Source organism: Cibotium barometz, chromosome 27 (assembly GCF_041138505.1).
Source record: "Cibotium barometz isolate CiBa-2024 chromosome 27, ASM4113850v1, whole genome shotgun sequence".
Taxonomy (NCBI): Eukaryota; Viridiplantae; Streptophyta; class Polypodiopsida; order Cyatheales; family Cibotiaceae; genus Cibotium; species Cibotium barometz.
In genome coordinates, this window is record NC_141072.1 from 8951081 (window position 1) to 9023169 (window position 72089).

Sequence of the window (72089 nt, forward strand, 5' to 3'; positions counted from 1 at the left end):
TCAAGGTTTGAATTCGAGGAGTAATCAAAGGTATCTTGATATTGATTTTTTATTTTCTGAAAGTTCTCAACTATTTTGGATTGTTTGAAAGAAAAAATAAAATAAGGTATAAAAAATGACACAATGAGGCATCAAACAAAAATCAAAACAAGAAAAAAAAAGACGAGGGTAGATTTTTCTTGATTAGGAGGGAAATAATGAAAAAAAAGCTCTTCATGCCCAATAGTTACGTGGAAGGCTAAGAAGGTCCTTTTTAGGGGTGGCCTAAACCACCAGTTGAGGGTGTGAATAGTTTTCCCCAAGGAAAAAAGGGGGAAGGGGGGATTACAAGAAGGAGTTCTAATTCTAGTAATATTATTTTGTGGAGCTTTCTTTTGAGGGGATTAAATTAAGGTGAGAGGAGGGGGGGGAGGAAGGGAGGGAGGAGGGGGGCAGGTGGGGATATTAGGTAGAGAAATTTGTAGGGGGAAGTGGGGTTGACAAAATTTTATGAATTAAAAAAACAACAACGGGATGAACCTTTCACTCGAACTTTTTCTTTTTCTAGTTGGGGATGGTGGGCTAGGGAGGAGGGGTCCTCCCAAAAAAGTAGTAGGTAGGTGGCCTTCGGAGGACCCCACCCTAAATTTGGAAGGAACCCTCCTCAAAGTGTAAGGACAACCTTAGATTCTTGAAGGACCCCTCCTCCCTAGCCCACCATCCCCAACTAGAAAAAGAAAAAGTTCGAGTGAAAGGTTCATCCCGTTGTTTTTTTAATTCATAAAATTTTGTAGTTGGGGATGGTGGGCTAGGGAGGAGGGGTCCTCCCAAAAAAGTAGTAGGTAGGTGGCCTTCGGAGGACCCCACCCTAAATTTGGAAGGACCCCTCCTCAAATTTGTGGTTGAGCTATTCAAGCCTATTCTCCCATGCCCATTTCATCTTATTTAAGGCTCCTTTACCATTTTTATATAGAATTTATTTTGGCCACCATCCACACCCTAGGCTTCCCTATTGACCATTTTTATATAGAATTTATTTTGGCCACCATCGGCACCCTAGGCCGCCCTATTGACCATTTTTATATAGAATTTATTTTGGCCACCATCCACACCCTAAGCTGCCCTATCGACCATTTTTTGGCAATCATCACGTTATGTCATAAGGGAAGGAATTTCAACAAAATTTCCAAGAATATTATGCCTAATTTTTTTAGTCTTTTTTTCTAAACTTAGCCAAATAAATAGCGCTTGCTAGAAGGATGGTAAAGTGGGTTGGTAGGGAGTATGGGGGAGAACAAGTAGGTGGGAAATATATTTTGGTGGGAGGGGTGGAGTAAGTAAATGTGGTGGCATGAGTGATGGGACAATAGGGGTGGGGTAGGTAGAAGAGGTTGGGGGGAGGTATGTAGGCGAGGGAGGGGGGTGGATTAGGGTAGGAGAGGGGAGAGGCATGAAAGAGAGGGGTGGCATTTAGGAGAGGTTTGTGGGGGGGGGTCAGGGGGGGATGAGGGTGTCAAAGAGGGTCTATGTGTGTAGGGCACTAAATGTTAAAGTGATGGAGAAGATCTAAAAGGAGTCAGCAAGGTCATAGATGGTGGGCAATACAAGGTGTGGATGATGGGCTGCAAATGCAAATGCTAATAATAAAGATGGTGATGAAGAGGGAAATACGAAAGATGTAGGGAGATGGGGGGATAAAGATATAAAGAGGGAGAGAAGGGAAAATGGAAAAAAGTAGGAGGAGAGAAAGGGTGGGGAGAGGGTGAGGCTGAGGATGAAGACGAGGCTAAGGCTGGGGGGTGAAGGGTATTTGAGAGGGAGAGGGTGTGTATCAGCAGGATAATGGAGATAAGAGAAAATTTTGGATAGGGGGATAAGGTGGAGGAGGGGGTGTTGGTGTGGGGTGTGTTAGTGATGTAGGGGGCAAGTGGAGAAAAAGACTAAGGGTAAGGGGGAAAAAATAAAAAGAGGGATATTGGTTGTGCTTGAAAAGGCAAGGAGGATGTAAGGGAGAGATGAAAAATGAGGAAAAAATAGTAGCATGTCCAACAAAGGGCTAAAACTAGCCCTAACCTAGAATTCCTTGTGTCTCACTATGTCCATCTGCTTGTCTACCCAAAGACACCCAAAAAAAGTCTAAGGAGACCACATAACCTAACCCTTGTTTCCTTTGCACTTTATTCTCTTAACACTATTGTGCAAGTATATACTCGTCTCACGAGTAAATAATTTTTCTAGATAAGCTGAAAATATGAGATTAAAAAAAACGTGAGTGGCTCAAAATTTGTTTACAAAGTACCCATTAAAAAAATAAGAAAATGCATAATTGCACAATCCTAACAATAATTTAATGATTTAAATTTGCAATTAATCATGATTGTTTTAGAACATGTGTGTGTGTGTGACAAATGGCCAAAAAATACATTGCCATTATTGAGTTCAACAAATTTTCATCAATCTCCACTATGTCTATCTTGAACATCATCACTTGATTCCCTAAATAATGTAGATAGACTAGTGTTCTCTAATTGAACACTAGTTTGGTAACATTAGAGGACATAAAAATATTCTTGATAGGTTTAATATTCTCTCTCCTAGAAAGAACTTCACTCAAAAATTCTTTTGTAGAATAGATCTACAATACTAAGAAAGTGTCCTTTCATAGGTTTCCTAAAAATATATTCTCTCTCCTAGAAAGAACTACACTCAAAAGAAAATTTGTAGGATGGATCTACAACACCAATAATTCATGGAAAATATATAAAAGTGAGTAAACAATGAGGTGATCCCAAGCAGAGGTATGTATAATTTTATGATTAGCATGACAAGATTATAACTTATAATTTTGTGTCCTACACACGAGAATAAAAGTGCTTATTATAATGTACCAATATATTTTTATGAAGTTTTAATATCATATAAAAGATGGGATGAATGCACATGTAATAGAAATTTATAGTCTCTAATTTAAAATCACCAAGTTTTCTCAAAAGAGCATCAAAAAACATCAAAACTCAATGAACTCATCACAAGGTAAAAGTCTCAAGCTCTAACCTCCCAGTGAAACACTATTGTGAATCCTTTAACTCGCAATTCAAATTAAAATTGTCCCTTTCTTTCTTGAACATGGATGTAAGTATCGTTGATGAAATAATTAATTATGTCTAAAATAGTGCCTAATATTTTTAATTTTTGAAGTAGCATATGCTTTACATATCCCACTTCAAAGGAAAATGCTTCACATAATGGAGTGGAAAACATAATTAGTTCTCCCAAAACTTACAAATGATTTATAACATTTTATAGAGGCTATGTGCAAAAGTTGATTGATTTGGTGCATAATTTCTAACTGAAAAAATAATCTTCAATGAAAATAGTTATCTTCATGGTTTAAACTTGCCAAAGAACCTATAATTCTAAGGACACTTTGAGTTTAGGGTCTAAGAATAGCTAAATTACGCTCTATATCGATTGTGAAATCCAATGCCTCTAAAGAAATCAATGACCAATTGGCTAATTTAAACCTTGTGACTATATGCACACCAAACAACCTTAAAAATTAGTCATTATTTTACATTCAAATTTTTATTGAAACTTAAACCCTAGAGGTGTAAAGTCCTTAAAAAATTCCAACATGGTTTGATGTATGTATATATATATATATATATATATATATATATATATATATATATATATATATATATACATATATTACAACATGAATGTGTCAAAAGACTTCCATAAAGTTTGATAATTGAGGACATAAACGTGTTGTCATGGGACACTTTTATGTCATGTTAGCAAACTAGTAGCTATTGAATCTATAAAAGTTAAAACCCAAAGTAAATAAGTTTTTAGTCTTTCACCTTTGGTATGGCCTTTGATTGCATCAATCAAAGACTTCCTCCTTATGAAATCAAAGGGTAATTTAGCATTCTAAAGAGAACCATATATCCAAACTCATACTACCGACTAGCCTCGCCAACCAACATGTTTCGTACCTTCACCACCATCAAATAACTCTCCAACCAAATTCCTCACAAGCCTTTCCAAACCAACATGTTTCGTACCTTTGCCAACCTTCAACTTTCCAACCAAATTCCTCACAAGCCTTTCCAAACCAACATTAGTTACATACGTTCAAGGACAGATGGACCTAGAATTAGGAGGGGGAATGTTCACTCAAGGTTAACACAGACCATCGACATGCATCAATAATGCATATACCTACATCTACGACAAGCTTAATGGAAGTGTGCATTGGTCACAAGTGGAGATGAGCCAAGATCATGCATAAGCAATGCATAGTCACTAAAGGATGTACACACATAATGGGGACTACCTAAAATATCCTTGTCCACCCTCACTTATGTGTTGTCTAAGCAGGAATTAATAACTTGTTTCGATCATTATATTTCCCACATAATTGCGCTTACTAATGATGTACTGAAGGGATGACCGACAGATTCTTAAGATAAGCAGTAACAAGATCCACCAGAGGGTTACTGGTTCTGGTTAAACATCTTGAGGAGATCCCGAAGAGTTCCTGACGGTTAAGTCCTTTATTTGGCTTATGGATTTCATCAATCAGTTTCATACTAGACACTAAAGGACTTCTTGCTATACACCATGAACTGCCTGAGGTTCCTCCTCTAATTGAGCCTGGCATTCTTTAAATATCCCTTGAGCAACCTTTAGCCTACTCTTCTCCTTGATTAGGTTCCGATATTCAACCAATTTTCTAGGCAGATGATAAGGATCTATCTGCTCCCTTTTCTGAGGGGCGGACGACAACAAGCTCTTCTCCTCATTGGATGAGGAAGATGACACGTTCGTAGATGTCCCCTCATCGAATCCACTTTGTATAGTGACATGGCTATCTCCCTTGCCAATGTTTGTGGTCCTTTTCTTACGAGTGTGCGTGGTCACTTGTGCTTGCTCGGGAAACTCCTTATAAGATAGGATCCTTGCTTGTCCTGGGTTTCCTTATTTTTGTGAAGTAGATGCTTCAGCGGCGGCGGGCAGCATGAGCAGCAGCTCTCCTCCTGCTTTGCATTCGTGTGACTGCATTGAGAGGCACTGTGTGGATGAAGCCATCCTACACACCCAACAAGTTAATGTTGGTGCTTGGTTAAACTTCATTCCCTTTTTAAAGTGTACTGGTTCTCAATGGGAAATCCTTATACATGCGGTCTATCCCACAACCTATGCATAAGGGAGTCAAGGTGGGGGTACTCAGAGGAGTACTTGCCATCCCTTTCTTAATTGGACACTTAGCTATTCAATGAGGCCCAACATAGTGATAACATTGCATAGGTGGTCATTTAGACATAGTGTTTAAGTCCCACCTTTGCGGTGTTACTACTACTAGGTATATAGGATACATGTGCTCACCCCCTCCATCACATAATGACTTAAGATTTGTGGGGGTGGGATACTTGGTTCAGGTGGCTCAAAAACAATATTGTTAGCCACCTCCCCCTCCTTACTTTCTTTTTAAAAAAAATCCAAGGCCAACTGGTGAACAAGGGTCACTTATAGTAGAGGAGATTATGGCAAAAGGCCTGGTGGTGGCAAGGGTATGTTGGGTACCCTAAGAATACCTGTTAGGGCCACTTCATGGCCACATTAAGGTGCATTGTGATGTGCAGGTGCTGGTAAGGCCAGCGAGACGATTGCCTAGGATTAGGCGGTAAGGCTTGTGGCAAAGGCTTGGCTTGAGCAGCTCTTTGGTGGTAGCAGTTTGATGTTTGTGGTTCCCCCATCTATGGTAGTATAAGGGTAGTAGAGAGTTTGCAGATGAGGACATTCCCTACGAGTGTGGTTTGCTTGAAAAATTGGGCACCACACCAAATCTCTTTGTGGTGGGTAAAGATAAGGTTGGCTGGCTTGGTTGTGGCCTTGACCTATTCTCCATTTTTACATCATTTGTTACATCAATGCAGATGCTAATTGCTCTACTTGTTGCTATGAAGAGGGTTGCTTCCCTTTTTCCTTGGGTTTTGTGCTTGTGGGCTTAAAAGAAGCTTTAAAATTATCTTCATGCAATTCTCGGGAATGAGTTCCCTTGAAATTGTCTTCAAAGTCCATGGCATTTCTACAACACTACTCAAAGGAGGTGTCTCCCAGAGCATATAGGGAGTTATGCAAGGCCACATCTTTAAGTCCCTCAAAGAATTGACCGATCAACTTTTTGTCAAAGAACTTGTCCCTATCATTACAACAAGAATGAAGATATCTCACCTGATTGATGTAGTCTTGGATGGATTCTCCTTCCTTTTGCCTAACGTTATACAACTATTTGATAGGACTCCATCAAGTTCCTTGTCTTGAATATCCTACTTTGAAAGTCTCTGTCAAGGCATCAAAGGTGTCCTTGTCTTCTATTTTCAGTAATAAAAACCACTGACTTGCTTTTCCATCAAGCATGAGGCTAAAGGCACTCACCTTAACGTGAACTACATGGCCAAATGCTTCACAGATCTAATTAAACATCTCCAAATGAGGAATGGGATCCCCCAACCCATCAAATTTGGTAATAAGTTTGGAGATATGGGCTGGTTTGTTTCTCTATGGTCTTGACATTGGCATCGATTGCATGGGTACTATGGTACAATCCTCGAAGCTACCCCCTTTCCCTATTTCTATTGTTAACCTCAACATTTTAGGGGTTAACCTTGCAACGTCAAACCGAAGCCAATGCAGGTGGAGGTACAATAGGAGGGAAAGAAAAACTCAAAGGGTAATATCCCCTCTGTGTATCATGTCTTGATAGTGGGCTAGTGTGTGCTCCGTAGGGATCCATATAGTATACTCCTCAAGGCGGGTAATTATTGTACATGGGTGCTGTTGAAATATACAAGTGAATAGGGTGTGTGCAGGAACAAGCCCTTGGCTAGAGGCTGTAAAAGAGAATCTGTAAATGTGAGAGAACCAGTGAAAAGGTGAGAAGAATCTACTAGGAGAGAATAAAGGGTAGCATGAGGAGATTTAGGAGGTGTGGAGATATTCTGGGAGAGGTGGAGAGAATCAAGCAAAATAGGTGGAGTGAATCAAGGAGAAATAAGTGGGATTAGATGCTTGGATGTAAACTCTATAAATTGAGGCATTGGCCTAATGAGAATTTGCTGGTTTTTGATTATGTCTATATTAAGCTATCAGTTAATTGCTCACTAATCACGTCTTAATTATCATCTAATCTCTTTGTTAATGATGTTGATTCTAGCATTTGATCCACCATAGCTCATCACATTGGTGTAATTTTAACATGGTATCAGAGCCTACCCTAGAATCCATCAATTAGTGAGCCCATTATCTTGCTAATCACCTCGCTAATTAGGATTAGTAGATAATTAATATTTTTACTTCTTTTTCAACAAACCCTCTATACCCCCAGCTGGTGGAGGAGCTCTATCTCCCATCATACATCAAATTAGCTCAAGCCACTTTAGGCAAACATAGCTAACACACTTGTGCTCTAGCCCATCCAAACAGAAGGTCAAACCGCCGCACACAGTTGGAGAAATACACTAATTTACAGGCGCTGTCTTTCTGAGGAGAAATTGAAATCTCTGCTTCTCCAGTTGCAATGGGTCTAATTCCTCTTGGCCCTAGGGGTTTTCAAGGGTGCTCTACAAGCTGGTGAAGTCAGAATTTGATTTGATCAAGTCTACAGTGAGATCCAAGCTCTTCATCAAATCTGCAGGTGACTTTGGTAAAACAGAGATTAAGCATTCAATGTTTGGTCAAATCTTGTGTTTCTTGGCTTAATCCTCTACTAGACTAATTGCTATTGATGGCCTTGAAAGGATTTGAGCTCATTTGAACTCTAAGGCCTCAGATCTGGACTCCTCGCATACTCTGTTTTCTGCAGACAAAACAGAGGATTAATTTACTAATCAGTGCTAATCACTATTTTTTGGTACAATTGAGGGTTCAAATTAACCATTAGGTATCTGATACAGATCCCTAACCATTCCGTACAAATTGGTTACCCTTGATTTAATGTAAATTCTGGTAAAATTATGCTGATAAATTTGTGGTAATCATCATTTTGCATTTACCCCTTGGTTAATGCCTGCAAATCACACTAAAATCCAAGTTATTCATAGCCAGAGTTGCATTTGGGAATGTGCATAAGAATGAATGCTATATGCATTATGTATTGGACACATTACATCATTGTAAAAATGAGATCAGACAATGGGATCAGACACTACCCTTGTCCAGAATAAGGCAAGAGGCAAGACCTCCCGCATAGATTTGGGTTTGCATTACATAATGACACAAGATAAACATCAAAAGCCCAAAAGAAGTGTCAACAATACATTAAAACATGTTGCTCACATGGAGCAAGAACTGACAGACAAGCTCATGGTCCCAACCATGAAAGAAGAAGAACATCTCTTTCCAAGAGGAGGATCCACACCGAGAAGAAGAGCTAGACGAAGCATTGAAGGAAGACATGGACGCATGAAGAGAAGCTTCCACGACAAGAAGACTGAAGACAAGAGAAGATGTGAGGCTCCAAGAAGTGAGGAGCCATGTGAAAATTTCAGAGAGAGAGAGAGAGAGAGAGAGAGAGAGAGAGAGAGAGAGAGAGAGAGAGAGAGAGAGAGAGAGAGAGAGAGAGAGAAACCCCACAACCCAATGTAACCTGCCCCAACAGAGTAAAACCACCTCTGAGCCACCGATGATGTAGGCCATGTGGTAGATGTATATGTGAGCACTTTAGTCAAAGTCACGGGCACTTATAGTAGCCTTGGACACACAGAGAGAGTGTGTCAAGGACTATGAGTTTAGGGACTTGAGGCACTGGTCGCGGACTATTAAGTAAGAGGAAAACTTGGTATAGGTCCAGGTGTGCTAGGATTATTCACTTGAGGGGAGGTGTTGAAATATACAAGTGAATAGGGTGTACGGAAACAAGCCCTTGGCTAGAGGCTGTAAAAGAGAATCTGTAAATGTGAGAGAACCTGTGAAAAGGTGAGAAGAATCTACTAAGAGAGAATAAAGGGTAGCATGAGGAGATTTAGGAGGTGTGGATATATTCTGGGAGAGGTGGAGAGAATCAAGCAAAAGAGGTGGAGTGAATCAAGGAGAAATCAGTGGGATTAGATGCTTGGATGTAAACTCTATAAATTGAGGCATTGGTCTAATGAGAATTTGCTGGTTTTTTATTATCCATGCCTACATTAAGCTATCAGTGCAGTTAATTACTCACTAATCACATCTTAATTATCATCTAATCTCTTTGTTAATGATGTTGATTACAGCATTTGATCCACCATAGCTCATCACATTGCTGTAGTTTTAACAGTGCTATGTGTTGGCTGGGGTGCTCTGTGTGGAGTCTCTCTCCTTGGTATAAAGTTTATGGGCCTGGGTCAGTTGGTTCTTTGCCTAGGCATGGTACTGGTCTGGGTTCTTGAAATGAATCTGCTAACACGATATTTAATATAGCTCCCCAAACTATTGGATCAGGTTGGACTAGGTTATTTGGACCTAGACCCATCTCCAATCTTGGGTCTATCAGGGGTATGACAATTATGTCTATCCATGCTTGTCTCTTGGGGATGAGGTTCTTCTGATTGTGCATTTCCCGAGATAAAGTTCCTTAGTCTTGAGGCAAGACTCCTTTACGAGTGATGGGTAGGGGATCCCGGTGCTTGCTCTTGGGACAATGGTATGTCCATGCACTGGGTGATCAATCTACTAGCCTCTAAGTCAAGGATGGTCTGTCGTGTTCTCAAGTTCTCTTTTGTAGCAATGGTGCTATCAAAGGGGTGCTATCAAAGACTAATACTGTCTCTCTCCACATAATGTTGACCGATGGATCAGATCTAGCAAGAGATTGTGTGTAGGAAGGTGTAGTGTCATCAAATAATGGATTGTTTTGCACCCATCTCTCTAAGAGTGAATGTGCGTTGCTTTGAAGAGAACGACCATACCTCTGTGAGGAACGGGCGTTCACTTCTCAGAAAAGCAACCTGAGAGTGAGTTGCACGTGGTTTTTTCGATTTTTCCCCTTTTGCTGATAATTTTTTTTGTGGTTTTCTTTTTATGCCTAGATTAAGCTAGTTCTAAGCTACTTAATGATGTAAAGAACGCCTAATATCCCAGGATTAATGATATAATTATGCTAATATGTAGTTTCATATCTACTTGAAGAAAAAACCAAAAATCAATAGAGCCAATGGCAAAATTAGAGCACCTACTTGTTGCTCTCACATTCGATGTAGTGTCCAAAGCTCTTATTACTTCTCTAGCTCCATTGCAAACTCCATTAATCAAAGAAAACAAAAAAGAACAAATATCAAATAAACAAACTCATGTAAAGCTCATATAATCGATGGATTTGCATTCCATACGGGAAAGATTGGACTCTAGCTTAGGAAGAAATTATGAAGGACCCTAAGCTAAGTGCTATCCCTTCCGATAGAGCAGCGCCAAAGATGTTCACCAAAATTAACATTCACCTTACATGAAGGGAGAAGGAGACAAAGGAAGATGAAAGGGTCAATTTGGGGGAATGCACTTAGCGAACCCTATGAGGGTTAACTCCTCGATGTGAAGCCCCTAGGGGCTCACTCCACCACCACTTGTGTCACCCAAGTGGAGCTTCCATGTGATAGGTATAGAGCAAAGAGGGAAGGAGCTATGGAAATATCAACCTCTACCTCAATGCCTTCATATGTGTAAGGGGGGTGAGAGAGAGAAGTAAGCATGCATAAGCAAACAAGCTCACCACCATCACCATACAAGAGAGCTAGAGAGAAGAAGAAGACTCAAATGTGATAATGGGATTGTATATCCTTTCACATTTCTTTCAAGTCACTTAGCTCATTTTTACAATGGTTGGTCGCCCATGTGACTATTGGGGGCCCAAAACTAGTTATCTAGCTCTACGTACACTTAGACTTTCTAGCTCGTGGCCGGAATTACACATGTCGTAAGCTCGATCATCCCATATCTTTTACATTGAGCGCTTAGCACGGTTTTACATAAAAACGTTGGTGGAGAAGGAGAAGAAGAAAGAGTCAGGCTTGGCTATTGTGGTGGCTGATGCATTAGCACCAAGTGCTGAAAAGGAGGAGTCAACGAATTGTGCACAAGATATTGGGCATTCATCATTGTGCACTATAAAATCCTTCTTTCCACGATGTGTGCATGTTAGTGATAAATTAACATGTCTAGTACTTTGATAGTGGTGCTAGCAAGCACATTATTTCTCATCGGTGATTTATTTTCCTCACTTGAGTTTGCTCACTTGATTTATTTTCCTCACTTCAGTTTGCTCCTTGTATCTAGTAAATGGTCTCTCAAAAGTCTTGTTTGTGCTTAGCATTAAAAAAAACTTACTGTCAGTCTCTACCATTGCTAGGGTAGGCCTACTGTGGTCAGATGATGACAGGTGTATAGTTCATGACCAAAGTAATGAAGACATCACTGTGTTATTCGATACTCTAAGCTATGTGCTTTATAGATTGGATAGGTATGAGAGATTGGCACATAATGCTTGTTCAATTATTGCCACACGTGCTATGAGTGATGCATAGCTATGGCATGCCCACTTTGGTCACTTGAATTTTGGTAGTTTGTTGTGTCTTAAAAGGTAAGAGATGGTGTCAAAGTTGCCAAATCTTGAGTCTCCTATCATGCATTTATGTGAGGGGTGCATCTTGGGTAAGATGCAATGGGAATCATTCATGAAAGATGGATTAGTTAGGCCTATCCAAAAATTACAACTTATACATAGTGATATCAGCACATGGTCACATGAGGACACCATCAATTCGGGATATCTCTACGTTGTGACTTTTATTGATGACTACTCCATACACACCTGGGTGTATCTGTTAAAGGCAAAGCCAAAGGTTTTCACATACTTTAGATGTTTTGTTTCTATGGTTGAAAATGTGTCTACATGTAAAGTTGGCACCTTTCGTACAAATCGAGGAGGGGGAGTAGTATATGCCAAAGGCGTTTCATATATATATGGCTAAAAGAGGTATAAAATATCAATGCATAGTACCTTATACACCTCAGCAAAGTGGTGTGATTAAGAGAAAGAATGGATATCTCATGGAGATGGCATGTTGTATGGTTAAAGGCCAGGATTTGCCTTATGTTTTTTGGTTGGAGATAGTTATGTGTACCATTGATGTGCTAAATAGATACCCCACCAAGGCCTTGTAGACAGCCGTTGTGAAGCTTGGAATGGCAAGAAGCCCTTTGTGGCTCATTTGACTCCAAGATTGTCTCGTATGACTATGATAAGGTGTATTAATGCATTGGTAGCACATCATGGTTAGAATGTACATCAATTGGATATCAAGACAACCTTCTTAAATGGTGACTTGCATGAGGAAGTTTATATATCTGAACCTCATGGTTTTGTTGATAAGGGGCATGAATCTAAAGTATGTAGGTTAAGAAAAGCTTTATATGGGCTTAAGCAGGCTCCCAGATTATGGTATGAGGAGATAAACACATACTTACAAGCAAATGGTTTTTGCAACAGTCCAATTGAGAGTAACCTCTACGTAAAGAGGAGTAAAGATTGTTTTTTGGTTTTTGCAACAGTCCAATTGAGAGTAACCTCTATGTAAAGAGGAGTAAAGATTGTTTTTTGGTCATTATTTTCATAAGTTGATGACTTGCTCCCCTTCTCCAAGTAGATAATTTACTTGCTCCCCTTCTCCAAGTATACAATTTACCCAATATATTCTGACAACCAGGATACTATATACACATTTGGCAATCCATTTCCATTAAAGAGTGGCCATCCTACAATTCCAAAAAAAAGAAAAACTTTTCATTTGGAAGACAAAGAGTGTATAACATCAATGTGCACACTACTTCTCCCTTTCTATAGTGGACGTGTCACCATAGCCTAACCACTTTCGTGTAACGAAGCCATCCCCTTCGTCATCATACCATAGCCTACTAACCACTTTCATAAATACCTAAAAATGTGAACTTCGTGGGGAACTTTGGCCTCCGAGGGTTTAAGGGGTTCAAATTCTACAAACCCTAAAAAGCTCAGTGTGACACGTAGTGAAAGATTTAAGCATCGAGGAAGCACGTCCCGCCCGCAAATGCACCTGCGGAGCTGTGTTTGAAGTATTCGCGCTATGGCTCGCTTCCTTCGAGTCAGCCTTCAAGGCCTCCGCTGCCCCCGCCTAGTTTCTTCTCCAGATTCTGTCTCCCTCCGAGAACTTCCGATTCTCAAGCCCCCAGGTAAGTAAGATTATATTCAATAGATTAGGGTTTGTGAAGGTTTTGCCTGAGCATCAAACAGCTGAATGCTGCTCTTTGCATAGGCTCAGGGTTCGGCTCTAGGGTCAGGCTGTAGGTTTAGGGTTCTATTCAAGCTATTAGGATTTTTGAAGGGGACGCTAAACCAATGCATACCAAACAAATGATTGTTGTACTATGTTTATTCTAGGTTTAGGGTTAGGGCTAAGGTTTAGGGGTTGGCTTGCTCCGTCCATTTGTGGTCCGTGCAGTAGATGCTGGGATGTTCAACACTGCTTTGCAGTCCTAGAACCCAGGATTCTCTGGGCGGCTAGAGTATTGAAGGACCACAGCAATGCTGCCAGAGTGAATCTAACCATAATTGTGGTGTTCTGTAGCTCTGTGAGTTAAAATAGAGGAGAGAAAAAGCAAGTGTTGGGGTAAGGGAGGCATGGCTTTGATACTTTCAACAATATTGTTGAAGGTTTTCCACATTGTAAAACATGGTTGCATGGTTTGAAGCTTGCTTTGCTCACATCTGCTTGCAGCCATGTAATTAGTTGCTCATTGAGCTATGAAGGCTTGTTCACTGCCTATTGACTTGAACGTTTTATGTGAGGGTTTCTTTTCGTCTGCATTCTTGTGCTCTAGTCTTGGATGACTACAGGTCTACCTCAATCCCCATACGTGTGTGTGCACGTGAGAGAGAGAGAGAGAGAGAGAGAGAGAGAGAGAGAGAGAGAGAAAATACTTCAAGGACCTATGTGACCAAATGTAATTCAAAGTATCCATGAGAATAATAAAGCCATGGAAAAGAAATAAATGTGTGAAAATTAGCTACATAAGCTAGGATAATCATTTGGTGCTACATGATGTTGACATGTGGTTATATTGTGATATCGACCTCCCATTTATGCGCAACAATGTCAATGGCTTGGGACTGAACAGCTCTTTGTCGTTCGAGGAGGTTGTGAATCTGCAGTTGGCTAGGTTGTCGCTCCTTTGGTGTTTGGCTCTCAATATAAGTCAAGCTCACTCTCTAGCCTCCCCGTGAGTGCTAAATATTGAGGGAGCTCGGTTTGGAGTGGGTTGAGCTTGGTTTGGAGTCTTCAACATTGAAAGATGGGAGAACAAGATGGTGATGGTGTGACCTCAATCCTAGGGTTGTTGTCTCTGTACGTTCTCACGATGTCTTTAGAGCTCCAGGAAATAAACATCTCAATGAAATCTCTATTGGCTCTCATAGTAGGTTGTGCATTGAAACATAGTGTTCCTTTGTTTCCACCTATGCAAGTTTGTGTCTTTCGGAACATCTGTGCCCTGCTAGCCTCAATCCACAGGTGGTGTGATGAAACTCTCATTTGAACAATGGGAATCCATATGGAATGAGACATGTGTCCTTGTAATCATGTGGTCCTCTCAATGAAACTAGAAAAAATGCTCTATATAAAATTGTAAATTCATGGGGAGCTCCGTGGGGATAGCCCTGAGTTGCTAGTGTGGAGAGTTATCAGATTCAGTCGGGAGAGGTGGTCAATCTCTAGTTGAGAGAGTGCAAGGAGACAAGGCTTGTATTGAAAAGGGGGAGTTGCTTCAGAAGTCCATGTCGGGGGAACCATTGGAAAGTGTGGGAACACCATGATCGTAATGTCTCTTGATCTAGCTGCATCGAGGACTGTAAGGCTAGTAGGGGGAGGTGGCCTTTCTCTAGCACACGTAGGCGATGTTTGTATGTGGTAGTTTGGAATAGGCCATATGTCACCAAGGGTGCTACCCCAAACTCAAGCAAACACACACACTTAAGAGAGTGCAAGACATAAGAGAGATGGATGGCTGAATTTTCTTCTATCTTCTTCTTTTCTCTACAACCATATAATTAAAAGATAAGAGTACATACATAAAGGGAAAGTACTCCTCCTACAACATACAATGGTTGGTCTATAGTGCGACGATATGAGCTGGCGTTATAACTATGCCATAACTCTAGTACTCCAAAGTTTGTGAGCATTATATGTATTTGAGTTTGACTCTTCATTCTGCAAGATCCAATAGTGGTCTCATAGCGAAGCAACCAACCATGCCAGTGGCATAAGTGTAGAAGCTATCACCGAGGTGGGTCATCAATGTTTATCGTAGCACTAGTTGAGCTCAATATCTCAAAAACAATCTCATGTGTGGGACCGATTGTTTGCTCCGAATCATGGAGGGCATCATCATGTTTTGCAGCCTCTCTATCTTCTTCCACCCTCATCTCCAAAGTCTTCTTGAAATTGAGCTTAGAAATATTTTCTCCAAGTTCAAGGATGCATATTCTCTCGCCAAGCGTGCCTTTGCAGCTAACTTGCCATAGAGAAGATGGGTCATATGAAAAGTCATCCCAAGATATAGGTACGAAATGACAATCTTCACTTGAGTACCTCTACACCACCGAATAGAAAAGACATGCTAGCTTTTATGCGGTATGAGGTATTAAAGATAATGACCTTAGTCTTGTTGAGATTATGCACGAGGTCTCTTGTCTCTAAACTTGTGCAATGAATCAAGATGTCTATGAAGTCCCTGTGTTGAGTGAGAGATAAGAACAATGCCATTCGCACAAAGCAATATCGCAATGGTGATCGTTCTCCTTCAAACCTATCCACAAATGAAGAGATCTCGTCTAAGTAGAGCCCAAATAGTATGGGAGAGTGGATGTCCTTGTTTGATCGTAATTGTGATGCCAATGGCTCTTGAAAGACCCCTTGGTCTTTGTACCTTGTAAGCCATTGACTCATAGAGAGCCATTGAAACACCCCATGTAAATCGATGCACTTTTTTGGGCATGAAAGATGTGAGCGATTCATGATGTGAAGATTGCCATTGGTTTTCATGCCAAATGAACTTATGAATTTCCTACTTTTGAAGTGATTTTATGTTTCATCTGAACAGGGCTAGAAATTATTCATCCTGTTTTTGGAACACCTTTTTTAAGTGTGAAAAACTTGAGTTATTGTGGCGTGAAAGTTATTACAGTTTTTTTACACTAAATGAACTTTTGAATTCCTTGCTTTTGAGGTGATTTTATGGTTCATTTGATCATTGTGAAGGTCTAGGAATGATCTCCCTTACTTTTTAACAACTTTTTTGGGCATGGAAAACTTAAGTTTGATCTCTCTTACTTTTTAAACGACTTTTTTGGGCATGGAAAACTTAAGTTTCTCACGGTGATGTGACTATTTGGTGAAAGTCATGTGAACATCACAATTAGTTTTCTTCATGCTTGCCTTTCAAGGTTGTAGTTAAACTTCACTCACAAATGTATGCCTGAGAAGTATGTCCAAGCCATTGTAAACATGCACATCTAATCAACACACAAACATGTGATCAAGGGAAAGTGAAGGGGTTTAGCTAGCGGTCGTCTCCCAAATATGAGCTCCAAGCCGTACGCACTCTGGTAAGTCACCCTTGAGCTAGACGGTAAAGCAATCTCGGCAAGTCCGCACCCACAAGACATGTGTCCCGTACGTGCACATCTTGTCCTCACGGTTGTCATTAGTATGGCTAACCAATGGGCTAACACAAGCTCGGTTCCTTGGGAGGTCCCTCTTTCAATCTAGAGTTCCACACAATGGTCTCTTCCAAAACCAAACCCATGATCGAGCAGGGGAACAAGCACAAAAGAAAGTTCTCCGCGCCCGATGGCTAGCACGACAGAAGAAAAGTCTTCGGACCAACCTTCGAAGAATTCTACTTTGACTCCAGCAAAGAAAAACCGTCTCCTCGAGGCTTTGAAGCTCAAGAAGGAGGGACGTTCTACTCTGACTCCAGCAAAGAAAAACCGTCTCCTCGAGGCTTTGAAGCTCAAGGAGGGACGTTGTTGCGAAGAAAAAGGACATATACGTAATGAGTGCCCGAAGAAGGGTGTAAAGATCAACGCAAGACCTAAGACGAAGACAACCAACCAGTTGTCTTGACAGATACTTTAATCACTGTACTTTCTCGCTCTAGTTCATGTTTTGATTGTATGTTCAACTCTAAAGTTTTTGGCTTGCATGATCTTCTTCGAGTTTATGGAGAAGTGAATGGCCATAGAATCCACATTCTTCTGGACCTTGGCAGCTCACACAACTTTGTTAATTACAAACTTGTGTAGAAATTGAGTCTGGACACAACACCTAGCGATCATACTTATGAGGTACGCCTACCTGCAGGTCGACAAGTATGGGATCGAAAGGTGGAGAAGTTACCGATCCGGGTTCAGGACTATGAAGATATTCTGGAGTGTTATGTTATGTATCTAGAGCATGTAGACCTGTTATTAGGGATTGAGTGGTTTAAGACCCTTCAGGTCCAGATAGATTGGTCTAGTCATATTTTTTCTTTTGAACATCAGAACACCCAGTATTGTATCTTAGGTGATTGTATCTATTCCTCTTAGGGACTTCTTGTCAATAACGTTGATTTTGGAAATATTATGGATTCTTCTCTGTATAATGCTTTTCATTGTGGCTTGATTCCACTTTCTTCATTTCTCATATCTACTATGGATGTCAATGAATTAAGTGCATTTGAAAGTAAAGAATTAAAGAAGTTACTTGATTCATTTCAAGATGTATTTCCAAAGGAGCTGCCATCGAGCTTACCACTCGAAAGGGCAGTAGATCATCGTATTGATCCGGTCCCTGATGCTCAACCTATTAGCATTCCACCTTACAGGATGAGCCAGGCTGAGGAAGATGAGTTGGCCAAACAACTCGTAGATTATTTGAGGATGGGCCAGATCCGTCCAAGTAAATCACCTTGGGATGCGCCTGAGTTACTTAGGAGAAAGAAGGACAACACCTGGAGAATGTGTGTAGATTACAAGAGATTGAATAAACTGACAATCAAGAATCGTTATCCTCTCTCTAGATCAGATGACTTGATTGACCGATTAGTCGGAGCGAAGTATTTTACAAAGATAGATTTACGTACTGGCTATCACCAGATACATATTCATGAAAGACATGTTGAAAGAATCGCTTTTCGGACTAGGTATGGTCATTACGAGTTTCTTGTATTACCTTTTGGGTTAACCAATGCTCCAACTACTTTCTAGCAAATGACGAACGATCTTTTTCGTGAACATTTGGAAAAATTCGTGGTTGTGTTTCAGGACGATATTTTAGTATATAGTCTTACTCTTGAGGATCACGTTAGACATCTCACGATTGTATTGACTATTTTAAGACAGAATTGACTGTATGCTAAATTAAGTAAATGTGAGTTTTTTATGACATAAATCATTTACATGAGACATAAGATCGCAAGAGACGGGTTGAGCATTGACTATGATCGAGTTTAAAAGGTTTTGGTCTGGCCTATACCGCAGAAAATGAGACAACTTTGTTCTTTTCTCGGTTTTGTTGTTTTTCTTTGGAAATCTGTGGGGGAGTACTCTCAGCTCACACTACCCCGATGATGACTGACTTGTTGAAAGGTCGTGGACGTAAGTCGAATCAGCCTATCACTTGGAATAACGATTTGGATATGGCCTTCAAACTTTTGAAAGATAAAGTCAAGGAAGCACCTACCTTAGCACTACTTGATTCTAGTCGGTCTTATGTTCTTGAGACTTACGCAAGTGACTATGTAATTGAGGCTGCTCTATTTCAAGATGGTAGACTTGTTGCTTTTGAGAGTAGAAAGTCGGACGACACTCAATCTCGTTGGCCAACCCTTGAGAAGGAGCTTTATGTTGTCATTCATGCTCTCAAGGTTTGGAGGTATTATTTACATGGCTCCAAGTTTGTAGTATTGACTGATCATCAGTCAATCAAGTATGTGTGTGATATCGATGATTTGTGAGGAAGAAAAGCTCAATGGACTGAGTTAATGCAAGATTTTGATTTTGAAATCCGTTATCGAAAGGGGTCCATGAATAGTGTAGTAGATGCGCTTAGTCGGATTAGAGAGGTGAATACTTTGTCGTTCACCGAGATTTCTATAGACTTATTTCAGTCATTGAGAGAGCTTTGTAGGATTGATAGTTATTTTGGTCCATATTGGCAGAGGATCTATTACGGGAGCTCATTGATTGACAAGACTCAGTGATTGAGCAGTCTACCATTCAGGTTGCGGGAGGCCAGTGGATGATTTGGAATGGTTTGCTATTCCGTAATAGCAAAATTTGTGTACCACATGTCTCGGACATTAGGACCAAGATTCTTAAGGAGTGTCATGACACCCCTTCTGCTGGACACCTTGGGGTACACAGGACATTAACTTTAGTGAAACACTTTTTATTGGCCAAAGATGAAAGGGTATGTAGAAGATTATGTTCTCAAGTGTCAGGTTTGTCAAGTAAATAGAGCCGAACGCTTTAGACAGGCTGGGATGTTGCATCCTTTGCAAATCCCAGGTAATAAATGGAAAAGTATTTCCATGGATTTTATTACTGGATTGCTAAGAACACGTCAAGGCCACGATTCTATTTGGGTTGTGGTGGATCGCTTGACAAAAAAGGCTAGATTTTTATAGACATGGAAGACTGTTACCGCTACGCAATTAGCAAGGCAGTTTATCGAGCAATTGTTTAGACTATACGGATTATCGCAAGAGTGATAGGGACTCTAAGTTTACAAGTGACTTTTGGAGGCTTGTTTTTGAGAAGTTGGAAACAACTTTGAATTTGAGTTCCTCATATCATCCACAATTTGATGGCCAGACTGAAAGAGTGAATCAGATTTTGGAGGATATGCGTTGTGCATGTCTCCAAAAGACAGAGTTCATGGGAGGATTATCTTTCTATGTTACAATTTGCATATAACAGTACTAAGCATACGAGTACAGGTCTTAAACTTGCATCATGAAATGATCCTTTTGAGGTAATCACCGATGCCAATAATCTCGCCATAGGAGCAGTTTTGCAACAAGAAGGCAGACGAGTGGTGTATTAAGTTGAATGATGTAGAAAAAAAATTATTTTGTATATGACAAAGAGTTGCTAGGGGTTATCACAGCCTTGAAGCAGTGGAAACCTTTCCTTTATGGAAGGGAATTTATTGTGAAGACAGACCACTAGGCCTTGAAGTGGTAACAAACTATGCCAAGTGTCCTTTGGAGCGATAGACAACACCGGTGTAGTCAATTTTCCAACAATTTGGAGGAATGATTGAGTATGTACCGGGTACGACAACCCCGTAGTGAACGCTTTGAGTTGCAATGGTAGTATTAATACAGTACAGGAGTCCATTGTGTTGGAGATACAAGGCAAAGATTTAGACAGTATGAAGACAATATATAGATTGTCCAGAATTTGGAACTCCTTATAGTATGGCCCTTTATTTCGAACCAAGTCATTACGCCATTCAGGACGGTTGGCTCTTTAGAAGGGTCGACTATGTGTTGTCAGGGAGAAAAGACCGGCGCTCCTCCATGATGCCCATGATTCACTTGTTGGTGGTCATCGCGGGATCAACAGCACCTTGGAGAAGTTAGAAAGATCGTTTTATTGACCGAAGATGCGTAGGGATGTGAGAGTCCGTTTCACGACATTTCGATGGATTTTGTTGGACCCCCTTTTCGCACCTACTGGATCTCGGAATACTCAGTGTATGACGATAGTTGCCAGATTTAGTAAATTTTGTATGCTTATACCATGCAAATTGATAGCCATAGCAAAAGATATAGCCTGGCTCTTTCTGCGACATTGGTATCTAGTGTGTGGTTTGCCACGGACCATTACTTCAGATTGGGACCCAAAGTTTACATCTCACTTCTGGCGAGCTCTGTTCGACAACTTTGGTACCAAATTGCAATTGTCCAGTGCATTCCATCCTTAGATCGATGGCCCAACCGAGATTTACAATCAGTTGGCTTTCGATGTGCTTAAAGCGTACTGCCATGATTAGCAGTCGAAGTGGGAGCTTCATCTCTCATTGGTATAGGCGATTCTCAATGATACTCACTCATCCAGTGTTGGCATAAGTCTGTACGAGGCAGCCTCTGGTCAAAGATTTTCATCCCTTCTCACGAGGATGATCTCTCCTTTCTTGGAAGCCAACAAGACAACATAAACTTTTTCAGCCATCATTGAGTCCATCAAAGAGTGTCTTACCAAAGCTCAGGAGGCTTACACTAGACAGGTAAACAAGTCACGGAGGGACGTCAATTACAAAGAAGGTGAATGGGTATATTTAAGGATCATGAAGCAAAGACTCAAGCAAGTGGGCAAGCGTTGTCCAAAGTTGTCATTCAAAAGTTTTGGTCCTTTTCCCATCATAAAGAAGATAAGCAACGTCGCCATGCAACTCAGATTGCCAGACAGTTGGACGATGCACATCGTCTTCCACGTCTCTTGGTTAAAGCCTTATATTGGACCTTCATTGCAGAATGTTCCCGAAGAGCAGCAACCACAAATGGTTGATGAAGCAGAGGTGATAGAGCCTAAGCAGATGCTTCTACATCGCTGGAAGCATGGTTCTGGACGACGTCTTCGCCAATTTTATGCAAAGTTCAAAGATTGAGGTAGCAATCCACGACAATGTTGCATTTAAAACCCGTTTTTTTATTATTTAGGACGTTTTGGACTTGCAAACGTTTTAGAACGTTTCAAATCCGTTATTTATTTATTTTTTGGACTTGCACTTGTTACTCTCTTTAGAAGAGGTTTTTTCCCCCGTGTCCTTTTTGGCTTGCCCATTGGGAGGTCTAAGCGTTGGTTCTTCAAACTTAGCTTAGTTTCATGTCATGTTATGGAACATGTCATGACAACACATAGATGATGACCCATATGATTTTAACATTAAAAAGTACGCAACGTTTTTTTACGTACTTTATCAGTCGGCAACGTTCTATACCACGTACTAAACTCGTATCGTTTCATACATTTTGCACGTTTGAAACTACCTTGGTCCACGACCTAGAAAACATGTTAAAATACATATGCTCCAATATAAGGTCCAGATTCCACACTCAATGAGATGCACAAATTCTCACACCCCCTTTGCAGTTCATAGTGTGCAAAAGTCTGAAGAAGATAAGTTGATGAAGATGCAACTATGGACACTCCAGTACTGTGGATACCGGATACACCTCGGAAAGAGCACTTGCCAACTTGACTCCTCAAAACAAAATGCCACCTTGGACAGCAAAGAAATCCGCTTGGCTCGAGGTGTAGAATTATGATTGTGCGAAAAAACACTGCGTCCATCATCCCCCGACAGAAGACGGTGAACACATCATGTCTCAAAAGACCTCGAACAATGAACTTGGAACTCATCTACTCCATAATCTTTGCTACACCAAGCAATATACTTGGAACACATCCTGTCCTATCCAAGTGCTTGATCCTATCCACTAGGAGGGAACCTTACCTTCCTTGGAGAAACAAGGACAAGTTCCTCCTCCAAGAGGTGATCCATATCCATGGAAATAGCAAACCTCTGCTAGCAAGCCTTTGTGCCACCGATGATCTCAGCACTCCACCACTTCTCCAACGGAACAAGGCACGAGGATCAATCAGACCCCTCTCAGAACTGAGAGAGAAAGGGGCTGGACAGCAGCTAATAGTCCACTAAAAAGCACCGGAAAGCATCCACCGGAAAGGGAGGGAAGCCGGGAAGAAGAGGATCCTTCAAAATTACTTGTCTGGCCACACCACCCTCCACTGCTTTCCTTGCTGCAAAAAATCAGACCAAACACCACCAGCCGCTGCAGAAAATGGTCGAAGAAGCAAAAAACGTGGCCAAGTAGGCTTGCCATGCGGCTAACACAAGGGCAAGAGCGCAAAACGCTGATGAGGAAGAGGCTCTTGATGAAAGAAAATGCAGCCACCAGAAGAAGGCAGCCTGCCAATCACCAACCAATGCAGTCCCCCCCAGATTGCACCTGGACTCCGCGAGGAAAATGCAGGGCAGGAGCACTAGGAGACGAAAACGCTGATGAAAAAAGGGAGTGTAGGAGAAGAAAACACAGTCACTCTTGAAAAAAAAATGCAGCAATGTCTTCTTCCTCCAAAAAACGCAGAAGAGGGAGCAAAAACGCACACGTGGGCAGCCAGGTACCAAGGTGACTGATACACAATGCGAAAGCAAAACATAGGAGAGGGAGAGAGGCAGAGAGAGATATCAGACAATGAACATCATATTATAGCATGAGGCTTTACAATGGCAATACCAGCCAGCAGATGGGTGTCAAGCAATGTGCCTGTGGATGAATGAATGAATACAAGTGAGGGGAGGCCTTTATATAAGGAGGCCATGTAGCTGGCCGACTGCCATGAAGCTGGCCGACAGCAGCCCAAGACCTAGAAAACATGTTAAAATACGTATGCTCCAATATAAGGTCCAGATCCCACACTCAATGAGATGCACATGCATGCCTTTTTCTGTAGACCTTGTAATATAGGGAACTCCAGAGCCCCGCTTGGGAGGCAATTGTTTTGGCAAAAAACTGTTTGGAGCAACAAGTTCGAGCTTATTGTTCAGTCTGGATACACATGCTTATGTTCAGCCAATAAGGGAGGATCTTCAGGTCAAGGATTAATCATTAGTATCTGCATTGTACTTATTTCATTTTTAGAATGAAGGAAATACACCACACCTTCAGAGGGTTATTGGGGCCCAATGTGCTGTGTGGTTTATTGTCTCTCCCGTCTTTCTCTTCAATTAACACACCGAAGTAATCTCACAAGTCTGTCATGTCCAAGTAACATTAGTATCAAGGCTTCTGCATGTTATATACTAGCATCGTGCTTTCTATCGTGGTTTTTGATCTGCCATTTTAATCACTAGAAATGTTTGTACCTCAACCTACTTGTGTGTATTATACTTTATTTTTGGTGTATATGATAATTGATGTGACAGATTTATTTGCAATTATGGCCTTGTATTTTCAGAGTCCAAGCAAATCACATGGAGATGGTATGGAGAAACTGCTGTACTTGAGGAGTCTTGTAGCTCAACTCAAAGCACCAATGATGCAGATGGGTATGCACCTGGCTCCGTCATAGACTGGTTGCACAACTTGTCCTCAGCGAGCTGAGTAACAGCAAGGTTTTTGTGCAGGGCATCCATGGCTGCAAATGAAGGAGAGGATTCAGCGAAACAAGACGATGGTATTGAAAAGAAGGGAGTTTCAAAAGAGACATCAATTGCAAGGGATGCCAGCCAGCTGAAAGGTCCTGCTGAAGAATCTTCTTCTGAGCGCAGTAGTGACAAGCTTACAACCTTGATTCCTGGCAAAATGAGAGGTAAGCCAAACGCTACAAGCGGCCAAAAGGACATTGGACTCCAAATGCAACTGGAGGGTCTTTCTGCCAAGGCAAATACCCCTGAAGACGAGAGCAGTAAGTCTGTTCAAGACGATAAGTGGCAGCAAGTTATGAGCACCATTCGCAAAATGGCTATCAAAAACCGGTCAGCGATGGCTTCAGGTGACAAGTCGGCTTTGCCAAAGAGAAAAGAAAGTGAGAATGAAGACGATTTTGCTGATTTAGATCTTCCTAAAGCAGGAGGTGAAGCTGGCATCTCCAAAAGCTTAAACAATTCAAATAGAAATTCTGTAAGCTTGAAGGCCCTTTGTCCTATTTTATAAACTAAGTTCAAGCTAAGAATCTCATCCTATGCCTCTTTTTTCCTTGTTTTGAGTCTTGTTAGCTGGCTATGACTGCGTTTGGGAAGGATTTTAAGCAGAAAGATGGCCGATTTCAAAGCTGGAATCAGCAGAAACCCAAGGAGACAAGGCCAGGTGGTTTCAGTTTTCTTAAATCGCTTGATATGAATGGTGCCATTACCCGGGCAGAGATGTCAAGAGACAAGAACCCCTCTGATCGCATTGTTGGCTCCACAAGGGATTCTTTCTCAAACATGAAACCAAAAGATAGCTTTTTTCAAGGTTGGAATCAACAAAGGAGCAAGGAAACAAAACCAGTTAGCTTCGATTTTCTCAAGTCCCCTGAAGCAAGCGGTGCCTCTCCTCAAGCAGAGATGCAAGACAGAATCCCTTCTAACGTAAACGAGGCGAATTCAAGAGCTTCCAGCAACAACATTATTGTCCCATATTCTGGTTACACAGTATGCGTCCAAAACCTACCTGATCACAGCAACCTTGCTTTGGTGACGGACGCACTTTCAATCCATGGAGAGGTCATAGGCTCCTTCAAGAAGCCCACTTTGAATGGATCATGTGTGGCCTACATTGAGTTTAAGGTACTTCTGGTAGCTGTGTTGAGTTCTATCATTGCAATAGGGACACACATATCTTTCTGTTTCTCAAGGTTGTTTTTTGGAACAGACAGCAGAGGCTATGGATGGTGCATTAGCAGCCCGATGGATGCAGCTTGATAGCAAAGCTTTTACCATTGTCAGGGCAGACCTACCCATTACAACTGTGGTGAGACTTACTAGAGTCACCAGAGAGACTACTGAAAGCCAACTCCTCTCTGTTTGTGGAAGATTTGGCAGCCTTGACACAATCAGGAGGCGTGGAGGTAGAGTATATGATGTCTTTTACAAAGTGAGAGAGCTCCCAAACATCTCTACTATATTAGACAGGTTTGTGCTGTCTTTTTTGTAAAAATACTCAGTCATGTCCTTCAATTCATTTCATGCAGGCATTGTGTGTTATTTGCATGCATTTTGCAGCACAGTAGGTTAGTGTGATTTTCAAATCGTAATATGCTTGTATTTTTTCTTCTGAAACCTGCACAGCTTGAATGAAGTGACACTTAACCGGAGTAGATGGGTAGCTATACCAGCTCCAACCTTGCATCCTGCGGTAAGGAAAGAGGTGCTGAAAACCAGTGAAGGGCAGGCATGGCATGCATCTCAAGTAAACTGGGCACTCAACAGAATTGAGATGGGACTTGATACTGTGTCTGTTTGCTTTGAAGACTTGAAGGCACTTACTTCCATGGAGAGTGAGTTATTGAAAAAGTAGTTTGCAGCTGCTGTTCAATTCCTGCGACTGTAACTCAGGTGGCTTTTTGAGCTAATCTTGTTGGAGGGTGCATCTCTGCATTGCCATTTATTTAGTGCTAGACATAGTAGGTTATACTGTCTATGAAGAGAGTCAGGAAGGTTAGGAGCCATTCTATTCTCCAAGGTACAAGAGGGTTTTGAGCTGTGTAGAGGCTTGTCTGGGTTTATTACTTGGATTCATAGTATTTAGTATTTTTACCGAGTTAGCTCAATGGGCATAAACATCACTTGCATGCAAGTGCTGATGTGTCCTCTCTGGCTGGTGCTTGTGGATACCTTGGGATACAACTTGAGATAAATTTTTAGGGGAGGATATGTATGGCTTTCCTCTTTCGAAATGCCTCAGCTACACGTATATTTGAATTCATGGGATCCTTGGTTTTTTTTTTTGGTTTAGATGAAACCAGGGTTTGAAACCTTGCTTTGTCTCAAAGAAGGGCAGATTTGTTGTCAGTGTGTTATATTTGCTTGTTTCATGATTAAGTAGCAGTAGAGCAATGCATTTTCTAAAGGAGGGTCTAATGAGTGGCATGATGCCAGCTTGAGTAGATATTAACCTGTATGACGAAGTGTAGGACATTGCACTTACCCACAAGAAAAGTATGTAGTGATGCTTTCCGCCAAATTGATTTGTTGCTCAACAGAGCAGCCGAGTAGGGGTGATTGCATCGAAAGGTGGTAGAGCCTAGGAGCACAGTGCAGAGAACCTATGTAAATAGGTGTACATCCAATTCAGTGGATATCTTATTCTTTGTTTTACTGCTTTCTGAATTGGTGTTTCATTCAACTCACTTAGATGCCTAGAGAAGTGCTTAAAATTTTGATCTAGCTGCTGGATTAAGTTGTTCCTTTTGTGTGGATGTTAATCTTAGGTGTCCACTAACCTTGCCCAATGATTATCTAACCTACAACCGAAACCCTGATGAGGTTTCATAAACTGGACATCGCATGCATCACATGACTGATATATTGGGGCTAGCAATTCACACCCAACCGTATGTCCAATGCCTTGAACTACCCCAAAGCCTAAGGTTTGATTGGCTCCATTGGTATTGATGGTCCCAACCTAGCGGCCCATACCACTATGTAGAACCACCCACCTTGCAGTTCCAAGGCCATGCCCTTGGTAGCCCACTTGTCTACCATGTGGATACATCAATAACTTGTAAGTGCTCCCAAGGTTTTGTATTTAGCAATAACTTGGTTGTTATTGGCCCTTGCTTTATTTATAAGCTTTCTTGCTTTATTTTTAAGCTTTTAGTTGTTAATAGTCTTGGGCTATTAACTATAAGCTGTTAGGCAATCTAGAACTTGTCTTGCTCGTGTCCTTAGTCCATGTATGAACCCTCCAAGTCTTCACGCCGTAGCTAATTTCCTAACCTTAATTGTGGATTAATTCTAGTCTTAATCTTGCATTAGTACATGTACCTAGCTGTAACCCTAACCCTAACCTAAGGTTTATCAGGACTTAACCTACTTTCCTTCTTCTATCTACTTTCCTTCTTCTATTCTATTCATGTCCTTGTGAATGTATAAGGAAACAAGCCTATGCAAGCGAATATTAGGATTTGGACATTTGTTCGTAGCATCTACTTGAGTCTATTGCTACATACCTAGGCCATTGCAAGACTTCTTTGTTTATGAAGATTCAATTGCTTATAGTTAATCCAACTCTCATCAGAGAGCTAACTCCCAATAAGACATCCAATCTTATAGTGCAACAAGTTGTATCATGACAACACTAGTGCATAGATCCATGATACAACTTAAATGTCGTACCAAATGGCACTGCATTATTGTTGGCAAGCACTAGTCCATTTAATGCACAACGAAATCCTTGTGCTATGTACTTGTATGATATTCCACCCACTTGTCCATCCTTATCTAAGATTGAATGGAGATTGTGTTTTCAAACATGACTAGTAGATACTTCCAAACATAAATCTTTTGTGCATGTCCCATGCGGCTTTCAGCTACTTGTCACTCCACCAAATTGGAATGAATTCAAGGTTACCAAAGGTCCGCAAATCCATTAATGGAGATCTTGAACGACAAAGGTTATACCATATTCCATCCCTAACATGTCCTTGGGTTACATTCCATTGAACAAGTGAAAAATCCACATGACTCCAAAGTTTTGGAATCAAAATAATCCCATGGAGCTCCGTCCATCTTGGAGTATTACACAGTCCAATTGTCAACTAGTCTAGACATTTAGGTTAAGACCAAGAAATTCCAAACTACTCATCTCTCTTATGTACAATTTTGAGGTTGTCTCATTCACCAATATGTATCAGTATTACTTGGTGTTCAAGTCTAGAGCTTACCTTAGCCTTGCCAAGGCATGTGTCGTTGGGTCTTGCCTTCGAGCAACAAATGCAACTTCTGATTGTGGGTGCACTAGCTCGTCCATCGCATTCTCATTTTGCTGTTACACCGGAATGCTCCTTTGCCAAAGGGGTAAGAGGAGAGCTCTCAATGCCTAGATGGAGGCAAGAAGAGATGACCCTTCACGTGGTTCTCTCACACAAGCGGGGGAAGAATCAACTAATCGAAGAGGGAAGCCTACAATCAAACCTATTCAAGCATGTATGTATTTAGCAAGCATGAGCTCAAAAGCATACAAGCAAGCAAGTATAGGTAAGTAAGAGAACTCACAAGAAAATTATTGAAGGAGTATTGCTGATTGTAAAAAATGACTTATATATAAGTGACTAGTTTTCACATTAGGCTGGTCAAACTTAAAAATGGTTAGATCTCTATTGCTAGTCTTAAGCTTCTATACACAATAGGCTCGTATACTTTCTCTATTTGATATTAAGTACATGCAAGGTCGCTTTATATGTTCCAAAGTAGTCTTACAAAAGATAAGTGCTAGTTTGCATAGGTAAGATGGCAAAGCGCCTTACAATTGTCAACTAGACTAGACATTTAGGTTGAGACCAAGAAATTCCAAACTACTCATCTCTCTTATGTGGTCTTGTCTTCGAGCAATAAATGCAACTTCTGATTGTGGGTGCGCTAGCTCGTCCATCGCATTCTCATTTTGTTGTTACACTGGAATGCTCCTTTGCCAAAGGGGTAAAAGGAGAGCTCTCAATGCTTAGATGGAGGCAAGAAGAGATGACCCTTCACGATGGTTCTCTCACACAACAAGCGAGAGAAGAATCAGCTAATCAAAGAGGGAAGCCTACAACCAAACCTATTCAAGCATGTATCTATTTAGCAAGCATGAGCTCAAAAGCATACAAGCAAGCAAGTATAGGGAGAGCTCACAAGAAAACTATTGAAGGAGTATTGCTTATTGTAAAAAATGACTTATATATAAGTGACTAGTTTTCACACTAGGCTGGCCAAACTTAAAAATGGTTCGATCTCTATTGCTAGTCTTAAGCTTCTACACACAATAGGCTCGTATACTTTCTCTATTTGATATTAAGTACATGTAAGGTCGCTTTATATGTTCCAAAGTAGTCTTACAAAAGATAAGTGCTAGTTCGCATAGGTAAGATGGCAAAGCGCCTTACAATAAGTCAAACGTGCGAAACCATGTTAACCAACAGAGTGGTCAACATATCTCCCTTTCTTATGGTGGCCACGTCCTCGCATCACCTGTTGGTGGTGTAGCTACTGTGGAGAAGTCGATGGTGTGGATGCTCCAGGATATACAATGGAGTTGGCGACTGAGGTTATGTGGTTGGTTTCGGACCGATTTGAGCCAGGTGCAAGCCAACAGGTGCAAGCCAAAGTGATGGGAAACTTTGGACAGCCTTAATGGTAGTAGGTAGCTTGTCGAGGAAACATGGAAAGTGATAGGTAATGTAGAGATTCTTCATGCTGGGTTTCTGTTGGTTGTGGAAGTGGTGTGGAATTTTCAAAATGAGGTAGTTGGTAGAAGCGGTTTACATCCTATGTTTGTCGGAATGAGTGCTAGGATCTCGTGGAATGATGAGCATGGGTAGATGGAGGTTTGGGATGTCTTACGACGCGATAGGGTATTATGTCCGGATCTCATAGCGTGATGCTGAGAGATTGAGCCTTTGCTTTACAAATATGTCGGCTAGTGCGAGGTTTTGTAGGTGTTGAATTGGAGTCAAATAGATGATATAGGTATGGAAGCTCATTGAAGGTACCAACAAGGTTGAGGGTTCTCCAGGTGATGGGTCATATCATGGGCCAGGCTTGCATCCCGCCATGGTTTCCCATCTAGAAATGTACTTGGAGGGTTAGCGTTACGAGGTTATTTGCACGTGCATGTGTTTGTGTGTGCCGTGAGATGCGAGAGGTGAAAATAATGACGCCCATTGTGAAACATGCAGGTGATGTGCATGGGCAATGGGTGAAAGGTGTGTCCATGTGGGTGCACTTCTCCAATACAAAGACTTTCCCAATATAAGAGTTTTCTTCGACTCTTTTTTTTTTTGTTTTTGCTTTCTTCGACATTTACTTGACATCCCATTTCTTGGGGAGTCAAGATCATTAAAGTGTTTGAGGCATGGTATCGGATTTGTGCCTAGTTGTGTCCATAGCTACAATGAAATTGGGCGGTTTCTGTGGCTCATTAGATTTGGTGTTGTCGAGTACTTGGGATAGAGTCAGGGTGGTTTGAATGGGTAGGGTGGTCGAAGACGAGGGAGAAGGGTTTCGCTAATTGTAGGAAGATCCATACGATGGGTTGTACCATGGGCCATGCTTGTAGTTGATGTGTAACGAGGCTGGTCGATAAGGTGGGTGGGAATGAGATTGGGTTGCCCATAAGAATGAAAGAATTTAGGACACCCATTCTGGGGCAGGAACATGGGTAAATAACATGATGGGTGGGTTGCTGTGGACATGGCTGAAAGGATCCGGTGCTTCTTAAGCCTTGGTTTGAAATGTGGTGGCTTGCTTGAAACATGGTAAAGTCGGTGGAGAGAAGGGACGCACTGCATAATGGCCGCAGCTTGGGGGTGAAATGTCGAAATACTAGGCATTGTCGACCTTGGCATGCAGTATTGCTTTGAACCTTTGGGTAACTCGAGCTTACTGGATTAGCATGGATGTAGGCAAGTTTGGTGCCTAGGAGGGAGATGTAGAGTGGGGTAGATTGAATCACCACTGCTGAGTGTGAAGATCTCCACTTGGGTGCATGGATCCAACAGCTCCATAGACCACAAATGGGATGCCCATGTGATTGGGAAAAATAGAGGCTTATCTGGTGGCATCTTCACGAAGTCCAAGCGTACTAGGTTGCATTTGCAAGGCTAGTAGCCCTTATGAGTGTGTAGATGTCAAAATTGTGAGTCATGGATGTGAAGAGGGCTGGACAGAGCAAGAACGAGACTCTATGAAAGAAGGCAAGGCAAGACAATTGGATCGAAGCAAGCATGCAAAGTGTTGGCATGGGGCATGGATGCTACATGCAAGAGTGGGATCCGATGTCGGAGTGCCTTAAAAAGTGCAGTTGAGACCATTGGGGGCGATCGACGGAAGGCACAAGGGCCTGAATGGGTGTTGGATGGACCACAAGGTAGGAAGGTTGGTCTGGTCCTATGTGCTTAAGTGCCGGTGGAGAATGGATGTGAGTGAAGAGGATTGATTGCAAATCGGAAACTTGCCAAGGTTTGGTTGTAAGTGGAAGCTGATTTGGGATTGGTGGTAGCGGGATTTTCTTTGGGGTTTGTGGGTGGTTTTGCGATTGGGCTATCCACCGCGATGATGTACTTGCAAACAATCCCAATAGTACCAGTTTTACCCTCCACGGAGAGTGCTCACCCACTCAATGGAGAGCCAAAATATGTAGGAAAATGAGGGTGCAATGTTTACCTGCACTTACCGGTTTGTCCGGAAGGCGTGGACGTCGGCATTGCATTGATCATCATGGGCCGGAATTCTAGGGTCGATGATTGGATGCGATTGTCTTCTCCCCCTTTCTTCAGCATATAAAACTAGCCTATAAGCCTCCCCATATTGTGAGCATCCGCAAGGAGGTTTATTTGTTTATCTTTGGCCATGGCATTCGGTACAACCTTCAAAGCCGCATTTGTTTTATATAGTTGATCCATCGCTATCACCAATCCCTACAAGGCTCTAGAGGAGAGAGGCTCAATTGTGAAGATATCTTCCAAACTGTTTGATGGCTAGTTGGGATTCATGGCCTTGCCACTGTATTATGAACACTAATTTCAAAAGTAGGAGAGGGATTGAGACTGGTCACTGTAGGTGATCCCATGCAAAATCTTGGGGTGGGGATGGAGAAGGTCGAAGGCTAGGCAGTAGCGCCTTGGGGGGGGAGGGGGGATCACCTTTTCCTAATCCACATTGTTGAGATGTCAAGATCAACGTGAGCTGGCACTCATGTCATTGTGCCCGGGTGACCTTCCACATTTACACAATTGGCACGTCTGGTAGCTGACATGACGGACCTTTGCTAGTGATTCTATAGCTGGGACTACACCTACCTAGTCCAATCGGGTTAGGCATACTTATCTTGCTAACTCACCTACTTAGTGTGTTCACTTATGGACCGTTTGTACATAGTACTCTAGTACTTATGTTAGTTTTCACTTATCTTTTATAGGCCTCTTTTGAGAGCAACAAGTAGAAGAATTTCAACCTTCCATTTCTGTGTGTGTTTTCTCCATTGTTGTGTGAGTGTGTGTGTGCGCGCTTATAAGAGCTAAAGCTCTCTCTCCTCCCTCAATCTTTTTATAGTACCAGAGCTTGGTTTAGGCTAAGGAGCTGAGCAATAAGGAAGCTATCAAGGTAAAGGAAGCTATACAGGGGTAAGAACATAATCATCTCTTCCCCTTCTTGTTTTGGTACCACACTGCTTGGGTAGCTCTAGGAGCTACACATCTCCAATTCAAGAGCTATCTTCATAGGTGTGGATTAATTTGTATTGAGCTTTGTGGGCCGGATTCACGTTTTGGGCGCGTTTCGGCCTTCGTTTGGCCATTACAAGGTATTTTCCAGCACATCTAGGAGGTTCTGGTTTGGAACTATCTCTATCCGAACTTTGGTTACTAAAGTGCAACAATGCTTTGGGGTGTGCAGATAACATTTGCACATGTATTGCTAACTGTGGATGTATGTACGTGTACTCTGGTCATGTGTTGTGAACATACAGGTTGTGCAAAAGTATCACTTATTACAGGAGTTACAACATTAGATACTATTGTGTTGTAGATTGCATACAGAAACTATCTATTTGTTTGTTGCAAGCAAAGATGTCTGACAATATCTTTGCTTGTGAGTATTTGTTTGCTATGCAATACATGTTGAATTTAATGAGATGATAGATGTAGCCACAAACGGTGATAATGTATGGTATGTGGATTCACATGACCTATCATGGTGAGTGGTTTAGAGATGTGAAAAATTTGGAAAACCAAGTCATGTAGAGACGGGGGATGACATAGCTCATCCTATTGCTCACATTGGGAATATACCATTGGGAATATACCATTGGCTATGTAGGATTGCAAGATGAGGTACTTGGCTGATGTGCTTCATGTGCCTAACATAACAAAGAATTTGGTTTTTTTTTTGGTAGATGATTAAGCAGGGTTACATGTATGCTTTAATCCTAAGGGCTGCTATAATAAACAATAAATGTTGTTTGGTTACAAAGGAAAAAAGAGTGAGCAGAATATTTAATTTGGATGCAAGCATGCATGAGTTGAAAGCTGCTATGTTTGCATAAGGTGTAGGTGTTAGGCACAAACGTATTGGTCATGTGAATGAGTAGTATATAGAATTCAAAAATTGTTACAAGTTTGCCAAAGTTTAAGGTGGAGGGAAAGCACAAAGTATGTGAAGCATGTAAGTTTGGAAAGCAAACAAAGAATGTATTTCCACATAATAGGAATGTAAGTAAGAGAGCACTTGATGTGGTGTACTCAGATGCATGATGGGAGGCTAGCAAAGATGGCATCAATGGCATCAATGGAAGGATGTCATTACTACCACATAAGGAAGGTATGGGTCTATTTTATGAAAGAGAAAAGTGAACTTTTTGTGGACGCTATGGTCATGAAGCTTCATAATGCCGAACACTCCTACAAGCTCTCAATAATCCTTCTAGAGCCCAATTGACCTTAGTAGCACCCCTAAAACCACAAGCTATGGTGCATGTTACCACATCTCAACCCATCGCCCGCTGCGCGAGACACAACCTATCTCTAGGGGAATTTACAATGCACCAAATGTGTCATTACCTCTACCAGTTTTGGGACCTCAACCCCCACCTCCAAGGATTACACCGCTTAATCAAATAGGTTTTAAGGGACCTGTTGATTTTATCTTAAGTATGAGGTTGAGTTTGAGACTCCATCTCATGTCATTGAAGACTCCACAGACCTTTACCCTGACTACTATATAGTTGATGTTGGAGGAGTCAAACTAGTGTACCAGCTAGCTGTGGTAGAAAGAGGCCGAGACATCAACGCTACCACTAAGAGAATGCCTCTTCAATGCTATGATTGTTAGGGACCACACAGAATCATTAAATGTACCAACAACAAGCACACAATAGCCTTTAAGTTACATCTTCTAACATGCCACACAATCATTAATGGTGGCATAGATCACTTTGTACACTCTATGGGGTACATGGTAGAGGAAACACATAAGAGGTGGTTTCCCTATGGGTGCACCTATAGTGTGCACCTATAGTGTGCACAAGTGATTTAGGGTCCATGTGAGGGCACTTTGTACACTCTATGGGGTACATGGTAGAGGAAACACATAAGAGGTGGTTTCCCTATGGGTGCACCTATAGTGTGCACAAGTGATTTAGGGTCCATGTGAGGCACCGGCAAGGGAGATGAGGTGTTAGGGGTGCCTCGAGGATGGCGGAGCACATGGGCTCCATAGATTTAGCAATGGACCTGGTTGGAAGCTTTTCATGTGAGCAATAGGGTGTACCTTGAGAGGCAACAGTTGGAATGGAAAGATTGGTTCTAGAGAAGGTCGTGGTGGCACGTTGTGTGAGTAGCTAGTTTGGGGTCGTGCCACCAGTAAGGCTGGGGGATGGAAGGAGAGGAAGGTAATGTTACAAATGAGCTTTGGGTTGTTATTGGCACGGTGGCCAATTGCCTGGAATATCTTTCTTGCATGTTGTCATCGAGAAAGATCGCCCATTTGTAGGCCTGATCAAAGGTGGAGGGGTCCTTGACCAACAGGTGGTTGTGAAGCCTTGGATTGTGCAAGCCCAAGAGGAAACGGTCCATTAATTGCTTATCACTCAATTTTTTCCTTGCTTCGCAATGCAAATCAAGTTACTTGATGTGTGCTATGTAGTCACGTAATGTTTCCTTGGGTTTTTATTCTAATTGGAATAGTTGGGGCCCCATTTGGGCATGGGTGCAAATCCGAAAATGAAGACCTCTCTCACTGCTTTGAAAGCACTTTTGTGCCGAGGGTCCAAGGATTGGAACCATTTGCCGGGCCTTGCCTTCAAGGCTGAGTCCAAGGTGATGGACTTTGGTTGCATCGTCGAAAATTTCAAATGCTTGATAGATTTGGTTAAAGATCTCGATGTGGAACACGGGGTCTCCAACTCCATGCAATTTTGGCAAAAGTTTAAAAATTTTCGCCCACATAGGTTTTGTATGTGATGTTTGTGGGTGCAAGTGTTGTGACACTCCCCTTCCTAGAGCTTGTACTAAGCCTGGAATGGCAACTTGTGGCACAAGGGGAGGTGGTACAAGGGTGGGAGGTGGGAATAGATCCATGGTGGATAGAGAAGAGGGTACGTGAATGTGCTTGGGGCATCTATCCATGCCAGGGTGCATGTATGGAGGGCCCCCACTAGATGAGGGCTCTTCAAAGATTGTTTTGCCCTCCCAGCCAAACATGTGTGGTGTACCGACCACACATGTGAATGAGCAATTGGGGCCGGGTTGCCGCTGAAAGAAATGGAGGCATTGGGGGCATGCAACCATGACCAAAAGATCTCCATGGTGTGTGGGGAAGCTTAAAAAAGCTTCAACGATGCACGCGGGCCCAAGAGTTTTAGCTCATTTTTTCCTTGCACCTGAACATACCCTTAAGGTTAAAAGTGGTCTTTTGAGGTGTTTTATGCATGCAAAAATTACCCTAGTGAGTCAGGGAGATAGACCAAAAGCACCTCCTCTAAAGATTTGGAAATTTTAAAATTTATTTTTTTTGAAAAAAAAAAGTTTGGTACGGCCGTATGCTTACAAGCGTACACCCATGGCTTTAGTATGGAACGGTTGTGGCAAGTGTGGAACGGCCGTGGCATATTTTTTTTTTGGGTACGATCGTACGCCCATGGCTTTAGTAGGGAACAACCATATAGCAAGTGTGGAATGGCCGTACATGGAATAATTATTTAAAAATTTTTGAAAAAAAAAGATTTTTTTGTGTACAGCCATACACTTACAAGCATACGCCCATGGCTTTAGTATGGAACGGCCGTGGCAAGTGTGGAATGGCCGTACGGAATTTGTTATTTTTTTATTTCTTTTATTTTTTTGAACAAAAAATTGTGTATGGTTGTATGGTTACAAGCGTACGCCCATGGCTTTAGTATGGAACGGCCGTGGTAATTGTGGAATGGCCATACGGATTTTTTTGTACAGCCGTAAGTTTACAAGCGTATGCCCATGGCTTTAGTATGGAACAACCGAAGTGTGGAACAGCCGTACAGATTATTTTATTTTATTTTATTTAAAAAAAATAAAGTTTTGGGTACGTCCATATGCTTACAAGCGTACTCTCGTGGCTTTAGGTTGGTACGACCGTTGGCAAATGTGGAACGATCGTGGCACGTTGGAATTTGAATTTGAAATTTGAAATTTAGAATTAGAATTAGAATTTAAATTTGGAGAGAAGTGAATGGGAGACAACTAAGACCCCCTCATTAATGCTTAGGTAGGTGGAAAAGGGCTAAAGTTAGAGGCTATCTCTAAATTAGTGGATTTCGACTAATTTACAAGCACTCTAGCTGAACTAAAGATTAATTCTCTTAATCTCACTATTAATCACTCTTTAACCCTCTTCTTTGCCCTTATATTACTCCTAATTGGTGAGGAGTTTGAGCATGGGGATTTAATAGGTGGATTAGTAGAGTCCAAACATGTGATTACCCCAAAATAATTTCACTAATTAATCCACTCAAAAGAGAAAAAATTAAACAAAAGAGTCCAAATTAGTGCTAATTCTTGTACTAACTAAGGCCTAATTGGGGTGAACTAAACATAGATTTGAGTCAAAGCAAGTGTTTAGAACACTAATGCCACACTAATTAGTCTAATTACAAGTAATTAGGCTCAATTTTTAGTTTTTTGCTCTCTTTAAGTCCAGTAATCATACTAACTAGTAGGTTAGTGAAAGTTAAGAGATAGTTTATGGTTTTTTTATTTAATTAGTGTTCTATCTAGTAATGCTAACCTACCTATGCAAAGGGATTAAGTAAAAAAAAGGATTAAGCTAAAAATTAAGAAAAATAGTTTAGGTTTAAGCAAAAACCCTCTTGATTAGGCTCTCTAATCACCCAAATCTCAAGTTTTTTTCTCTCAAACAAGTGATATCCTACTTTAAACACAAAGCTAACAAAAACATCAAAAACAACCAAGCAAAACATCAAAATACAACAAAAAAGTAAAAAACCACATGCCAAAGAGCCCTGGCACCGGGCTATGGAGGCTCCATTAGATTCGAATCAAAGATGGCGTGGACAAGTAGAGGATTGGCGCTCCCCGACAGTGACACCAACAAAGATGTTAAGGAAACCCTACCCTAACGTGTCGTGAAAAGTTGCCTATCCGTCGAGCTCGAGCATGGCTCAAGAGCTCCACTGCTGCAGCCTCTCGTACCGTCGTCCTCCCTCACTCGTTGTCACACCGAGGCCGTTGCTCTAATCCAATGGGTGATGCAAGCTCTCTCGCAAAGATCGTGTGGGATCTCTGCAGAAGATGATCGCTCGTTGGTTAGCCTAATCACTCAAGAAAGAGAGAGAGAGAGAGAGAAAGAGAGAAAGAAAGAAAGATTTTATTAACGTCTTCAAAAAAACCAAACTCGGCCTATGAGACAAATCAGTGTACCTATGTGGAGTATCCTCTGTCATCCCAACAAAATGAAAAAGTACTGAACCAAAAAAGCTGAATCTGGGTGTGCAATAAGTACAATGAGTGGGGGAGGTGATGGAGCTCTACTACTAGGAGAATGCAAAGCTATATGCATGGAGTATACAATCATGATATGCAACCTAGCTAGCTCCATCCTGTACCATACTGGGGGTATAGAATGGTATACATCAATGAAGGGGGTGTCCACAGCTCCCTGAATGTAAGATTCCTCCCCAGCCTCTCAAAATGCCCAGCATCTTCCCCTGTAATCAATCCCTCTTCAAAAATATAAAAGACTTGTTTCTAACTGTTTTAACCTAGAGAGAGAAAATATTCTAGAGAGAGAATATTCAGATTTTTAATATTTTTGGATAGAAAATTATCTCATCTTATTAAAATAAGTTTCCCTGAAATAGAAATTCAAAAAGAACTTTCCAATGTGCAATTGAAATTAATTGGAAATGGGTATAAAGGACCTTAGCCTAAGGGTCTAGATTTTCAGAAATTTTTGGATTATGGTCCAATTAAGGTTCCTATGGGCCAATAGCATCAATCCATGTGTAGGGAGGAGATAAATCCAATTTGTAAAAGAAGATACCCAAAAATGAGTAAATGCTCACATAAGATGAAGAGTTGAAAATGTACAAGGTTTATTAGTAAAAAACTATGAGTAATATTAAAAATATGAGATATTTTGGGTATAATGATTCCATTTTGACACATATGTAAGGAAGGGGAGTTCTTTAAAGGAGGTGCATATTTCACATAAGATGAAGAGTTGAAAATGTACAAGGTTTATTAGTAAAAAACTATGAGCAATATTAAAAATATGAGATATTTTGGATATAATGATTCCATTTTGACACATATGTAAGGAAGGGGAGTTCTTTAAAGGAGGTGCATATTTCACATAAGATGAAGAGTTGAAAATGTACAAGGTTTATTAGTAAAAAACTATGAGCAATATTAAAAATATGAGATATTTTGAGTATAATGATTCCATTTTGACACATATGTAAGGAAGGGGAGTTCTTTAAAGGAGGTGCATATTTCACATGCTTGAATGAGTTTAAGATTAACCACAAAAAAAAAGTCTCAAAGAGAGTAAGATTCGAGATAAGAATAAGATTTAAACTTTATTCATTCTTGAAACATATACAGTAAAGATAGACGAACTCTTTACACTTCCATAAGCCCGTCCATCATATGATCACAAAAGCAGCACTCACAAGCTGCGCACGTATAAGGTAACTCATCTATGGGAATAATTCTGTTGGTTATTGCCGCACCTATCTCAGTGGTATGAGGTGATCTAACAAAAGGACCTCTGAGAGGCAAGCCAAAAACGGGGTAAAGGCATATCTTCTGTGATGAGGAAGAAAACACGCCAGTAAGAAGACTCGCTCAGAAAACCCAAGATGCCTTGATCTCATGACGCAGTAGTATCGGGGACCCAAGCCCAAAGCTTCAATAACCATGGCCAAGCGGACATTGTTATGAAAGTGCTGCTGACCCCAGGGTGTTACCCTAGTTATGTCTTGATAGGTCCGCCATTTGGTCTGAGCTACAGAAGTTCCCAAGTGAGGAAAAAGTGAGCACTCATACTGTTCTATAAAATCTCTCTTTACAGACTCGCTTGCGTCTTGAAGGTGAGAAATCATCATGGATAAAACTGCCAAGCCATGAAGGAGATTAAGAAGAAGGGAGATCGATGGAAGTAAGATTACTGTGAGTGACAGGTAAAAGTTATGACTTACATAAAGGAAGGAGCTAGCATAACTTAGAAGCCAACGGTATCTTGCCACTGAAGTTTTACCGTCTTTCCATGATTTGGGTTTGGCACATATTTCTATGAAATACATTAAGAACTTTGAGATGAGGAGGTAAAAGAAGCTTGTAGGCTAAGTCACCTACTTTCATTGAATTCAGATATACGGCTCACAATATCTGGGGGATAACTTCTTATACTCCCCAAGAGATAAGAACTTCTTTTGGGCCGTACTCGGATGAAAACCAAAACCTTGGTATCCAAAACACCGATTTTCACTTCTGAACTCATTGTTCTGAATCCTTAAAACAGGCGTGACTCCTGAGAAGTATTCTAGGGAGAGGGTCTTCCTTTTTTAAACAGAATCTTTCTTTTATTTTAGAGAGAGAATAATTATAAGATCAAAAAGGGAGATTCTTACTCCTGTATACCTCGAAGGCTGGAGGAGAATCTTACATTCTACCCCACTTAAAAATACGAGATGTCCTCATCTCGCAAGGTAGAGGACAACTCTTTTTCTTAAGATCCAATTTATTCTGGGGTTCCTTATATTCTGGTCAACTCAACAGAATACTGGGATAAATATCCCTTATATAGAACTGTTCCCACCGAGCAACGAATTCAGGGTACTGGCAGTGGAAGTAGCACTTCTCGCGCGGGACAGGGGTCCCACATCCGGGGCCTCACCCACGGATATCCGGATAAGAGACTAATCCATCGGTTGTTCCAAAACCGAACCCGGAAAAACTTCCTTTACCGGAAAAAGCACGGGCAATTCCACCAGGACAACTTTTTACTCTAACGTAGTCAAGATCATTTCTGATCAAGCTGATGCAATTGCATCTATAAGATACTTGGTCAGATCAAGGAAGAAACGCCCAACCACTGTAGTGATGGGATCCAATTAGGAATTTGGTTAGGTTTTGTCCCGGGTACCAAGGAAAAGAATTCCAAGGCCCCCTAGCCGAAAGTTCATGCAAACATAAAACTAGTCACACCACTTACACACCCAATATGAAATTGCCTTTTTCTCAACATCAGCTAACTTTAAAACAATCTTTTAATGAAACCATAGTATCACTGATCACAATCTTCCAATTTATCCGGTTGATTCAATTTCCCATCATTCCTTCATCAGAGTATCTATGGCATCATTGGCAACTAGAACGCTCACCACCTGTCCACTCAGGGGCCTTTTCAATAGTTCCTAGCCCATAATACTTGGCAATATAATCACTTATCAAGATGGACTCTCGTTGAAGATCAGCAAGATCAACCAACAGATCCATATAAAAGAGCCATGGACTCATCCGTTGAGGACCAGCAAGTTCAGTCAACCAGATCCATGCCCGGTTTCAGAAAACAACTCTTACCCCTTGTTCCAATATCTTCCTCGACGCACGCGTGGGTATCCTAGGTGACCCAGAGCCCGAGCACCGTATGGTCAGCACCCTCTAGGATCCTTCGCAGGTGACCTAGTGCTTCACTCATAGGCCGCTTCCTTGGTCCCTCATCCACCGTACCGGAAGCTCACCATTTTAATCGAACCGAGACTGGTCAAGACCTCGGTCGACCTTGCTACGCGAGACGTCCTCCATTGACTCTCCGTCAATAGTTGCAACTTTATCAGTTAGGTCTCCACGACCTTAATCACAAGACGGTCAAAATGCTTCCCCAGCATTCTTGACATACAGCAACAAACAGCATTTACAAACAGTTTACAAATACAATTTCTATATTAACTCTTATTTTTCCACATTATCCCTCATTAATCCACATTACTTATTCCACATTCCATTTATATGTGTACTCATCCAATCACATCATTTTCCATCTCTTCACTTCAGATTCCTTCACATCACATATCATATATTCACATCCATATCCATATCCACATCCATATCCACATCCACATCCACATCCACATTCACATCCATACATCCACATCTACATGCTTACCTCCATTTTCACATCCTCATTTATACATCCACATCCCATATCCACATTCATACATACACATCCATATCCACATCCATACATCCACATTCACATCTATACAGCCACATCTACATCCACATTCACATCTATGCATATACATCTTCATGCATACATCTATTTTCACATTCATACATCCACACTCCCATCTCCACATCCACACATCCACATACATACATCCATTTCCACATTCCCATTCATATAACCCCATATGCCTTCACATCTAATCTTTTACTGTATCACATCCATTCTCGCCCTATCACAACCCATATACATCTTATCCTATCACATACACTTCTTACCTCATCCCATACACATCTTATCACATCTTAATTCATCTTATCACCTCCTAACTTATTTCATAAGCATCTTATCACCTCTTATCACATCTTATACACCTCTTATCACATTCTATCACATCTCATATCTATTTATAGAATACAAGAGAATTCTTATATTTGATATAAGATTTCTTTACACATTTTTGAATTTCTGTTTCAGGGAAATTCATTTTAATAATATGAGAAATTTTTCTATCTAAAAATATTCAAAATTTGAATATTCTCTCTCTAGAATATTTTTTCTCTCTATGTTAAAACGGTTAGAAATAAGATCTTTCATATTTCTGAAGAGGGGATTGATCACAGGGGAATATGCTGTACATTTTGAGAGGCTGGGGAGGAATCTTACATTCTCTCCCACTTGAAAAACATGAGATGTCCTCATCTCGCAAACTGGGGTAATTTCGCAAGATGCACGAATATGAGACTTAGAGAAAATTTTTAATCAAGATTAACCACCAAGAAAAGTCTCAAAGAGAGCAAGATTCAAGATAAGAACAAGATTTAAACTTTATTCATTCTCGGAACATATACAGTAAAGATAGAAGAACTCTTTACACTTCCATAAGCCTGTCCATCATATGGTCACAAAAGCAGCACTCACAAGCTGCACAAGTATAAGGTAACTCATCCATGGGAATAATTCTGCTGGTTATTGCCGCACCTATCTCAGTGGTATGAGGTGATCTAACAAAAGGACCTCTGAGAGGCAAGCCAAAAACAGGGTAAAAGCATATCTTCTGATGAGGAAGAAAACACGCCAGTAAGAAGACCCGCTCAGAAAACCTAAGATGCCTTGATCTCATGATGCAGTAGTATCGGGGACCCAAACCCAAGGCTTCAATAACCATGGCCAAGCAGACATTGTTACGAAAGTGCTGTTGACCCCAGGGTGTTACCCTAGTTATGTCTTGATAGGTCCGCCATTTGGTCTGAGCTACCAAGTGAGGGAAAAGTGAGCGCTCATACTGTTCTATAAAATCCTTCTTCACAGACTCGCTTGCGTCTTGAAGGTGAGAAATCATCATGGATAAAACTAATTCCTGTTGCCAAGCCATGAAGGAGATTAAGAAAGAAAGGAGATCGATGGGAGTAAGATTATTGTGAGCGACAAGTAAGAGTTACGACTTATATAAAGAAGGAACTAGCGTAACCTAGAAGCCACCGGGGTTTCTTGCCACTGAAGTTTTACTGTCTCTCCATGATTTGGGTTTGGCACAAATTTCTATAGAAGGCATTAAGAACTTTGAGATGAGGAGATAAAAGAAGTTCGTAGGCTAAGTCACCTACTTTCTTTGGTCCACAATATCTGGGGGATAATTTGTTATACTTCCTAAGAGATAAAGAACTTCTTTTGGGCCGTACTCGAATGAAGACTAAAACCTTAATATCCAAAACACCGATTTTCACTTTTGAACTCATTGTTCTGAATCCTTAAAACAGGTGGGACTCCTGAGAAGTATTCTAGGGAAAGGGTCTTCCTTTTTTAAACAGAATCTTTCTTTTATTTTAGAGAGAGAATAATTATAAGATCAGAAAGGGAGGTTCTTACTCCTGTATACCTCGAAGGCTGGGGGAAGAATCTTACATTCTACCCCACTTGAAAAGTGCGAGATGTCCTCATCTCGCAAGGTAGAGGACAACTCTTTTTCTTAAGATCCAATTTTATTATGGGGTTCCTTATATTCTGGTCAACCCAACAGAATACTGGGATAAATATCCCTTATATAGAACTCATCATTAAATAACAATTCATTCAGATCATATCATTCATATCTTTAACATGATAATGGTCCATTAGACCGAAAAATTTCCTTCTGAACATTGCTCGACACGGGAATTTCAGTCAAGCAAGTTCTCAATTTGTCATCCCTTAACTTGATCTACCGGTCAAGTGTTAACAGTAGCAATCTGACAGCACAATCCACTAACCTCATAGTGATTTGCTGAATTCATTATCATAATTCCTGTTATGAATATCATCACAGGGACTCGTCCCATTCATCCTCATTGTGGTTTTGCTCAGCTTATTACATTTCAACTAAATTTCGGAAATCATCATTTTTCAATCAGAATCCAAATCAATTCATCAATTCTCAAACAGAATTAAAAATCATATCAACCACATTCGAATTCATCATCTGGATAGCATTAACGCTTATAATTTCAAGTCTTAGATTTACTCGTATATACTGCCGGTAAAGAGCTGGAGTTATACCCTCGGTATATACGGGTAGTCATGGTACTTGGAACTATAATGTAAATACCATCATGTCTAGGCCTCAAGCAAGTCAGGGTTCCATACAATTGCGGTACTTCCATTTGAAGACCCAATTACTAATTTATGAATTTTCAGTTTGAATATCAATTTGTATGAATTATATCACACAATTACAACCTTTTTGTGATTCTAGATAAATTTTTGATATATTTGGCTTCTCGGTTGATCCTCATTAACCAAATGCTCTGATACCAACTGTGAGATCCCAGTCCCCACCGCATAACGGATTTGGGGTACTAGCAGCGGAAGTAGCACATCGTGCGCGGTGCAGGGGTCTCACACTCGTCGGGGCCTCGCCCACGGCTATCCGGACAAGAGACTAATCCGTCGGTTTATCCAAAACCGAAACCGAAAAAACTTCCTTTACCCGGAAAGCACGGGCGATTCCACCAGGATAACTCTTTACTCTAACGTAGTCAAGATCATTACTGATCAAACTGATCCGACTGCACCTCTAACGGTACTTGGTCAGATCAAGGAAGAAACTTGCACTTGGATCATTGGGATCAACGCTTTTTTCTCCATCAAGAGGCACAGCCGTTGATTCCTATCCATAGACCAATTACTATCCGAGATTTACTTCATCTATTGTAATAATAGAAATTAAATCTCGATTTACGGATCCATCAGTCCAGCCTAACCCCATCCAGTCCCATGGGTTAGCCAACCGCCCAACCACTGTAGTGATGGGATCCAATTAAGAATTTGGTTAGGTTTTGTCCCGGGTACCAAGGAAAAGGGTTCCAAGGCCCCCTAGCCGGAAGTTCATGCAAACATAAAACTAGTCACACCACTTACACACCCAATATGAAATTGCCTTTTTCTTAGCATCAGCTAACTTTAAAACAATCCTTTAATGAAACCATTATGTCACTGATGACAATCCTCAGTCTCTGGTTGAATCGTTATTTCCAGTCATTCATTCATCGGTATACTTATGGCATCATTGGTAACTAGAACGCTCATCACCTGTTCACTCACAGGGGCCTTTTCCATAGTTCCTAGCTCATAGTAACCGGTAATATATTCATATAATAGAATGGAATCTCCGTGGAAGATCAGCAAGATCAACCCACAGATCCATATAAAAGAGCCATGGACTCATCCGTTGAGGACCAGCAAGGTCAATCAACCAGATCCATGCCCGGTTTCAGAAAACAACTCTTACTCCTTGTTCCAATATCTTCCACGACGCACGTGTGGGTATCTTCGGCGACCTAGAGCCCGAGCACCGTATGGTCAGCACCCTCTAGGATCCTTCGCAGGTGACCTAGCGCTTCACTCATAGGCCGCTTCCTTGGTCCCTAATCCACCGTACCGGAAGCTCACCATTTAAATCGAATCGAGGCTGGTCAAGACCTCGGCCGACCTTGCTACGCGAGACGTCCTCCATTGACTCTCCGTCAGCAGTTGCAACTTTATCACTTAGGTCTCCTTGACCTTAATCCACAAGACGGTCAAAATGCTTCCCCAGCATTCTTGACATAAAACATTCATTTACAAACAGTTCACAAAATACAGTTTCTATATCGAACTCTCGTCTTTTCCATTTTATCCTCCTTAGTCCACATTACTTATTCCATATCCCATTCATATGTATTCATCATCATCCATTCACTCATATCGACGACACATTATTTCCCATACACATTCACATTCATTATTCTACATACACATCCATACATACATCCATTTTCACATCCTCATTCATACATCCACTTCCACATACATACATCCACATCCGTATCTACATCCATACATCCACATCCACATCTACATTCATATCCATACATCCACATCCACATCCACATTCACATTCATACATACACATCCACATCCACATTCACATTCATACATACATATTCGTATCTACATCCATACATCCATATTACATCCATTCTCGCCCTACACATTCCATATACATCTTATCATATCCTATCACATCTCATACACAGCTTATCACATCTCATACACCTCTTATCACATCTTATCACTTCCCATACGCATCTTATCACATATTATCACATCTCATACACCTCTTATCACGTCTTATCACATTTCATATCTTTTTATAGAATACAAGAGAATTCTTATATTTGATATAAGATTTCTCTACATTTTTATTTATGCATAAATTCCATTTAAGGAGACTAACACTTTCGAATTAAAAATCAATCTTTTATGCATCTTCCTATGCATAGTTTCATTTTAAATGAAAATGACACTTTTGAATTAAAATTCAATCTTTTATGCATCTTCCTATGCATAAATTCAATTTGGATGAGAATTGACATTTTTGAATTAAAAATCCATCTTTTATGCATCTTCCTATGTATAAATTCAATTTGGATGAGAATAACGCTTTTGAATTGAAATCTTATTCTTTTATGCATCTTCTTGTGCATAAATTCAATTTAGATGAGAATGACACTTTGAATTAAAAATCAAACTTTTATGCATCTTCTTATGCATAAATTCAATTTGGTAGGAATTACACTTTTAGAATAAAAGAATTTCTCTTATGCATCTAAGTTATGCATAAAATCCATTTATGATGAAAATCACACTTTTAGTATAAAAAGAATATCTTTTATGCATACCTCTATGCATGAAATCCAATATGATAAAAGTAACACTCTTACAATAAAATAATCAACTTTTATGCATACCTCTATGCATGAAATTCAATTATGATAAAAGTCACACTTCTATAATAAAATAATCAACTTTTATGCATACCTCTATGCATGAAATTCAATATAATAAAAGACACACTTTTATAATAAAATAATCAACTTTTATGCATACCTTTATGCATGAAATTTAATTATGATAAAAGTCACACTTTTATAATAAAATAATCAACTTTTATGCATACCTTTATGCATGAAATTCAAATATGATAAAAGTAACACTTGATATAAAAATTTATCCTTTATGCATACTTCTATGCATGAAAATAAAAATTGATAAAAGTAACACTTTTGATATAAAAATTTATCCTTTATGCATACTTCTATGCATGAAAATAAAAATGATAAAAATAACACTTTTGATATAAAAATTTATCCTTTATGCATACTTCTATGCATGAAAATAAAATTTGATAAAAGTAACACTTTTGATATAAAAATTTATTCTTTATGCATACTTCTATGCATGAAAATAAAATTTGATAAAAGTAACACTTTTGATATAAAAATTTATCCTTTATGCATACTTCTATGCATGAAAATAAAAATGATAAAAATAACACTTTTGATATAAAAATTTATCCTTTATGCATACTTCTATGCATGAAAATAAAAATTGATAAAAGTAACACTTTTGATATAAAAATTTATCCTTTATGCATACTTCTATGCATGAAAAAAAAATGATAAAAGTAACACTTTTGATATAAAAATTTATCCTTTATGCATAATATAAAAATTCAATTTCTCCATGATTACAATGAAATTCTTTTAATTAATCTAGGATGATAATTCCTAGAATATGGTAGGAAGTCCTCTTTTCATGCTTTGAATGAAATTATTTTATGTGTAAATTTTTACAAAATTTTGCCATAGCTCCGCTGCTATGACTAATAAATCTCAATTATTTTAAAAGATAAAGCTTATCTTTAAGAGAATGATTAGAATGATCCCTAATTGGATCATTAATCCATAATGGATTGAATAAAAAATAATCATGAAATACATAAACTAAAAGCATAGAAAAAAAACAATTAATTTGGTCTCAAGCATAGATTAATCTTGGATTAAGGAAAAGCTTTATGAAAAGCTTCATTTGGATTGAGAATGGGTCATGAGTATGACCATTTCTTGAGTGAGAGAGAGAAATTACATAAAAATCATTAGAATTTAAACATAAATAGAAATTTATGTAATTCTTTACTATCATTAATCAATTAACTTCAATAGCATTCATCAAATTATGTAACTCTTCACTACTATTCATCAATTAACTTCAATAGCATTTAAAAACCATATCAATTAAGCTTCTCAAGCTTGAGAGGGACTGAGAAGAGAGAAACATTGAGAAATTATAAAAAAAGATCACTATTCACTAATTACCTTACAAATTACTTGATTCTTTGTTCACGGTAGAGGCCCCCAACCAATCAATTGGTTTAGTATGTTGATGGAGCCACCAATGGGGATTGAAGAAAGAAGGAAGTGTCAAAAACTAGTGAATTATTAATGAATTCACAGTTCTTGGCTTAAGTGAAGTAGAGTAACAATGCATTAAACATTGTTGGGTTTCAACAAAGGGGAAGGCCTCTATTTATAGGAAAAAGTGAGTTCCTAACCAAACAAACCGATTCTAGAATTTTCCAACTCAGTTTGGTCAATTTTTGACCATTTTTAGGTCAGTTGAGCTAACTTTTTGTAACTAGACTTGAATTAGGAGAGAGGAGAGGTGAAATATCTCAATTTTTATGAGTTTAAAACTCATTCAAGCATGTGAAATATGCACCTCCTTTAAAGAACTCCCCTTCCTTACATATGTGTCAAAATGGAATCATTATACTCAAAATATCTCATATTTTTAATATTGCTCATAGTTTTTTACTAATAAACCTTGTACATTTTCAACTCTTCATCTTATGTGAAATATGCACCTCCTTTAAAGAACTCCCCTTCCTTACATATGTGTCAAAATGGAATCATTATACCCAAAATATCTCATATTTTTAATATTGCTCATAGTTTTTTACTAATAAACCTTGTACATTTTCAACTCTTCATCTTATGTGAAATATGCACCTCCTTTAAAGAACTCCCCTTCCTTACATATGTGTCAAAATGGAATCATTATACTCAAAATATCTCATATTTTTAATATTGCTCATAGTTTTTTACTAATAAACCTTGTACATTTTCAACTCTTCATCTTATGTGAAATATGCACCTCCTTTAAAGAACTCCCCTTCCTTACATATGTGTCAAAATGGAATCATTATACCCAAAATATCTCATATTTTTAATATTGCTCATAGTTTTTTACTAATAAACCTTGTACATTTTCAACTCTTCATCTTATGTGAAATATGCACCTCCTTTAAAGAACTCCCCTTCCTTACATATGTGTCAAAATGGAATCATTATACCCAAAATATCTCATATTTTTAATATTGCTCATAGTTTTTTACTAATAAACCTTGTACATTTTCAACTCTTCATCTTATGTGAAATATGCACCTCCTTTAAAGAACTTCCCTTCCTTACATATGTGTCAAAATGGAATCATTATACTCAAAATATCTCATATTTTTAATATTGCTCATAGTTTTTTACTAATAAACCTTGTACAGTTGGTATCAGAGCCAATTGGCTAATAAAGATTAATTGAGAAGCCAAATATGTCAAGAATTTATCAAGAAGCACAAAAAGATTGTAATTGTGTGATATAATTCATACAATTTGATATTCAAACTGAAATTCATAATTTGGTAATTGGGTCTTCAGATGGAAGCACCGCAATTATATAGAATCCCTGACTTGCTTGAGGCCTAGACATGATGGTATGACGACCCGTATATACCGAGGGTATAACTGCAGCTCTTTACCGGCAGTATATACGAGTAAATCTAAGACTTGAAATTATAAGCGTTAATGTTATCCAGATGATGATTTCGAATGTGGTTGATATGATTTTTAATTCTGTTTGAGAATTGATGAATTGATTTGAATTCTGATTGAAAAATGATGATTTCTGAAATTTAGTTGAAATATAATAACCTGAGCGAAACCACAATGAGGATGAATGGGACGAGTCCCTATGATGATATTCATAACTGGAATGATGATAATGAATTCAGCAACTCACTATGAGATTAGTGGATTGTGCTGTCAAATTGCTACTGTTAATACTTGAGATGGTAGATCAAGTTAAGGGATGACAAATTGAGAACTTGCTTAACTGTAATTCCCGTGGAGGAATGTTCAGAAGGGAATTTTTCGGTCTAATGGACCATTATCGTGTTAAAGATATGAATGATATGATTGAATGAATGATGAGTTCTATTTAAGGGATAATTATCCCCGTATTCTGTTGGGTTGACCAGAATATAAGGAACCCCAGAATAAATTGGATCTTAAGAAAAAGAGTTGTCCTCTACTTTGCGAGATGAGGATATCTCGCACTTTTTAAGTGGGGTAGAATGTAAGATTCCTCCCCAGCCTTCGAGGTATACAGGAGTAAGAATCTCTCTTTCTGATCTTATAATTATTCCCTTTCTAAAATAAAAGAAAGATTCTGGAAGACCCTTTCCCTAGAATACTCTCAGGAGTCCCACCTATTTTAAGGATTCAGAACAATGAGTTCAGAAGTGAAAAATCGGTGTTTTGGATACCAAGGTTTTGGTCTTCATTCGAGTACGTCCCAAAAGAAGTTATTTACCTCTTGAGGAGTATAAGAAGTTATCCCCCAGATATTGTGGGCCTTATCTGAATTCAAAGAAAGTAGGTGACTTAGCCTACGAGCTTCTTTTATCTCCTCATCTCAAAGTTCATAATGTATCTCATGTAAGCCTTCTATAGGAATATGTGCCAAAACCAAATCATGGAAAGACGGTAAAACTTCAGTGGCAAGATACCCCGTTGGCTTCTAGGTTACGCTAGCTCCTTCTTTTATATAAGTCGTAACTCTTACTTGTCGCTCGCAGTAATCTTACTTCCATCGATCTCCTTTCTTCTTAATCTCCTTTATGGCTTGGCAGCAGGAATTGGTTTTATCCATGATGATTTCTCACCTTCAAGACGCAAGTGAGTCTGTGAAGAAGGATTTTATAGAACTATATGAGCGCTCACTTTTCCCTCACTTGGGAACTTCTGTAGCTCAGACCAAATGGCGGACCTGTCGAGATATAACTAGGGTAACACCGTGGGGGTGACAGCACTTCTGTAACAATGTCCGCTTGGCTATGGTTATTGAAGCTTTGGGTTTGGGTCCCCGATACTACTGCGTGATGAGGTCAAGGCATGGTGGATTTTCTGAGCGGGTCTTCTTACTAGCGTGCTTTCTTCCTCACCAGAAGATATGCCTTTATCCCGTTTTTGGCTTGCCTCTTAGAGGTCCTTTTGTTAGATCACCTCATACCACTGAGGTAGGTGCTGCAATAACCAGCCGAATTATTCCCATAGATGAGTTACCTTATACGTGTGTAGCTTGTGAGTGCTGCTTTTGTGACCATATGATGGACGGACTTATGGAAGTGTAAAAAGTTCTATCTTTACTGTATATGTTTCAAGAATGAATAAAGTTGAAATCTTTGTTCTTGTCTTGAATCTTGCTCTCTTTAAGACTTTTCTTGGTGGTTAATCTTAATTAAATTTTTTCTCTAAGTCTCATATTCGTGCATCTTGCGAAATTATCCCAAGTTTGCGAGATGAGGACATCTCGCGTTTTTCAAGTGGGAGAGAATGTAAGATTCCTCCCCAGCCTCTCAAAATGTCCAACATCTTCCCCTGTAATCAATCCCTCTTCAGAAATATAAAAGATCTTGTATCTGCTTATTTTGACATAGAGAGAGAAAATATTCTAGAGAGAGAATATTCAGATTTTGAATATTTTTAGATAGAAAAATTTCTCATATTATTAAAATGAATTCCCCTGAAACAGAAATTCAAAAAGAACTTTCCAATGTACAATTGGAATTGATTGGAAATGGGTATAAAGGACCTTAGTCTAAGGGTCTAGATTTTTAAAATTTTTTGGATTATGGTCCAATTAAGGTTCCTATGGGCCAATAGCATCAATCCATGTGTAGGGAGGAGATAAATCCAATTTGTAAAAGAAGATATCCAAAAATGAGTAAATGCTCACACAAGATGAAGAGTTGAAAATGTACAAGGTTTATTAGTAAAAAACTATGAGCAATATTAAAAATATGAGATATTTTGGGTATAATGATTCCATTTTGACACATATGTAAGGAAGGGGAGTTCTTTAAAGGAGGTGCATATTTCACATGCTTGAATGAGTTTTAAACTAAAAAATAATGTGATATTTTTATCTCTCCTCTCTCTTGAACCAAACCAAATCAAAATGGAACTAAACCAAATCAAAAAGTAACCAAACTAGGTCCAAATCTAGTCCAAATTCAACCAAACTAAATTTGGAAAATTCTAAAATTCAGTTAGCTTTGGTTAGAGCTTCCCTCTCTTTGAAAAAAATAGAGAAGACTTTTACTATACTAGAGTTATGCTGAAATAATGCTAATCTCTACTATTCTCTAAAATTCTCTCCAAATTGAAGAAATTGGAGCTTCCCTCTTTCTTCAATCCCCATTGGTGGCTCCATCAACATACTTAACCAATTGATTGGTTTGGGGCCTCTACCGTGAATAAAGAATCAAGCAAATTGTAAGGTATAAATGGTGAATTTTGATATTTTCTATAATTTCTCAATGCTTCTCTCTTCTCAACCCCTCTCAAGCTTGAGAAGCTTAATTGGAATGGTTATTGAATGCTATTGAAGTTAATTGATGAATGGTAGTGAAGAGTTACATAATTTAATGAATGCTATTGAAGTTAATTGATTAATGATAGTTAAGAATTACATAAATTTCCATTTATGCTTAATTCAAATGGTTTTTATGTAAATTCTCTCTCTCACTCAAGAAATGGTCATACTCATGACCCATTCTCAATCCAAATGAAGCTTTTCATAAAGCTTTTTCTTAATCCAAGATTAATCTATGCTTGAGACCAAATTAATGGCTTTTTTCTATGCTTTTAGTTTATGTATATTGATGATTCAATCCATTATGGATTAATGATCCAATTAGGGATCATTCTAATTATTTCCTTAAGGATAAGCTTTATCCCTTAGAAAAATTGAGATTTATTAGCCATAGCAGCGGAGCTATGGCAAAATTTTTATAAAAATTACGCATAAAATAATTTCATTCAAAGCATAAAAAGAGGACTTCCTACCATATTCTAGGAATTATCATCCTAGATTAATTGAAAGATATTCATTGTAATCCTAGAGAAATTGATTTTTATATTATGCATAATTGATTTTCATGCATAGAGGTATGCATAAAAGAGTATTATTTTAACATAAAAGTGTTACTTTTATCATAATTAGATTTCATGCATAGAGGTATGCATAAAAGATTATTATTTTAATATAAAAGTGTTACTTTTATCATAATTGAATTTCATGCATAGAGGTATGCATAAAAGTTGATTATTTTATTGTAAAAGTGTTACTTTTATCATATTGGATTTCATGCATAGAGGTATGCATAAAAGATATTCTTTTTATACTAAAAGTGTGATTTTTCATCATAAATAGATTTTATGCATAACTTAGATGCATAAGAGAAATTCTTTTATTCTAAAAGTGTAATTCCTACCAAATTGAATTTATGCATAAGAAGATGCATAAAGATTGAATTTTAATTCAAAAGTGTCATTTTTATTTAAAATTAATTTATGCATAGGAAGATGCATAAAAGATTGATTTTTACTTCGAAAGTATTAATCTCCTTAAATAGAATTTATGCATAAATAAATGTGTAAAGAAATCTTATATCAAATATAAGAATTCTCTTGTATTCTACAAATAGATATGAGATGTGATAGGATGTGATAAGAGGTGTATAAGATGTGATAAGAGGTGATAAGATGCTTATGAAATAAGTTAGGAGGTGACAAGATGAATTAAGATGTGATAAGATGTGTATGGGATGAGGTAATAAGTGTATGTGATAGGATAAGATGTATATGGGTTGTGGTAGGGTGAGAATGGATGTGATGTAAAAGATTAGATATGAAGGCATATGGGGTTATATGAATGGGAATGTGAAAATGGATGTATGTATGTGGATGTGTGGATGTGTGGATGTGGAGATGGGAGTGTGGATGTATGAATGTGAAAATGGATGTATGCATGAAGATGTATATGCATAGATGTGAATGTGGATGTAGATGTGGATGTATAGATGTGAATGGGAATGTGGATGTGGATGTGGATGTATAGATGTGAATGGGAATGTGGATCTAGATGTGGATGTATGTATGTATGTGGATGTGGATGTATGAATGAGGACGTGATAGTGGATGTATGCATGTGGATGTGGATGTATGGATGTGTATGTATGAATGTGGATATGGGATGTGGATGTATGGATGTGAATGTGGATGTGGATGTGGATGTATGGATGTGGATATGGATGTGAATATATGATATGTGATGTGAAGGAATCTGAAGTGAAGAGATGGAAAATGATGTGATTGGATGAGTACACATATAAATGGAATGTGGAATAAGTAATGTGGATTAATGAGGGATAATGTGGAAAAATGAGAGTTAATATAGAAATTATATTTGTAAACTGTTTGTATATGCTGTTTGTAAATGGCTGTTTTATGTCAAGAATGCTAGGGAAGCATTTTGACCGTCTTGTGATTAAGGTCGTGGAGACCTAACTGATAAAGTTGCAACTGCTGCTGACGGAGAGTCAATGGAGGACGTCTCGCGTAGCAAGGTCGGCCGAGGTCTTGACCAGCCTCGGTTCGATTAAAATGGTGAGCTTCCGCCGGTACGGTGGATGAGGGACCAAGGAAGCGGCCTATGAGTGAAGCGCTAGGTCACCTGGGAAGGATCCTAGAGGGTGCTGACCATACGGTGCTCGGGCTCTGGGTCGCCTTGGAACAAGGAGTAAGAGTTGTTTTCTGAAACCGGGCATGGATCTGGTTGATTGACCTTGCTGGTCTTCAATGGATGAGTCCATGGCTCTTTTTATGGATCTGTTGGTTGATCTTGCTGATCTTCAACGAGAGTCCATCTTGATTTTTATAAGTGATTATATTGTCGAGTATTATGGGCTAGGAACTATTGAAAAGGCCCCTGAGTGGACAGGTGGTGAGCGTTCTAGTTGCCAATGATGCCATAGATACTCTGATGAAGGAATGATGGGAAATTATGAATCAACCGGATAAATTGGAAGATTGTGATCAGTGGCACCATGGTTTCATTAAAGGATTGTTTTAAAGTTAGCTGATGCTAAGAAAAAGGCAATTTCATATTGGGTGTGTAAGTGGTGTGGCTAGTTTTATGTTTGCATGAACTTCCGGCTAGGGGGCCTTGGAACTCTTTTCCTTGGTACCCGGGACAAAACCTAACCAAATTCCAAATTGGATCCCATCACTACAGTGGTTGGGCAGTTGGCTAACCCATGGGATCGGATGGGGTTAGGCTGGACTGATGGATCCGTAAATCGAGACTCAATTTTTGTTACTACGATAGATAAAGTAAATCCCGGATAGTAATTGTTCTATGGATAGGAATCAACGGCTGTGCCTCTTGATGGGGAAAAAAGCGTTGATCCCAATGACCCAAGTGCAAGTTTCTTCCTTGATCTGATCGAGTATCTTTATAGGTGTGCAGTCGGATCAGTTTGATCACTAATGGTCTTGACTACGTTAGAGTAAAAAGTTATCCTGGAGGAATCGCCCGTGCTTTCCGAATAAGGGAAGTTTTTCCGGGTTCGTTTTTGGAAAAACCGACGGATTAGTCTTTTGTCCGGATATCCGTGGACGAGGCCCCGAGTGTGGGACCCTGCCTCGCGCATGAAGTGCTACTTCCGCTGCTAGTACCCCGAATCCGTTGCGCGGTGGGAACAGGGATCTCACAGTTGAATGAGTTTTAAACTCATAAAAATTGAGATATTTTATCTCTCCTCTTTCCTAATTCAAGTCTAGTTACAAAAAGTTAGCTCAACTGACCTAAAAATGGTCTCTCCATGCCTCTTGCAACCGGCATGCAATGCTGAGGCAGAACCTCTCATTGGCCATGATTTTGATAAAGCTGAAAATGATGCGTGGTGTCATTCTATATCTTTCAATGCCTCAAAATTTCAGACTTGCTTGCCGAGTTTATAGACTCTTTAGTCGATTTATCCCTAAGGAGAAAATAATAGCTCTCTTCGCAATTAGAGAAATTATGTAACAGGGCATGACTATGGCCCAATACCGTCGTCTTATGCATCTCTCGAGGAGATTTTGAATTTTGGAGCCACTCTATGTACTTATTGCAACTTGTATATAAATATACAAATGTTTTTTTTAAGTGATTGTTTACGGATGATCGGATAAAGAAAAATCTGTTTATCAGACTTATGTCATAGATCTCCAATAAGATCAACTGAGGAGCCAATTATGTCAAAAGTTTATCAAGACGCACAAAAAGGTTGTAATTGTGTGATATAATTCATACAAATTGTTAATTCAAATTGAAATTCGTAAATTAGTAATTGGGTCTTCAATTGGAAGTACCGCAATTGTATGGAACCCTGACTTGCTTGAGGCCTAGACATGATGGTATTTACCTTATAGTTTTGAGTATCATGACTATCCGTATATACCGAGGGTATAACTGCAGCTCTTTACCGGCAGTATATACGAGTAAATCCAAGACTTGAAATTATAAGCATAAAGGCTATCCAGATGATGATTTCGAATGTGGTTGATATGATTTTTTAATTCTGTTTGAGAACTGATGAGTTGATTTGGATTCTGATTGAAAAATGATGATTCCTGAAAATGGATTGAAATATAATAAACTGAGCGAAACCACAATGTGGATGATTGGGACGAGTCCCTGTGATGATATTCATAACTAGAATGATGATAATGAATTCAGCAAATCACTATGAGATTAGTGGATTGTGCTGTCAATTTGCTACTGTTAATACTTGACACTGTAGATCAAGTTAAGGGATGATAAATTGAGAACTTACTTAACTGAAATTCCCATCATGGAGGAATGTTAAGAAGGAAATTTTTCGTCTAATGGACCATTATCGTATGAATGATATGATCTAAATGAATTATTATTTAATGATGAGTTCTATATAAGGAATATTTATCCCAGTATTCTGTTGGGTTGACTAGAATATAAGGAACCCAGAATAAATTGGATCTTAAGAAAAAGAGTTGTCCTCTACTTTGCGAGATGAGGACACCTCGCACCTTTTTAAGTCGGGTAGAAGTTTGTAAGATTCCTCCCCCCAACCTTCGAGGTATACAGGAGTAATAATCTCCTTTTCTGATCTTATAATTATTTCCTCTCTAAATAAATAAAAGATTCTGTTTAAAAAGGGAAGACACTTTACCCAGAATACCTTCTCAAGAGCCCACCTGTTTTAAAGATTCAGAACGATGAGTTCAGAAGTGAGAACCAGTGTTTTGGATGCCAAGGTTTTGACCATCAGTTAAAAGACTGCCTGACTCCTACCATGAAAAGGGCACAGGGAAGTCTAGAACCCAAATTCAGAGACCAATTCCTTCATACCAATCTAATCAGGATCCGTCTGGGACAAGATTGCTTAACTCCATTAACCAAGTCCGACCCATTAATTAGGGTCGAGATGACCAGTCAAATGCTTGGTGACTTAGAGCAACAGATGCAGGCAATTCATAGAGATATAAATGCTGCCCAGGATCGATAGAGACAGTATACAGATAAGAAGAGGACAGTTAGAGAATTCAAAAAAAAAAAAACAGATATGGTCTTCATTGAATACTGACCAAAAGAAATTCTTTATCTCTAGGGGAGTATAAGTAGTTATCCCCTAGATATTGTGGACCAAAGAAAGTAAGTGACTTAGCCTACGAACTTCTTTTATCTCCTCATCTCAAAGTTCTTAATACCTTCTATAGAAAAATGTGCCAAACCCAAATCATGGAAAGACGGTAAAACTTCAGTGGCAAGATACCGTTGGCTTCTAAGTTACGCTAACTCCTTCCTTTATATAAGTCGTAACTTTTACGTGTCGCTCACAGTAATCTTACTTCCATCGACTCCCTTCTTCTTAATCTCCTTCATGGCTTGGCAACAGGAATTAGTTTTATCCATGATGATTTCTCACCTTCAAGACGCAAGCGAGTCTGTGAAGAAGGATTTTATAGAACAGTATGAGCGCTCACTTTTTTCTCACTTGGGAAAGTCTGTAGCTCAGACCAAATGGCGGACCTATCAAGACATAACTAGGGTAACACCTTGGGGTCAGCAGCACTTTCGTAACAATGTCCGCTTGGCCATGGTTATTGAAGCCTTGGGTTTGGGTCCCCAATACTACTGCGTCATGAGATCAAGACATCTTGGGTTTTCTGAGTGGGTCTTCTTACTGGCGTGTTTTCTTCCTCATCAGAAGATATGCCTTTACCCCGTTTTTGGCTTGCCTCTCAGAGGTCCTTTTGTTAGATCACCTCATACCACTGAGATAGGTGCGGCAATAACTAACAGAATTATTCCCATAGATGAGTTACCTTATACGTGCGCAGCTTGTGAGTGCTGCTTTTGTGATCATATGATGGACGGGCTTCCGGGAAGTGTAAAGAGTTCTTCTATCTTTACTGTATATGTTCCAAGAATGAATAAAGTTTAAATCTTGTTCTTGTCTTGACCCTTACTCTCTTTGAGACTTTTCTTGGTGGTTAATCTTAATTAAAAATTTTCTCTCAGTCTCATACTTGTGCATCTTGCGAAATTACCCCCCTGTTTGTGAGATGAGGGCATCTCGCGTTTTTCAAGTGGGGGAGAATGTAAGATTCCTCCCCAGCCTCTCAAAATGTCCAGCATCTTCCCCTGTAATCAATCCCTCTTCAGAAATATAAAAGACTTGTTTCTAACTGTTTTAACCTAGAGAGAGAAAATATTCTAGAGAGAGAATATTCAGATTTTTAATATTTTTGGATAGAAAATTATCTCATCTTATTAAAATAAGTTCCCCTGAAACAGAAATTCAAAAAGAACTTTCCAATGTGCAATTGAAATTAATTGGAAATGGGTATAAAGGACCTTAGCCTAAGGGTTTAGATTTTCAAAAATTTTTGGATTATGGTCCAATTAAGGTTCCTATGGGCCAATAGCATCAATCCATGTGTAGGGAGGAGATAAATCCAATTTGTAAAAGAAGATACCCAAAAATGAGTAAATGCTCACATAAGATGAAGAGTTGAAAATGTACAAGGTTTATTAGTAAAAAACTATGAGCAATATTAAAAATATGAGATATTTTGGGTATAATGATTCCATTTTGACACATATGTAAGGAAGGGGAGTTCTTTAAAGGAGGTGTATATTTCACATAAGATGAAGAGTTGAAAATGTACAAGGTTTATTAGTAAAAAACTATGAGCAATATAAAAAATATGAGATATTTTGGGTATAATGATTCCATTTTGACACATATGTAAGGAAGGGGAGTTCTTTAAAGGAGGTGCATATTTCACATAAGATGAAAAGTTGAAAATGTACAAGGTTTATTAGTAAAAAACTATGAGCAATATTAAAAATATGAGATATTTTGAGTATAATGATTCCATTTTGACACATATGTAAGGAAGGGGAGTTCTTTAAAGGAGGTGCATATTTCACATGCTTGAATGAGTTTTAAACTCATAAAAATTGAGATATTTCATCTCTCCTCTCTCCTAATTCAAGTCTAGTTACAAAAAGTTAGCTCAACTGACCTAAAAATGGTCAAAAATTGACCAAACTGAGTTGGAAAATTCTAGAATCAGTTTGTTTGGTTAGGAACTCACTTTTTCCTATAAATAGAGGCCTTCCCCTTTGTTGAAACCCAACAATGTTTAATGCATTGTTACTCTACTTCACTTAAGCCAAGAACTGTGAATTCATTAATAATTCACTAGTTTTTGACACTTCCTTCTTTCTTCAATCCCCATTGGTGGCTCCATCAACATACTAAACCAATTGATTGGTTGGGGGCCTCTACCGTGAACAAAGAATCAAGCAATTTGTAAGGTAATTAGTGAATAGTGATCTTTTTATAATTTCTCAATGTTTCTCTCTTCTCAACCCCTCTCAAGCTTGAGAAGCTTAATTGGTATGGTTTTTAAATGCTATTGAAGTTAATTGATGAATAGTAGTGAAGAGTTACATAATTTGATGAATGCTATTGAAGTTAATTGATTAATGATAGTAAAGAATTACATAAATTTCTATTTATGTTTAAATTCTAATGGTTTTTATGTAATTTCTCTCTCTCACTCAAGAAATGGTCATACTCATGACCCATTCTCAATCCAAATGAAGCTTTTCATAAAGCTTTTCCTTAATCCAAGATTAATCTATGCTTGAGACCAAATTAATGGTTTTTTTTCTATGCTTTTAGTTTATGTATTTCATGATTATTTTTGATTCAATCCATTATGGGTTAATGATCCAATTAGGGATCATTCTAATAATTCCCTTAAAGATAAGCTTTATCTTTTAAAATAATTGAGATTTATCAGTCATAGCAGCGGAGCTATGGTAAAATTTTGTAAAAATTTACACATAAAATAATTTCATTCAAAGCATGAAAAGAGGACTTCCTACCATATTCTAGGAATTATCATCCTAGATTAATTAAAAGAATTTCATTGTAATCATGGAGAAATTGAATTTTTATATTATGCATAAAGGATAAATTTTTATATCAAAAGTGTTACTTTTATCATTTTTATTTTCATGCATAGAAGTATGCATAAAGGATAAATTTTTATATCAAAAGTGTTATTTTTATCATTTTTATTTTCATGCATAGAAGTATGCATAAAGGATAATTTTTTAATATCAAAAGTGTTACTTTTATCAATTTTTATTTTCATGCATAGAAGTATGCATAAAGGATAAATTTTTATATAAAAAATGTTACTTTTATCATATTTGAATTTCATGCATAAAGGTATGCATAAAAGTTGATTATTTTATTATAAAAGTGTGACTTTTATCATAATTGAATTTCATGTATAAAGGTATGCATAAAAGTTGATTATTTTATTATAAAAGTGTATCTTTTATTATATTGAATTTCATGCATAGAGGTATGCATAAAAGTTGATTATTTTATTATAAAAGTGTGACTTTTATCATAATTGAATTTCATGCATAGAGGTATGCATAAAAGTTGATTATTTTATTGTAAGAGTGTTACTTTTATCATATTGGATTTCATGCATAGAGGTATGCATAAAAGATATTCTTTTTATACTAAAAGTGTGATTTTCATCATAAATGGATTTTATGCATAACTTAGATGCATAAGAGAAATTCTTTTATTCTAAAAGTGTAATTCCTACCAAATCGAATTTATGCATAAAAGTTTGATTTTTAATTCAAAGTGTCATTCTCATCTAAATTGAATTTATGCACAAGAAGATGCATAAAAGAATAAGATTTCAATTCAAAAGCGTTATTCTCATCCAAATTGAATTTATGCATAGGAAGATGCATAAAAGATGGATTTTTAATTCAAAAATGTCAATTCTCATCCAAATTGAATTTATGCATAGGAAGATGCATAAAAGATTGAATTTTAATTCAAAAGTGTCATTTTCATTTAAAATGAAATTATGCATAGGAAGATGCATAAAAGATTGATTTTTAATTCGAAAGTGTTAGTCTCCTTAAATGGAATTTATGCATAAATAAAAATGTAGAGAAATCTTATATCAAATATAAGAATTCTCTTGTATTCTATAAAAAGATATGAAATGTGATAAGACGTGATAAGAGGTGTATGAGATGTGATAATATGTGATAAGATGCGTATGGGAAGTGATAAGATGTGATAAGAGGTGTATGAGATGTGATAAGATGTGTATGAGATGTGATAGGATATGATAAGATGTATATGGAATGTGTAGGGCGAGAATGGATGTAATATGGATGTATGGATGTAGATACGAATATGTATGTATGAATGTGAATGTGGATGTGGATGTATGTATGTGGAAGTGGATGTATGAATGAGGATGTGAAAATGGATGTATGCATGGATGTGTATGTAGAATAATGAATGTGAATGTGTATGGGAAATAATGTGTCGTCGATATGAGTGAATGGATGATGATGAATACATATGAATGGGATGTGGAATAAGTAATGTGGACTAAGGAGGATAAAATGGAAAAGACGAGAGTTCGATATAGAAACTGTATTTTGTGAACTATTTGTAAATGAATGTTTTATGTCAAGAATGTTGGGGAAGCATTTTGACCGTCTTGTGGATTAAGGTCAAGGAGACCTAACTAATAAAGTTGCAACTGCTGTGACGGAGAGTCAATGGAGGACGTCTCGCGTAGCAAGGTCAGCCGAGGTCTTGACCAGCCTCGGTTCGATTTAAATGGTGAGCTTCCGGTATGGTGGATTAGGGACCAAGGAAGCGGCCTATGAGTGAAGTGCTAGGTCACCTGCGAAGGATCCTAGAGGGTGCTGACCATACGGTGCTCGGGCTCTGGGTTGCCGAAGATACCCACACGTGCGTCGTGGAAGATATTGGAACAAGGAGTAAGAGTTGTTTTCTGAAACCGGGCATGGATCTGGTTGATTGACCTTGCTGGTCCTCAACGGATGAGTCCATGGCTCTTTTATATGGATCTGTGGGTTGATCTTGCTGATCTTCCACGGAGATTCCATTCTATTATATGAATATATTGCCGGTTACTATGAGCTAGGAACTATGGAAAAGGCCCCTGAGTGAACAGGTGATGAGCGTTCTGGTTACCAATGATGCCATAAGTATACCGATGAATGAATGACTGGAAATAAGGATTCAACCAGAGACTGAGGATTGTCATCAGTGACATAATGGTTTCATTAAAGGATTGTTTTAAAGTTAGCTGATGCTAAGAAAAAGGCAATTTCATATTGGGTGTGTAAGTGGTGTGACTAGTTTTATGTTTGCATGAACTTCCGGCTAGGGGGCCTTGGAACCCTTTTCCTTGGTACCCGGGACAAAACCTAACCAAATTCTTAATTGGATCCCATCACTACAGTGGTTGGACGGTTGGCTAACCCATGGGACTGGATGGGGTTAGGCTGGACTGATGGATCCGTAAATCGAGATTTAATTTCTATTATTACGATAGATGAAGTAAATCCCGGATAGTAATTGTTCTATGGATAGGAATCAACGGCTGTGCCTCTTGATGGGGAAAAAAGCGTTGATCCCAATGATCCAAGTGCAAGTTTCTTCCTTGATCTGACCAAGTACCGTTAGAGGCGCAGTCGGATCAGTTTGATCAGTAATGATCTTGACTACGTTAGAGTAAAGAGTTATCGTGGTGGAATCGCCCGTGCTTTCCGAGTAAAGGAAGTTTTTCCGGTTTCGGTTTTGGATAAACCGACGGATTAGTCTCTTGTCCGGATATCCGTGGGCGAGGCCCTGAGTGTGAGACCCCGCCCCGCGCACGATGTGCTACTTCCGCTGCTAGTAACTCGAATCCGTTGCGCGGTGGCCGTTGCGCGGTGGAGACTGGGATCGTACACTGAAGAACATACCTGGTTCTTCTCTGAAGCGAGCCAGTCGCTCCACACCCTCTCTGTGAAACTGAGCTCTAATCTCTGTCATCTCTCTCTGGTATAGGCGTGGTGTCCGAAAGCCAGGTGTCCTCTGTCCCCTGCGGGCTCTGAGTGTCTCTGCTCTCTGGAGAGTAATTCCCTACTGTGTAGGGGCTGGGAGGGGTGGATCTCTGAAAAAATGTAGTAATATGTGTCTGTCGTCCCCCCTCTAGAGCTATCTGAGCCTGTAATGATGTCTCTCTGTGACGCTGTATGTCTAGAATGAATCTCCCTAGTATGCGCTGGTCTGCTGCCTCAAAGATCTGGCATAGGGAATGTGGCTCTCTGAACAAAATGGGATATCTCTCTCTGATGGCTGTATATGCTCTGCATCTGCATACATAATGCTCCTCACTCTCCACCTCCTCTCTGCACAATAATCTGCATACCCTCTCCTCTCTCGGGGGATCCGTGCTGCTCTGCTAGTCTTGATCTCCAATCGATGTGATGAGACTCTAAGCTGACCAATAGCTACTCAGGAGCCGTGTGGTAAAAAGCCCTCCATGTATCTAGGCCTCTCTATAAATCCATCATCAGTGATACTCATGAAGTGATCTCTGTGTAGTGTAGCATCTTCAGTGGAAGATGCTGTGTAGGTGATATCCATGTCTCTCGTGTATAGAGCTGCCTTAGGTCCTGTCTCAATACTTTGGTCCTCTCACTATGAGAGAGATGGATATGTGGTGCATCCTTGTCATACTGGAATGGTGGTAGATGATCCATGTCTAGGCCATGCTGTGAGAACCAATGTGTGACCTGTGCATACCATGATCCTTTGTCTCCTGCCTCAGCTAGCTGTCTAGATGCCTCAAAAGCTCTGTATGACAATCTGTCATGTGGCATCTCTCTGAATCTGTCTAGTAGGCATATAGTCTGTAATATAGCCTCTACCATCATAGGAGGCACAGCAAACTCTGCTCGGATAATGTCATGAGGTACTGTGACGGTTTGCTACGTATCATGCGTGCCATCATGAGGGCTTGTGGTCTCTCTATCTGTGTTGTCCACCAATGGGTAGCAAGTCTTGGCGCCCATACCGCTGCTCCATACATCAGTGGCGGTGTGACTAATGTGTCAAATAGCCACCCTTTCGTCTGGGGTTCCTGAAAATACGCCTGGTGGCAGTGTCTCTCTAGCATAGCCAATGCTGCATATCCCTGTGTCAATCTGATGAACCCATGTGAAGCGTGTGGCTGCTGTGCAGAGAAGGTAACCCCTAGGTACACATATGATGTCACCACCTCCACTTGGCATCCTGCGAGAGTGAATGTCAGCTGACTCCTGCCCTGTCTCGATGTATGAAAGACCATAACCTTGGTTTTCCCAAGGTTCACAATAAGACCCCTCTGTGTGCAGAAATCATCGAGTGCATGTAGATGCTGCTGTAGACCTCCTGGAGACTCAGACACTAATACAATATCATTAGCATAAATCATAATATGTACTGAGGTACCTGCTAGATCAACTTCATCTCTGCCTCCCCGTGTAAGGAAGTCAGCCACCTCATCAATGTATAACCCAAATAGCGTGGGGGAAAGTGGGCATCCTTGCTTCACACCAATGGTGCTAGCAATAGTCTCAGACATACCTCCTGGGCATCTGACTCGCCCAAAAACCTGCTCATATAATGCATAGATGCCCCATGTCATATCTGCTGGTATGCCAAGAGACTGCAGACGCTGAAAGAGCCTCTCTCGTGGTACTGTGTCAAATGCCTTGCGAAAATCCACAAAGCAGCAATAGAGCTTTCTCTTCCTCACTCTGGCCTGATCAATCATACATCTCAAAGTGAATACATGGTCAGTTAGAGAAAGCTCTCCTAAAGCCTGCCTGCCCTGATTGAGCGTAAACCTGCTTGCTCAGCGTATAAGCTAAGCTCTTGCTCCAACACTGCACCATAGAGTTTGGCCAACACGTGGCCAACCATAACCGTCCTGTAGTTGCTTGGATCGAGCATATCCCCTGTTTTGTGGATCAGCACAATGGTGTGCATCATCCACTCCGCAGGCAAACCCTCTGCTAGTGCCCTGTTAAACAGGTGTGCAAGAAAAGGAGCCAAAGAATCTAGTGCATATATGAGATGCTCACCCTGTAGGCCCATATGGTCGGCGGCCCGTCCATGCTGTAGGCGGCGGATAGCTTCCTTTACCATCGAGTGGGTAAAGAAGCTAGCTGTGGTAGGTCGAGGCTCTTGTGGGCTCAGGTATAGGTGGCTGCTGTGGGGCGTGGTATAGGCCCTCTGCATATGTGTGCCATGTCTGTGGGTCTGCAATGGGTGTCGATGTCCGGGGCTCTTTGAAGTGCCGCCTTGAGATAGGGCTATCTTCATGAAGAAATGAAAGATCTCTAGCTCCTGTATCTCTGCGAAGGCCCGCCTTTTGCAGCGAGTAAGTCTCCTCATCTCTCTCCTAGACTCCTGCTCTGTGATGGCTCCCAAGGCTTGCTGTATGCGGAGCCGTGAGTATAGGGCTCTGCACTCATCATCATACCATCTGTTTTGGGGCATAGTCCCAGATCTCGCAGGCTCTCCTGAGTGGACACGATGTGGGAAGCTCTGTAATGCAGCCGTGTGTGCAGTCGTGTGTAGGAGTGATGCCAGCTGGGCTGTAATAGTATCCATAGGTGCCAGGGGATCCATGAGTAGGAGCCCATCCTCTACTCTACCAGTGTATATGTCTGCCATGTCATAGTGTGTGGCGTCGGTATGTGGGGGGCTGGTGATACTGGTGATCCGGCTAGTGAAAATGCCAAGTATGTATGATATGCCCCAATAGGACGAGGTGGGATGGAGAATGAGGTGACAAACTGTGATGCCTCCAAAGATCCCATAATGTAGTCCACCACCGTGCCTCCGGTCTGTGTATGACCCCCATGTGGGAAGCATGTTAGCCCTCCTGACCCCGGCCACTGTAGCATCCCGTTATAAATAACGAGACGATGCCTGGCTCCAACTCTAGTAAGTGGTATCCATAATGTCCTCTGTCTGGTCCAGTGTCCTCTGATGCCCGACTAGCCCCTATCTCCTCTGGATCCACAGGGTGGAAGATCTCCATGTCATCATAGTCATACACCTCACATTGTCTGCTCTGTGTGTGGGCATTGAAGTCACCTGTAAGAAATACTTCCCCTAGTGTAGAATAATGCATAATCTCCTATGACAGACAAGTGTATGGCGAGGCTCCTGTCTCCTCCTCCTGTGGCATGTCCTCTGTAATGACATATAGGAGGATCCTGATGGAGGAAAGTAACATAGGGCTATGTATATAACCCTGTCATCTTGTGAGAGCTGTAAGCTGATCCACATGTATCTGGCCTCTGGATCCTGTGCTACCACTCTTAGTCTCCCCTGTAGCTCCCGTCTGCATAGAACTGTTACTCCCCCCGACCCTCTCGAGGTACCCTAGCATGTGGTCCTCCTGTATGCTGCTGACTCCCACTGGAATCCCTCTACTCAAGGTAGCCCTCTCTCTGGGCTCTGATGTGTCTCTGTCAGAAGTATGATGTCTCTCCCCACCATAACATGCTCTAGTCATCCAGGCTGCACCCATAGTGAACCATTACAGTTCCATACTACCATGTGTATCTCTGTCAGTGGCCTGGTCTGTGTCCCATAGGCCCCAAACCGCTAATCCATGGGCCGGCCATCAATGATGACCCGACCATCTCGATAGAATGCCTTCTTGCCTTCTCTCCTCGCGTGTAAGACTCGTGGCATGCAAGCTCTCCTATGCTCTAGCTGCATCCTCGTGAGATCATCATCCAAGAAAATAGGAGCTCCCTCTAAGCCTCGTAGTATGACCCTCTTCCTCATGAAGGTGACCCTCTCTGTCTCTCTTGCTCTCCTGCAAACTGTAGGATGAGGGCTCGCTTGCGTGTTGAGTCTTTCCCGGCTCTCCATGCTTTGGTGAAGGGGAGAGGGTCCTCTTCCCTGTAGCCTAGCTTCATGCATAGAAGCTGTCCATCTTTCTCGGGAGTGGAGTTAGAGAGAGAGAGAGAGAGAGAGAGAGAGAGAGAGAGAGAGAGAGAGAGAGAGAGAGAGAGAGAGAACACTCCACTTCTATTGTACAAATGGGAGAATAAGTTACAAACAAGAGAAATTGGCTTTTATTAAGTGACCCGAGGCACCCAAAACATAGTTACAAGGCTTTTCTCTAAGGTTTGGCCAACTGACTAAGATCCTCTTGTCTGTCCTTTGAAGCTCAATACTTGGGAGCGTCTTTAGGGTGTTTCCTTCATCAAATTATAGGATTTACAATATAGCACGGGCGCCCATTACATAAGTGTACGGACATAGTTGTCATAGGAATGTGTTAACCAATATGTGGTTAACATAGTGCCCCCTATACAAATTCACAAGGGATCTACCCTATACATAGAGCTCAAAGAGATCTCTATACAGAAGATAAGAGCTCTTATGCAAATTCATAGAGCAATCATGCATTTAGTAAAGCTCTCTAGGCATTTTCATAAGGGCTCTACCTTATGCATAGAGCTCAAAGAGAGAACAAATAGAGCTCTCTATTCATAAGGTAAGAAAGAGATCTTCTGCATAAGGTAACAATCCTTATGCAAATGTATAGAGCTCACATGAATTTTGTAGAGCCCTATATACATTTGCAAAAGAGCTTTCATACATTTGGTAGATCCATCTACAAAAGGACTCTACCTTATGCATAGAGGTCAAAAGATCAAATCCCTTATCCAAATGTGTAGAGAGCTCTAATGCAAATGTATAGAGATCTCTAATGCAAATGTATAAAGAGATCTAATTCGCATAAGGGCTCTACCTTCTATAAAGAGAGCTCTATCCATAAGGTAAGAGCTTTATGCAAATGCATAGAGATATGTCATGCATTTGGTAAAGTCCTCTATAAAAATGTATAGAGAGGTATCATGTATTTGATTGAGCCCTCTATGCATAGAGCTGGCATGCATAGAGAGCTATCATGCATTTGTATATAGCCCTCTATATAAATGTATAAGAGCTCTACCTTATGCATAGAGCTCTTATACATTTTGTAGAGCCCTCTATGCAAATGTATAAGAGCTCTACCTTATGCATAGAGCTTAAAGAGAGCTTTATGCATAAGGTAAGTGCCCTTATGAAAATGCATAGAGATCTCATGGATTTGGTAAATCCCTCTATACGACTGCATAAGGTCTATACCTTATGCATAAAGCTTAAATAGAGTTCTCATGGATTTGGTAAATCCCTCTATACAATTGCATAAGGTCTCTACCGTATGCATAAAGTTTAAATAGAGATCTATGCATAAGATAAGATGCCTTATGCAAATGCAAAGAGCTCTCACCTATTTTGTAGAGCCCTCCATGTATTTTCATAAGGGCTCTACCTTATGCATAGATCTCTTATGCATTTGGTAAATCCTTCTATGCATTTTTATAAGGGCTCTACCTTATTCATAGAGCTTACGGAGAGAGCTCGATGCATTTTTATAAGGGCTCTCTACCTTATTCATAGAGTTTACAGAGAGATCTCTATGCATAAGGTAAGCCCTTATGCAAATGTATAAAGATCCCTCATACATTTGGTGAAGCCCTCTATAAAAATGCATAAGGGCCCTACCTTATGCTTCATATAGCTCAAAGAGAGCTCTATGCTTATAGCTCAAAGAGAGCTCTATGCATATAGTAAGTGCCCTTTATCAGGCCCTTATGTAAATTTATAGAGCTCTTAGCTCTCATGTAGTTAGTAGAGCCATCTATGCAAATGTATAGAGCTCTTAGCTCTCATGCATTTGGTAGGGCCCTTTATGAAAATGCATAAGGTATCCACACCTTATGCATAGAGGTCAAAGAGATATCTATACATAAGGTAAGAGCCCTTATGCAAATCCATACGGGCCTTACCTTATTATGCATAGGAGCTCAAAGAGAGATTTATGCATAAGGTAACAGCCCTCTATGGAAAAGCAAAGAGGTCCCTCTACACAAAAGCACAAGGGCCCTACTTTATGCATAGAGCTCAAACAGGTCTCTATGCATAAGGTAAGATCCCTCTATGCAAATGTATAAGGGCTCTAATGCATAGAGCTTTCAAATCTTGTGCATTTGCTAGAACCCTCTTTACAAATGCATTAAGGGATATACCTTATGCATAAATCTCTATGCACAAGATAAGAGCCCTTATGAAAATGAATAGATCTCTCATGCATTTTCTAATAGCCCTCTATGTATTTGCATAAGATCTCTACCTTATGCAAAGAGCACTCATGCATAAGGGCTAGAACCTATGAATAGCGTACTGATGCATAGAGCTCTACCTTATGCATAGAGCACTCATGCATTTGGTAGAGCCCTCTATGCATGTTGAGATCTCATAGAGAGCCCTATGTAAATGCATAGGGAACTATATGCATGCATAGAGCTCATAGAGAGAGATTCGTACATGCATAGAGCATTCTATGCATGTATAGAGGGTTTCATCCATAAGTTAGAACCCGCTATGCATGTATAGAGAGTCTTATGCATGCATAGAGATAACTCTATGCATGCAGAAAGAGCCCATAGAGAGCTCTCATGCATGTGAAAAAAAAACTCTCATAGCACGCGGGGGTGCGGCATTAAATAAAAAAGCAATAGGTTTAGAGCTTACTATAAGAGAAAAACCAATAGGTTTAGAGCTTACTATAAGAGAATTGATACAGAGAATAGAGACCATGTATGATATGTGGAAGACTAACACATTAAGGAAACAAAAAATTATGCTTAAGAGACATTATAAGAGATCTCTTATACATAAGAGAGCTTATGAGAGGTCACACATAGATCTAATTAAAAATATAAGAGAGTCCATAAGAGCTCTCTTTTATGCAATGTGGCTATTTGTGCGGCTATAAATGTGGCACAAACTTGCCTAGTGGTCTGCAAAAAATAGCCACATCATGGCCCATGCCATCGATATCGCTACTTGCACCACTCTCTCTTCTTTTCCTCTCACTATGTTGTGGCCACCTTTTGCTAGCTATGGCCTTTATTCTCTTATAGTGTTATAATTTGTTTATTAGGAGTGGAATCCACTCCAAAAACATAAGCTTTGAGCTCTATTAGGCGTTGATTAGAGTGAAATTTATATTTTTTTCATTTATTTCATATTTCTTCATTTATTATTATAATTTATAGCTTAAAAGCATGCAAAATATCAACCAAAAAGATATTAAACCACTTAAAATTTTATAGAACCATCATTAATTAGGATTAGGAACCTTAATTAATTATCTCCCATCAAGTCCAAACAAAATCTTAAAATTTTTCAAAAACTAAGCCTTGAAATCTCTTCCTAGTTGGGAAAATTTTAATATTTTTTGGGAGAGTTTTAAAACTTTTTTATCTCATGCTTTATTTTGAGAAACTTCCTCTTTTGGTTCAATTTCAATTTCAGTTTGTGATAGTTTTAATCTCCAATGTTTTTTGTGGTCTCAGTTTTAGAATCTTCATCAAATATGTATGAATTAGAGATAGTTGAATCAGAGCCTTCCTCCGAGTGGACTCATGCTCATTATACTCCCTAATTTCCTTAGTTCTTGGGTGTATGGCGCTCATCATTCACAATGGTACAACCTTAGGAAGTTTATTGCCATCTCGAGTCACCCATGTTGCTCCTTGCTTACCCCATGTCTCTAATGTGGTCATCATTTAAATCTAATTCAAATCATCTCCCTTGTCTATGGCATGTGTCTTGTAGGCTGAATCTTTCTTTAGGCTTGTGTCAATATCCTTTTTGCAAGTGAAGCAGTATTGCAATGGAACAGAATAAATTTTGGTATCAGATTGATTTCCAAAATTTCCACCACTACCCATAGAAATAATATACATGACAAGGATCGACTCTAAGGATTGAGTCATCAAACTGCATAGGTAGACATGGTTCCTCACCCAGTCTCATGGACCATCTTAGCTTCAGGCATAAAAGGTCACTAGTTTTGGTTTTGGTTCTACCTCATCCTAAGTCTTTGTAACCATATCCCTAAGCTCATGAAGTTGTTTTAATTCATATATAGGGTCAAGTTAGGAACCAATAATTGTTTGGGTCTCATCTTTTTTGGTTTCCTTTGGTTTTGATTGGGTTTTTTTGGTTTG

At 39.7% G+C, this 72089-nt stretch overlaps 1 protein-coding gene across 1 annotated transcript; it reads left to right on the forward strand.

Annotated features, from left to right (window-relative positions):
- Positions 1–12929: 12929 nt before the first annotated feature.
- LOC147623047 (uncharacterized) lies at positions 12930–26595 on the forward strand. The gene is made up of 6 exons (XM_086821077.1): positions 12930–13221; positions 24077–24167; positions 24246–24741; positions 24837–25388; positions 25474–25733; positions 25890–26595. Exons 1-6 carry the CDS (start codon positions 13116–13118, stop codon positions 26116–26118), a joined length of 1734 nt encoding a protein of 577 aa, XP_086677203.1. The 5' UTR covers positions 12930–13115; the 3' UTR covers positions 26119–26595.
- Positions 26596–72089: the final 45494 nt, after the last annotated feature.

Bases quoted from the DNA above. Each gene is read 5' to 3' on its own strand.
- LOC147623047 (XM_086821077.1), top strand. From the start codon at position 13,116: ATGGCTCGCTTCCTTCGAGTCAGCCTTCAAGGCCTCCGCTGCCCCCGC. The intron at 24,742-24,836 runs GTAAGCTTGAAG...GAGTCTTGTTAG, and splicing joins ACAATTCAAATAGAAATTCT to CTGGCTATGACTGCGTTTGG. The intron at 25,389-25,473 runs GTACTTCTGGTA...TTTTTGGAACAG, and splicing joins TGGCCTACATTGAGTTTAAG to ACAGCAGAGGCTATGGATGG.